The 72,089-nt window shown below is 45.4% G+C and overlaps 1 protein-coding gene across 1 annotated transcript; it reads left to right on the forward strand.

The window, feature by feature from the left end:
- The first annotated feature begins 4,646 nt into the window (after positions 1 to 4,646).
- Positions 4,647 to 17,798, forward strand: LOC118506468 (BCL2/adenovirus E1B 19 kDa protein-interacting protein 3-like). Its single transcript, XM_036043643.1, has 5 exons — positions 4,647 to 5,911; positions 14,148 to 14,539; positions 15,397 to 15,467; positions 15,542 to 15,715; positions 15,811 to 17,798. Exons 1-5 carry the CDS (start codon positions 5,788 to 5,790, stop codon positions 15,860 to 15,862), a joined length of 813 nt encoding a protein of 270 aa, XP_035899536.1. The 5' UTR covers positions 4,647 to 5,787; the 3' UTR covers positions 15,863 to 17,798.
- Positions 17,799 to 72,089: the final 54,291 nt, after the last annotated feature.

The following is a 72,089-nucleotide window of genomic DNA, read 5'->3' on the forward strand; positions in this document are numbered from 1 at the left end:
AGTAGTCTTTAGTCTGCTCTATTATAGCAAGAGTATTGTATATTATGAGATACTACATGCCTCAATCTTTTAACATACCGTCTTGGGTTTTGAGTAGTCCTGGGTCTTGTGTAGTATGAGTCTTGAATATAATATAGATAAGTTTGACCGCAAGTACAGAGCTTAGTAAAGCTTTTAAAGTACTGTCTTCGTTCTTCAGTTGCTAATCTCCAAATTTTCGGCATGTGAGTCTTCAAATATTCGGCAAACTTTGCATCTATATCTTACTTTTAGCATCGAGTCAATGCTCAATATAAACTAGGCCTCATATTTTCCAATGATAATTGTCCTAAAAAATTTTTTTTCTCAATCCAGATGTAGCTTGAATTGTACCATTGATCTAAATCTGGTTGGCTGATCGTTAGCGTTAAAACCATTCACGCGAATCTCTACGACAGTTTAATTTCTTATCAAACCATCTTCCAACTTGCACATCACAGCCAGTCGGCTGAATATTTTCACACTGCCCCAAATCATCACAGCTGCACTGGCTGACAGCTGCGCTCACGGCGGTACCTTCAACCGCGTTGTTCCATTTATCTCCTGGCCTTCTTTGGCCAAGTGTCAAACTGAAGATAATAGGCGCACCAATTAGCATCATTTAGATAGGCTTTTGTAACTGAAACAAGGCTCCCACCGAAGCGATGCTAATGAAGAGTAGCCACGCCGGGCAGCTCAGTGACACGCAAGCAGCCAAGCACCAGACCTTTCCGATCCACCCACACGCTGGCGGACCATTTAGCATGGGTCGGCTTCCTTCCTGCCGGGTCGGAATTACAGCCCCAAAAGCACAACCGGTGGATGGATCTTCAGCCCATCTCTCGATCGTGCGTGTGTGTGTGTGTGGCTACACACGGGGGTAAGGCTGTCCGATCGATTTTGTTCGTTACTGTTGTTTTGTTGCGCTCGTTGTGTTGTGCTTATGTTTTATTTTCATTTTACTATCTTCGGTGTGCCTTTTTCTTTTTCTCTCTTGTTTGCTGCGGGTGTTTGTGTTTTGTAGCTTTTCTTGCTTTCTTGCGCACTTTTTTCTTTTTTTCCCTCCTTTCTCTCTTTCTCTCTTTCCGTCTTTTTGCTGTTGTTGTTCGGGGTTTATTTTTCCTTTCTTTCCGTGTGTTGTGTGCCGTGTTTTGCTGCGCTTTTTTTCTCTCTCCCTCTCTCTCTCTCCTCTTGTTGAGCTGCCCTCTGCCCTGTGTTTGTTACTGTTACCGCAGGTATTGCCTTGCCCTAGAGTGTCGTTTTTCCTTCGCGCTTTATCTTGTTCACCTTTACTTTTCCCGCTCCCGCTACTACTACTACAACACACACGGTGTGCATGTTGCCGTTTGTCCTTTCCTTCTTGTTCTTCGTCCGATGTTCTTCGTCTTCTGGCCGCCAGCCCAAGCCTCTCTGCACGGGTTCCCGCTGTTTCATGTTTTTTCCCATTCTTCAACGCTTCACACACAACACTAATATTCAATTTAAAATATTTTGAAAGGTCCAGCCCGACGGTGAGCGGCTCGGGGCAGAGAGGCAAGGGAGCCAACTGCCGACATTCCAGGCCCAGCGCACCACGCATCATCACCACCGCCACCACCTTGCCGTCTGCCCTTGTCTGCACAGGTTGACCCATCGTGGTTAGGGGGCGGACAGATGGAAAAAGGTCGGCAGTCCGAGGAGACGGCCGGAAGACGGTGAGCCACGGGTAGGAAGGGACGAGCGCTGGAAGTGGAGGGAGGGCGTGAGAAGTGGGCAGCAAATGATCTCAACAGGGGATGAACGAACGAAAGCAACGCATGAAAGCAAGCATACGACGGAAAGCGAACGGGCGAAAAAACGGGGAAGTGATCAAAAAAAGCGTACCGACGACGGTGATCGCGACTGACAGGACCACACACATACAGGCACGCGCGAAACCGGCTTCTCTTCACACCGAAGTGGCCGTAGGCAGCCGCGAGCCGTGGCCAGCGAGGATGCTGTGCGAGGGCTCTTTTGGGGGGAGGGGGGTGGGTCGCCCGGGGGATGAACGATGCACATACACGCACAGTGGGATGGAGGGGAGGGGGGGGGTGGAAAGGGGTTGGGGTTGGTGGTGGAGAGGAGCCCGTTTAGGAGGTGATGACGATCGGACGGGCCCAGTTAACGATCATGGGAAATGTGCAATGATTATGGGATTTCGACCGTTTTTTTTGTTGTTGTTCGTTGCTTCGTCCTTAACTTCGCTCCCTCGTCTTCCACCCCCCTTTTTTGCCACCCCTTTATCCCCCCCCCCCCTCCCCCTACACACTGGCGGAACGGCTCGTTGTCACTAGCGAGTGGTTTTTGTTTCTCTTCTTTTGTATCCAAGTAGCTCCCCATATCTCGAGTCTTGTGGTGTTATGACCAACAAACTGTACCTCTGGCCGGTTGTCTCCCCCCCCCCCCCCATGCCTGCTACCCTTCCACCGACCGACCGATTCGATGGAAAACGATCTGTTCACATGCAGGAGCAGCAGCAGCAGCAGGAGCCAAAGCAGATCGAGCAACCGAAAAACCCGGTACGTCCATCATTGCCTTCTGCGGGTTGGTTTGGGGATGGAGTCTGGGGGTGGTGGGGCCTTGGTAGTTGGCCAGACCAGTGTTTGTGGCTGATCTTTACTTAAGCATGGACACACACACAACGGTACCGCGCCAGGCAGTGTGTGAAGTTTGCAGCCAATGGATCATGCTCCATAGACGGGGATCGAATCACTCGAAAGTTTGCTCCCGATTTTCAGGAACACACGAGAACGTCCGAACGAGCGCAAATCGGAGCGAGACAAATGTGAGGGTGAAATTTTTGAAGGAAAGGTAGCTACTTTCTGGGTTTGTTGGGGAGGGTTGGGTCGGTTTTTCCTTGGTTTGTTCGCACAACAAGCGTTCGATTTCAGCCGGTTCTCGCTTTCCTAACGGCGGATCGATTTGGCAAAGGTGAGTGCCACAGTGCCATTTAAAATTGACTGTAGCCAACGTGTTCGATCCGGTTTACTCTGCTGCTACTCCCGTCTGCTGGGTGCGTGTGCGAAAGTTTAGCTGATGAATGGGACAATGGTGGCGTTGAGTTATGACATTTTTTGGTAGTTGTAATAGGCGACCAGGTTTTCCAGTAGAGTAGCTTTGAGTTTGCGCAAATAGCAGGATCAATTGGAAGGAAACGTCACAAGACGTTTAGAAGGGAAAAAGGTGGGGAGAGTGTGAATAGATCAGTTTTCAAATACCGATCAATTAAACCGTTGTTGACCTCATTTTCTGCTTTATGTTTGTGGTATGCTAGAAAGCGTTGCCACTGTCGATTTTATGGTGGAATAGGAATGAGTTAAGGAATTCTGTTTGAACACCTTTTGTGAAAATATGATGCTCATGGAAATGTGCATGTTATATTGCATGCGCATGAAAAATGTTATGTTAATCCTATAGCCATCTTCGAAAAAAAAATATATAAAATATTTAATAAAATATTTTCAGTGCTTTTAATAAAATATTTTCAGTGTTTGTTATTGTTGCAGTACAAGACCAAGGGTTAAGTCAAAGGCGTCAAAGCCGAAAAAAGCCTGTAACTGCACACGTTGACCGGTAAGCCGATATTTTGCTTACGACTATTTTTACAAAGCACCTACTTTTAAATTTGTGTAGCTTTGTCCAAGAAAAATAAATGACTATTTTATTCCGTAAGGTTTTACTCTTAAGTAAAAAATACGCTTTAACGTTGTTTTGCCGTTTTTCCTTGTTCTTGACATCGTTTTTTTTGTGTTTAATATTTTATTACTACATTTTATCAGTCATAGCTCAAATTGCATTCTGATTATCTAGCTATGGGTAAAATCAAAACAAAGAACACCAGGAATGGCAGACCGACACCACTCGAGGTTGTAGTGCCAAAGAAGAAGAGTCCAAGTCCGTCCAATGTTTCTTGGTTGCGGTTCCGAATGCATATTCAGACCGTTAAAGCTGTGGAAGTTCAAAGTTAGTCAGCATGTTAGTCAGCAGACACGGCCCTCATCGTGTAGAATAAGAAAGGAAAGAGAAAAGGCTTATGAGTGAAAAAGCTTCATTAAAGTTCGACACCTTTGTTCTACGAGTAGGTGCTTTCACAGCTCACGAGAATGCTGATGAGACGATGCGTGTGAGAATATCTGGTGGCGAGAAATTGATGAACAGTTCTCACTTATTCCTATTATGGGCTTGTATTAAAAGCGAATTAGATTTTTACGCATAAAAATCATAATTTCTACGAACACAAATTCACTTTAATACACATAATGTGATTCGTTATTCCGTAATAAAATACATAATTACAGCTATTGCTTTTGAGAACGTGTACACGCGACCTAACGCAGGACTTGCACTGTGGTCGAAGAAGAAATTTTATCGATAATGTTTTCCGTTGAATTTAAACGCATAACCGAAAGCGATTGCCGATCAAACAGATATTTATTGTTTGAAATCTTCCCCTTTTGTGTTATTTTAACGATTTTCTACTGTTTTTGTGGACAATTTATAATAAATTCTGCCCCGATTTTGGAGCACATCTACCTTGGTGCTGAACAATGGGAGTATAAATACACGGTCAAAATTGGCACCAAAATGACAGCTACGAAACGGACCATTCGAACCAGCTCCAGCCTGACAAACGGAACGGATCGGTAATTCATTGTGACGAAAATAGGGGTAGAGAATAACAGCTCAACGGCAAAACATCGCTTCGAAATTGAATCGAAAGGCAGTGTAGTACGGGAGTGCGCGTTTGTTGGCCAGATGAGTAATGTCTGCTTAATTTAATGTGTTTGCTCGCTGTAAACGTATCAACTGGCGTTATTTTGCGTTGTATTTGCGATTAAAACGAGCGCTTTTGGTGAAGTGAACCGAGTGGAAAACAAAAAAAGGGAAAACAACCCTTTCCCAGCTCCCGTTTTTTTTCGTAAGGACAAAGAGGAGAATTCCCGAAACTCCCAGCCTGGCGTGGTGGTGATGATTGTATTGGTGAAACTCCTCTGTCCGACTTCGCTAAACTAAAGTAAGCTGGAAAAAGTAAGATTCGCTTAATGCGCAGCAGAAGGCAACATATTGTGGGTTTCGGTACGTGCAGATAGTGTACCAGCTGTTTACATTGTCCGTCGCATCGTCCAGGAATCGCCCTCATATTGGTCGGAAAATTGTCGCATAATTTGTCGAAAAAGAAGTCTCTTTTCTGTAAAGTGTTAACTAAATATTGCAATCGTTTGAACGTATCGTGACGCGTTGGAAAATTTCGAGTCGGGAAGTTTCAACGCGGATCGCTGGGCTGGCTGACGAAAAAGGCCTGCGCCATTACGTTGTAAACAAAGCGTTCGTCGTACGTACGTGGTGTTGCGTTTCACGGAAGGTGCGTCCCTGCGTCGGTGTGTGTGTGAGAGGGCGCGCGCGCGTTCGCTGTGTGTAGTCGACACGGGGTAGTCGCTTTTGTCTTTCCAGCGCGGTGCGAGTGTGTGCGTGCGCTGTGGTGCTCGAAGTGGTCCGAGTTTGTTGTTTTCTCAGTGCCTACGTGACGTAGCGCGCGCGAACGCTTTGGTGTGGAGAAAATACGTCGAAGTACCGTCGCGCGTTCTTTGTTTACAAAACAGCAGCATCACCGGAGGTGCGAGAAACTGCGGAACATTTGTCCAACATTTCGTGTGTGTTTGTGTGCAGGAGTTGGGAGTGTTGCAGCAGGCAGGAGTAAAGTAAACAAGAGGCGAATTTACATCCCTTTTTCCCGTGTTGGAGCCAGCGAGAATGTTCCGCACGATAAATCTGTCCAGCGATAAAAGCAGTCTGATCAGCAGCGGCAGCAAAGCGGCAATGACCACATCATCCACCAGCAGCGCGCTCGGGAAGATGGGCCCGGAGGAGCTAGGAGGTAAGTGGCGGGGGTTGGGTTGACGCCGGTGTGGTGGGGCACAGGAAAAGAAATGCATCACCGGACTTTCCACGATCGCAATCGGACGCGCAATCAATAATTTTTCCCACGCAACCAGAACGTGCGTCGTCGTCGTCGTTGTGCGGGAGAGATGCCTTATTGCGTCGTAGCCGACTGACTGCGTTTGAACTTGAGTTCTCGCACTCCCCACCTCCCACTCCGCGGTGGGTGCTCCACCACACATAGAGCCAGCCACATACACATCATCTTGTCGTCACAGTCGGCTGGGCCTTGATAGCGAATTTAAAGCAAAAAATATATTTTAAACCACCACACTAACATTGGAATGCACTTGTGGCCAGAAAGCCACCGGAAAGCCGGTTTCGTTGTTCTATTTTTATGTTTTCGCACTCCTCCTTTTTCACGTCCCATTTTCGTTGCTGTTTTGTGTGATAAGAGCAGCAAAAACAAAAGGCAATTTATGTACAAAATGGTTGAATGAACAAGATAATACACAGCGAGAGAGCGAGAAAGCGAGAGATGGCCCTGAGTTCTGCATGTGAAACATGATAACATTTTACGCTTCGGTTGCTTGGGATTCGAGTTAGAAGCGCGCGGTATAAGTTTGGAGAAGAAGGACCTCAACAGCAACCGAGCAGCTTAAAAACCTGTTCCTCCACTTTTACCTTAACCTTTAACATGCTGTGACAAATTTTTCGTTCGATTTTTGGTGGCCAAAATATACAGTGTCACGCAGACATTTTGCACATTTTGTAATAGTTGCTTCCGATCTGATCGGTTACTTATTCCGGCAAGCTTAGCTGTAGTAAGATCAAATGTTGTTTTGTCGTTGTTGTTTTATTTAGAGTGTTTTGTAAAGAAAACAGCACCATAATATGCAACATTGTTGCTGCAAGAAGCCTCTATTATACTTACGACAATAATATTTGAACAATTTGTTAACTAACTGCAAACAAACTATAAACGACGGGCTGTAACACACATACAATAGCGCTTGTTTATTTTAGCTTCCCTTAACCGTAGAACAAAAGAACACAAAGAAAAGTAAATGGAATAAATAACTCAAACATTGATAAGAACTCCACTTGTTGGCGCAATATTGTGTAAAAGTGTATGGCCCGCCCGTTCGGTAGCGTCTGCTGAAAAAAACTTTCCCCGATCGATCTAAATTATGAGGCGATACTTGGCGATGCCACCGGTGTCTCTCGAACGGGCTGTGGCTGGGTTTGCTGAACGGGAAGATTCCAATGCCAATCGAAGAGCGAAGGGAATGCTTGATAAGGTTCGGAGATGTTATTGCTCCTACGCCCGCCCGTCGCTGGGGTGACGCGTTCACCAACCGGTCTCTTGCGCTGTTGCGATGGAATGGGGGGGGGGGGGGGGGGGGGGGGGGAGGCACCCGTCGAGAGCAAAAGGGTTTGCGCAGCAAATCACGATCGATCAGGTTCAGTGCTAAGGGCAGCTTGGTTGGTGTGGTGTTGTGGTGCGCGCCTGCTGATAAGATATCGTGCGCGCGGCGTACGTACGGCGAATCATGATGGGGTGATTAAGGGCGCTCTGTCAGAGTCAGAGCAGACGATGCGACTTCTCAATGACGTGCCCCGGGCGACGCGGTGGCAACCGATCGACCGATCGGACATTGGCGATCAGCTGCGATGACGAATTTCGCCCCCGCCGTACAGAATCCGGAAGGGAATGGATGAAGCTTCTAATGCCTCGGCTTAGAGAGGGTAGTGAAGGTGCGAGATTTATTTTTGAAATCGCGATCGTGACGATGCAGTTCTGTCGCGCAAAGCTTTTAATCCAATCCCCCTTCGCCATGGGGGTTAGGATCGGGGATGTCGTACATTCTTTTTTTGCGATCTATTGCGATGTGGGATAGGTCACGAATTGATTTAGATTATGATAAAATTCTAGAAGGAATTGGTTAAACAAGTTTCAGAGATTCAAAGGTCATTTAAAGTTGAATTCTAAAAAGAATTCTGCAACCGGGCTGTGTCAAAATGACATAATTTACTAACTAAATGCCTCTAAAATACTTAATATCACAATCATTAAGAAAAATTCAACCTAAAAAAAAAAATTGAACAGTTTAAATATTTTTATATCCGGTGGAAAGAACACTTACTTACTTTACAGTGATTGCTGATTGATATCCCCAAAACCCATAATCCGCTACTGGACTGTACCACACTGTTCGATTTCTGTATCTGTTGTATGTGCGCTTTTACGCGGCTGCTCAACCTACCCAACACTGCTGCGGATGATTTACAAGCGTGTTTTTATTTTCATTCACGCCTTGCAGATTTAAAGCGTGTCGTCGTCGGGGTGTGTACACGCGGTGTTGCAGTGTTTGCTCACAAAATGCCAAAACCGGAAACTGTTAACCCAATTGCAATTTGCCAGCAGACACCAGCGTTGCATATGTAGCAAGTGCACATTATTCGTCCGGTTCCTTGTGTTGGTGCGGTGTGTATCTCGCGTAGGATCGGTGAATGAACTCACTGGCCTTAACTGCGCCATACTACTGAATCGTGGTCGTAGAGGCGTCATTTAGAATGCCAGAAAAGAATTGGTATTTTTACTACCTGATTGGGGTTTAATTATGTGCGAAGAATGCGACACCAAAAATAGGCCCTAATGTCGTAGTTTGAATGGTACGTTCCTTCTTAGTAAAGGGACCTGCAGTTTCTGGAGCACTGTGTAATCAATCTCCAAACTGAAACAAAAGCATCGTAGCCAGACGTGAAAAACACGTTTCTGATAAGCGGCTTTCCGGTGCAGTTGCATTTTGCCTGCTCAAATTGTAGGTCACTCCTTATCAGAGATGGAAGGGGGGGCGCAACAAGCTACCAACAAGGCGAATTAATTTTGGCCTACTCGGTTGTTTACCTTGACGACTTTGATCGGGCAGAAGCATCAAGAAAGAGGACCGTCCCCTCTCTATTCTCAGGTGATTCTCGCTTTTGTAACAATATTTGATGATAGCCTCCTTGGCCACTTCATCATCCGTCAATATTAACCTAGATGACAAACGTTTAAAGGTCAATAAAGTGGCGGGAACCCATTGTCATGGTCTCGCCCAACACCTTCCAACCGTTGGCCACTCAGGGAAGCTACCTTGTCCACGTACACCCTCGGTAGTAGCCAGTTGTTTACGACGAGTTAATGGAAATAAACTGCGACGAATCTCTAACTGTCGGCTCATCACTTGAAGGTAGGTGGGCCCTTTGGAGAGCCTGAGTCCTCCACCTGAGTCACACACACACACAGTGTTGGGGCGTTGTTGAGATTTTTATTAATCTTCGATGCTGCAACTGCAACGCAATGCGGGACCAGGACCAGGAATAATGTGCTGCATCCCTTATCGAGCGGAACGATGGAACTAGATGCCTATAATTAGGTACCGACGAGGATCAAGGTTGGAGTAAAGGATGGGTAGCGAGGGATGCACATCTTGTTGTTTGTCTGCCGACGAGATGAAAATGTTTGTATTTTTATTTACATGAGACTCAGTCTAGACGCGCGCGACACATTTATTATCGGCGTGGCCGCTGAGTAGAGCGCGATGTTGATAGGCGGCGGTCGGTGCCTGATGCTTGCTGGTGGTGTGAATTCGCTAATTCACCCTCTGTGCGCTCACCACCCAAAGCCTCTGAGGTTGCAGCGATAGGGCACCGATTTCGCGACCATGTTTGAGATTTGTTTTGTTCGCTTGTTAGCTGGCCATCATCATCATCATCATCCAGATTTCGCACCACTTTACGGTGAACTGTTCGACCCCGAAAAAGTGGATCATTTTTCCTGTCCTGTTTGAGGCATCACCACGAACCACCGCTGATAAAGTGTGGGCATTGAGTAGTGTGTCGCGGTTTGAAGTCGCTTTTTTAATACTCTTACGGCTTCTTGAAGCTCCGATTGGATGTGGTGGTGGGTCGGTCGGTCCTCAAAGGCAGATAACGACACCCCAAAAAAAAACCTACCAAACGTGTGCGGCTCGGTATTTGACCGACGAGCGTTAGCTGGGCACGTAGAGTTATCGTTTGTTCGATGGTGGTGGGTGGCGTTGTTGTAAATTGAGGTCAAATTTTGAAGACTTTGTGTGGAGGGAAGGGATGGCTTTATGAAGTAAGTCTTGCAACGTTTGCCACGCACTTACAGTTGCTTTTCGTTACATTTTCCTAACGCTTGGTGTGGTGTAAGAAATAGCTAGATGCTCATACCGAGTTGCTGGTGGGCGTTGAAGGAGGTGCGTTGCGTTGCTGCAACTCGAACGCCAATGCTTTCGATCGATCGAAGATGGTGTAGGAAGAATGGAATGTAAACATTGCGCGGCTAGTATCTTGAAGCTGTTTGTAAATGCATTTTTGTTTACATTTCGCATTGAATTGGTTTGCTGAAGTCTCTTTATCGGTAAAAGAAAATGACGCTAGGATTGGACGTAGCTAACTAGGGGGGATGTCTAGAGCAATCGCTGCTAATTCATCCCTATTGCCTTAATTGTTATCTCCTTAGGTAAATGAAGTAGTGCGTTTTATTTTGATTGAAAATTGATTTACGTTCGTGTCATTTGAGTTTTTTTTTCCTACACCCGGTTAAATGTGTGCTGAGTGATATATCGCATGAAATCGCCCATCCATCATCGTCGGGGGATTGATGCGTGTAAATTGAAGTTAAATTGTACTTTAAGCACAGGTAGACCACTGATGCCGGGAGAGGGCAATCACGAGACGGAAAACCAGGGAGTTTAATTAATTGACGATTGATCATAGAGGAGGAGTCTCGTGGTGGCGTGCTGGATGTGTGTTTCCGCTAATTTACGTCATTAAATGATGCATAATGGTGGGGATGCATCGCGCAAAGACGAGACTGGGCAATCATCATCATCGTGCTCATCACACCTTGTCTCAATGTCATACTTTTACGCCTATCATTACCATACGCCTTTCGATTGAGTTTTCCACACATTATCAGTTTGATTAAACTATTCATATTTCACTCTTCGATCGCATTCGACAGCTCAGATCATCAGGTGCTGTGTCATGATGCAGCGTATAAGCGGCACTGGAAGATTAGGATGAGATAACTCAGCAAACAGCGCATGATTGTTCACGCATGCAAATCATGCAGCCATATTGATGAGAGGAACGTGTCACTCGACCGACCCCTACGCCACTCTGGTACGTGTGGTTGTCCGCATCAGCGAAGCTTCACCGTGTTGTGTTTCCTTGCACTTATCACACCGGGTTGTTTTGCAATTAAACTTGTCCACCGGTCTAGACAACGGGTTCTTCGCCCCGGTAACGCAATTGCTGTGACGTGGCAGCGTGTGTGTTGCTTTCTAACCCTCCCGTTGTGGACGTGATCGCGGAAGTAGCAACACCCCGCGGGTGAGTGATTTACTCTCGTGTGCGGTGCAAGGAATTCCACTGTGTATAAGATTATTGGCTTGCGTGGCTGGTGGTACGAGAGAGGAGGGCGGGTGGTAATAGCGCTTGACCTACGCCAACGCGAAACGTTACCGGTCGTACGTGCTCTCTAAACCGTGTGAGGTAAAGAACATTTACCAATTAGTAAGCGTGCTGTTACTACTGTTGCAGTGATTTGAAGTCACTCACCATCCGATAGAGGGAAACGGAAACACCAATTGGCTATTTGCCCTGGGATTTATTTTTAAGCCGGGGAAACAAATACTGACAGGGTGAGCTATTTCCATTTGCAATGAGAGTGAAAGTTGTATACTTTTTTAGCGCTTTATCGGAGTTTGCAGCGACGTTAGTTCGGAATCCTGAAGTTTGTTTGCGCAGGTCTCCCAATTCCCTCCAACAAGTAAGGCGTGACCCTGGAATGTAGGACAACACAGTCCGTCCCGGTGAACTGCATTGAACTGCAGACCCTCTTTATGAGCCCAGACAGCGGCGGAAAATCTCTTTGTCCTACCAAAGTCATTTTCCGGAGTTTATTTTTCCCTCTGTGTGTTTTACGCGATCGCGAACACTCATCGATGACCATATATTGACGTATGTGTTTTTCCATCGCCTTTCTCATCGCTGACACCGAAAGATGGTTACGCTGTTTATCCCCTGTGATCGATTGGCATGTTGTGCTGCTGCACAGTGGTGCACCGTGGTGCAATTGACGTCAGCGTGGTGCGCGGCGCAAAGGTGCAGCGAACCTGCCCGGCCCGGTATAGATTAGGTTTTGGAGCGCATTGTAGCTGACGTCTTCCCGACGTGTCCATACACGCGGGGTGAAGTTGTCTGTTTCGGGTTCTAGGGTGCCTCCCTCCTCTCTCTCTTTTACTTCCGGCTGTGTGTATGCCCTACGGTACTGCTTTACTTTGTTTGCGTAGCTTTACGTGGCCTAGTGTGGTGTGTCGTGCTGAAGCCGTCTGGAAGGTGCCATAACACCACGCTAACCCTAAACAAGGTGCCATTGTTGTTGTGTGCCGCGGCGCACAATTGGCTATTTGTTCTGGTTCGTCCCAGTGGCAATGGAAGCTTGTTTGAACGCGTTGAGGTGCGTTGAAGTGGAGGTGTTTAGATTCTTTTGTAGTGTTATGAGAACTGACCGCGGGGGCCTTATCAGAGATTGCTAGGGGGACCTGAAGGGTTTTTAGGAATTAAAGTTCAAGTTGAAGTTTAGAAGTGCGCCGCAGTACTAAAGATTAAGAAAATATAATCAAAATTGATTAAAATAAATAGTGATAGAGAGTAACCTTTAGCCCTCTGATATGTCGGGGCGGAGCACAGGTCCCAATAAATGCCAGATGGCAAATAATGTTTACAGGCCAGACAAACACAATAAAACGAACTAATTGCTAGGCTTCGTGAGTAAACATGGTCGGGCGTGTAATTGCCAGATAAAAACAGATATTGCGAGGAGGACAAATCCAGATATTGCAGTGTGCTCTTCCTTCCCTTTTCAGCTACATATGGGTCTGCTACATGGTGAGATGGAACTGACTTTTCGGTGGTTGTTTCTGGCTGTTTAAACAAATCGTTTGAATCGGGTTAACTTTTGCACGCACGTGTAATGAGCGTGCTGTAGGAATAACTCACCCTGATGACGCTGGTTGTTTGGTGTGAAGAAGAGGTCGCGGTCATAGAAGAGGTCTATGACTATTTGTTAACCAAATGTTGTCTGTAGATAGAAATAGGGAAGTCAGTCCAACGAGATGCGTTTGTATGGGTTGGTTATGCGACAAAGCAGGTACGATGAGCTGTGGTATTAGTTGAAATAGAACTTAAAAATCGTACTGTTTAGCTTCTCGGTCCACGGTCAATGTTGGGCGTTTGGAAGGTGGCCTGGTAAAGTCTTCAAACCAGTTTCATCGGAAATGACCCACTTTTTAGTATGTTTGTGTGTTCATGTGTGATTGCCTTCTCACTACTCACAAACCTATGCTTCGATGCGGTTAAACACCCAACGGGGGAACGTCTTTGGGGGGTTTCTCCCTTGAGCCCTAAACGATCATTCCGCCCTTACAAAGAATGGCGTTGTTTGTGCCGTGTTGTTGTAGTGCATTTGCGTAGTGAAGCGTATCCGAGACTCGCAAACGGCTGACTCTAGGGGTATGTGATGTCCATCATACCCATCCACCGATCCCCCCCCAACACACTTTGCTCGCCATTGTTGTGTTTACTTCCTGTGCTCTGTTTTGGGTTGGGTGTTGTTGCTAGTGTGAATGGGCCGCTACTAATCAGTATTCGGTTAGTCATTTGCCTGGAGGTAACGCGCACCGCTTCGTGTTAAATATTAATTTGTTCTGCCCTGCCTCAGGTTAACTGGCGGCGGTGGCGGGGGCTGGCTAAGCTTGACCATCGACGACAACTACCCGCACAAAATGCAACACACAACGAACAAGCCGTTGATCCGGCACGACTGTTGTGTTGTTGATGGTGCATGTGCGGAGGCCTTGAGCCGAGAAAAGCTCGTTCCAAACCGTTGGCGGATGGGAGAACGAGGTTCACGAACGCGCACGGCGATAGGAGAAGAAAATGCGGACGAAAACAAAATGGATGAATGTGTGCGATGTGAAGGTGGTGTAGCAGCGTTGTTGCCGTTGTTCAAGGTCACCCTACCTGTTGAGATGATCGTTTAAAAATCTGGTTCCCTTGATCCCGCAAAAAACCCGATACCGTGTGGAATGGTATCATCCTGTTCAAACTTTATGTTTAATACGTTTTTTTTTATTGACATTTTGTTTCCACAGAGTCTTGGATCGAACTGTCATCCAACACGAGTCCGAACGGAGCGGGACTAACAGGAATGGCAAGCTCGGGCATTAGCAACACCGGCGGTGGCGTTAACAATCTCGTCCTCACCGGCGCCTCCACCACGCTCGCCGGCACTACCGTTGGAACGAAGAGTCCCGACCGGATCCCGGTGGCTGCACCGTTGGCGTTTGCCTCGGTCGAGGAGTACATAAGACTGCTGCGGGAGGCTCAGCGCGAGTCCAAGGAATCGAGCCGGGTAGCATCGTTGACGAGTTCGCGCAAAAACTCACCCCGTGGAAGCCCCAAATCACCTCCGAACAGCCCAAACACCGAGCTGGCCGCCACCGAGGAAGATCTCCGGAATGTTTACATCAACTACGTCAACAAGGTAACCTGCGTTCCAGCCAACCGGTCGCGTCCAACCAAACTATTGTTGCCACATCTTGATGCTTGATACTTGTTGTTGGAAGGGGGAGGGTACATCAGATCGAGGTGAATGTGATGTGTGTGTGTGTGTGTGTGTGTGTTTGCTGTTTTCAAATGTCAAACGGAAACACTGCACAACCAACCAACCTCCACCACCACCAGGTTGACGTAATGTGAGAGGCTTTGGCATTGTTTTTGGTGGTTTCGGTCAACGTTTTGTAACGACATCCGACCCTCGGCTTTGAGTGCGAGAGGGATCGCTTTTGTGGTCAACCCTAGCGAGATTGAAATAGAGCTTCACAGATGCAATCAGTAGAAGAGTGAGTGACAAACAAAACGAGATTCTGTATCACTTAGAATGTAATATGAGCGAATTGGTGACCTTCAGAAAAGGGTTTCCACAAGACTTATTTTATTCAAATGCAAACCGGACGCCGCCCTCTGTTTGTGGGGTGGTTGGTTGTCGTGCGATCCAAAATAGAATCCGATGCTTGTTTTTTCATCGACAGCTTCTAATTGCTGTTGCAATCTGTTGTGTGATATCGCCCGATATAAATGGCGTTGTTGCGTAAGGTCCACTCTCCTCCGATTGCTGTCCAGCTCCACGTAGCCGAACAGGGTTTTTGTCATGTTTCATTTGGTCTGTGAAGCGATAATCTCTCTTCCTAATTAGCTGTGAATTGATTAGAATTTCATAACGTTGCAAAACGAATAATAACGCTGTGGAGAGAGGCATGTGAAATGGTGGGAAAGGGTGTTTGTGTTTTACAATTGATGCTAATCATTACTTTTCCTTTCGCTTTTTCTCTCCCAATGAAGGATGGTGATATAGTGAAGGATACCGACTGGGTATGGGATTGGAGCAGCCGTCCAGATCAGCAACCCCCAAAGTGAGTGGCATGACGAGATTCATATATTGCGACATTTAGCTATAATATAATGAAAATCTTCTCCTTCTTCACAGGGACTGGAAATTTGAACATCCCAACCAAACGCAGGAAGAGCGCAACAAACCGATACACGCCGGCTACTCAATACGGCAGGTCCGCGTTGGGAAGAATTCTCTGTTCTCGAGAGAATTTTTGTACTCCATCGTACTGACGAACGTATTATCGCTTCTGCTCGGTGCAGGCATCGGGTAAGTGGATGGAGGAGCATGGAACATGTTCCCGCGTAGCAAAGCAAAGGAAGCATAATAATGTCTGTGTTTTCTTCTCACTTACTTTGTTTTAGCGCTTGGCTACAAAAACGAGGACTGTTGCTAACCCGCATCTCTATCGAGTAAACGGGATGTCCCGAAACCCAATTGTGGAAGCCGTAGTAGCTCTTGTGTTAGAGTTGTCCCCTCAGCCCCGGTTCGTCGTGTACGGCACGATAGAATCAACCGTTTTCGCCCAAAATTGGCTTCTAGAAATCCCGGCAGCATCACGCGACACACACACACGCGATCTTTAAAGACTGTGTGAATGTGTGTGTGTGTGTGTGTGAGTGCAGTAGTAGAACAACGCATTTATTTTGTATCGCATTGAAGAAGCAGTAGAGGAGATGGATGGTTTTAGACAAAATTTGGGGGCTACGGAAAAATGGGTTGGGGAAAGCGAGATTCGAGAGCCGGCAAACGACTGACGAATGGGCCAAAAATTGTAGCCGTGTGAGGTGTGCGTGTGTGCGTATGGGAGTAGAACGATCAAGCCGGTAACGCACTTCTGCAGGACGTGGAAGAAGAATCTTATGGTAGAGAGGAAAAAAAGTGTGATCCAATCAAAAAACGCTGATGATTTAGAACATGTTTAGCTAGGAGATGGACGAGAGGAAGGGCGAGAGGCACATGGCGGGAGAAAGGAACCGGACACTAGGTGGGACCGGGCATTCATTTCACATTAAATCTTTTCTCATCGTAGGATACAGCAGCAGCAGTAGCACAGGAGGAATATCGAACCGATTTTAAGGAAACAGTCCAACGTATTTCTTTCGATAGGGTTTAAGGCTGGAAAGGAATGATGTGTGGCAGTAATATCCTGCAGAGGATGACGGAGGTTAGAAAGTGGGGGAAAAGAGTTAGGTTTAGGCAGAACAATTCTGAAAAAACACAAGGACGAGATTATACAGAGAGAGAGAGAGAGCTAAAAGGAGAAAAAGAGTAGTTAGCTGCACCTTATCCGAGGGAGTGTGTGTGTGTGTGCTTGTAATCATCAAGGGAACAAACAGTAAGATTTCTAGTACGCGATTTCCGTGCGAAGGTAGTAGATTTGATACACGAAGGCAGGGATATGAGAGATGCGGAGGGGGCGAAGCAATGTAATCCATTCGAGTAAATTCCATTTTTTCTTATAGCCTTGTAGCCGGCAGTTTTTAGACGTAGTTGGTGGTGTCCGTGAGTCTCACGCGTACCCAACGACGTGTGCTTAAACAGTTTACCTACTACCAGGCCAAGAAGATTAGCATTAAGAGGGAAGCGTTAAAAAAAGATCCAGGACACAGGCAGACACGGTCGTGATAAGGGATAGGAAAGCTTTTTTAATCTTTTCATAAATTTTGTATCCATTTTGTTATACTTTTCAAATAACCACTCGTTTTTTTATAAATGTAATTGCTTTATAGGTTTTATAATATCCACACAAGAGCGTTTGGTCGTATACGTAATTTTGAATTTGAAAAACGTTGCAAAAGCGCCACCTAGCGTGTACGATACTAACTATCCACCCGAGACACAGTTCGCAATCGTGCGCCATCTAGCGTCTGTTTTACAAAGCTAGAAGTGCTAGATTCGAGCTTGGTGGGTTGCTTTTAATTTGCGAACAAAATTCGAGTGCGTGTACGATTTAAATTTAACCTTTTTACTTATTCATCACGGTTAGACAATATTGATTAATATTTATGCTTGATTTGCGCTTGAGTTGATGCTGTTAGTAGCTTTGTTTGCCACCCTTCTTTGTCCCTTTTGTTCCGCGTATTTCGTTCACTCAAATCTACATTCACTAACACACATTTGAATGCTTCCCCCGCCCGAATTGAATGTAACGTCCTCGTTTGCATCCCGACACGTGAGCGTCCTCCAAGTCCTTTGATGACCATTTGTGGAAGGAACTGGTTGGCTGGAATTGGCTGAAAAGGGAAACGCTCTACACTAATTGGTATTTGTAATTCAACGACCATTACTTTGTATTATTCCATAAGCATTATACACATGAAATAATGAAATAAATAAGAAAAAACGGAAACCACGTGCGAGTTTGTGGATTTTTAGATGGTGCGCTTCATATGATAACGATGAGAAAATTGGGTGTGTGGTAAAAGATATCGAACGCGCAGAAGAAAGGTTCAACTGGTCCTAATCTCTCTAAGGATTCTTTTCTCAGCGGCGAATGTTTGCTTTTTGCTGAATGCTCTTTTGTTAAATGGAATGTGTTTATCTTCTACTAGCAAAAAATCGTACCACCCACATTCCACTCCCGCAACCCCACTTCCCGCTCCAATCGATAGCGCACGACGAAAGGCGCCTTATTGGGAATGTTTCATCGGTTGCTATTAGAGACCGAAATTGAAACCGATTACGTCGGTCGGGACCATGATCAATGATTTCCCAGGACAGTCCTGGTCCAGCACCGTTGGTATCGAGTGACGCTCCCGAAAAGCATAACCCGTAAGTTGTTCGATGGAATTTCCGTTTCCACTAGCATCGGGATCGGCGTGCGGGGTTAAGTTTAACTAGCTTGTTTGCTGCGTCGAATAATTGAATTCGACCTGCTCGAGAGGAGGAAGATGTTGCTGCACCTGGACGGAGCAGCACGATTGTCCAGCGCCCAGGCGAAATATTATCAACGATAATCAAATATCTTTCATTTTCAAAGACCAGCCCACACAGGGTTAGAAAGCGGGCGAAGCGAACGCCAGCGTGCCAGGAGGGTGCACATTCGATTGTGTTTTACTAGCCTCGTAATGAAATTTGCCCGACCCGACGACCGGCGAGCATAGGGAGGCCCTCAAAACAAGAAACGTAACCTTTTGCGAGGGATAGGAGAGTCGTTGGCCCGGGGCCGGAAAATCTGTGTCTTTCACCGAGCCCGAACACCAAACCCGGACTGCCCGCCGAAGGTTCACTTTTCTTCGGCCTCGCTCGAAAGCTAATTATAAGGGACAATCAAATTTGAAACGATCGTTAAGGTGCGTTTGGGGTTATTTTTAAACTTAAAGAGAAAGTCCCTTGCAGGGGACGCCAGGGTTGGCCTGTTGTTTTTAGTGGGAAAAGTGGAAAGCTTTACACCAATTGGGCGACTGAAAGCATCAACGCAGCAACTAGCTATGATCGATGGCGTAGAACTTCTCCCTCTCTCTCTCTCTCTCTCTGTCTCGTCCCCGTGGTGGTCTTGGTGGTGGAGCTCGTTACGCAATCAGCCTTGATTACGCTTATTGACATGTAAATCATCGATAATTGACTACGCAAAGCCAGCATGTGCAGTGCGTTGCACACATTAATCGATACACATAAATCAGCCGCCGGCGGGAGTACGCACCGCTTTCGAGTGCGCTTTGAGCGTTGAAAACGGTTCCGCCAAGGAACCTGGTGAACCACGTACTGCCACGCTTCCCTTTTGCCGATCGCCACGGCACGACGAAGCGCCACAAATTGATCAAACATTGGATGGGAAATTAAATCCGGGCAGTAGCAATTGCCACACGCGCCGTACTGGGCGCCTCCATCGACCGTCGGTACGGCAGTGCACGGTCCTACCCGGAATGGTTTGATGCCTTTGCGTGCAAGGAAGCTTGTAAGTGACCTCCTTACAGTCCTTTCCTGAGTACGTGCGCGTCCGTGTGTGTGTGTGTATATCAGACCAGATGGATGCGGATGGGTGGGGGTGAGGCAGAGGGCGTGCTGTTTGTGTGCTGTTCGTTGTTCATGTTTGCTTCGTTGATTTAACATCCCGTGCGCTATAAATCTCGTCTAATGAACGATAACGCCCTCTCTATCGATAAGAAATCAACCGGTGGAAGTAAGTAAATTTACATTACGGATACAGCGGCATTCGGCCCGACGACGACTTACACGGGCCGAACTCCCGATGGCCCCCCAGCTAATGGCGATCGTGTCTGGGATCGGGCCCGGCTTGGAGGTTCCTTATTGCTAATTAAAGCTACACTTGTACGCCAGCTTGGTTGGCCGGTGGAGGCGGAAGAGACTTCCGGAAGTTGGGAGGGGCTTTGCCGATGGTTCTCGAACTGCAGTCGGTGGGAAAATTATGACTCGAACGATTTACGATCCTGGGCTGGCCCCGTCAGAGGTCCGGGCTTTTCGGGAGATTTGCGGTCCGAAGCTCGCCCGAAGACGGAAGAGACATTAAAAGTTATGCAGATGGATCGTACAGCAGCGTATGCGGGGGAACATAATGAAAGTTAATGAATCGGAATGATAGGAAGCGGCAAGGAGGACTTAAGCACGATAGAATGGCAGTTAGCTGGACGTAATTCGTTTAGCTTAAAAATAAAAAAAGGGGTTGCGTCTTCTTCTTCTTCTCGTTTGAAAGGAACGACCGATGGGGCACAAATTAAACTATTCACTTTATTAGTGCTGGCAGGGGTGGTTTGGAAGGCCTTTAGCTCCATCGACAGCTTATTAAAGTGGAACAGCGATTTTGAGGTTGACCGACCCCTGTATAAATGCGTCACAGCTTACGGCGTTTTTGATATTATATTATTAAGCTTGATATACGAGTTCCTGGAAGTACAGCAAGATTGTTGTGCAGTGAGCTTAAATCATTTTGCAGAGATAATTGGGAACAAGTAGCAAGGGCTGGAGCTTATATTCTGCCAACACTTTTGCTGCCGCTTCCAGTATGTCACACGTCTGTCGCTGGAATATTCGCTTTAAGCTTCATCGACTGATTCCAGTGAATCAGTATGCCCAGAATAGCAAATGCGGTAGGGGTGATAGGTCGTGGGAACGGACGGATGATTAATTTTGGTGAATTACCCTGCATCCTTGCTGGGTTCCCGATTATGCCTCGATCGGATTCTTTGAAGATGGATCTTTCACACATTAATAGTGACTGCGGCACGAAGATTCTGGCCCATTCTGGTGAGCTTGGCCGATCGATGCAACCACACGCTTCTACCAAGAATCGTATCGTGGAACGCATCGCAATTGTGTGTCGAAAAATTGTTGCGTACATTACAAAATGTATTCACGGGGTGACCTTTACTCCGTATCGTATCGTCGAACAACGGTCGTGGTTCGTGGAATTCGAAAGGACATTATACCACATTCGCCTGGCAGCATTTGTGTAACCTGACGTTAGATCCGCACAACAAATACACACACACACACACACACACACACACACCAGTGAAGCCAAAGTGGAATAATGCAGTGAGATGAAATTATAATACTGGGACCGGCGGAAGAAGCCCCTGCTATGTCGAGTGCGCGATGCACCTTGGCGTTGGTTGGGATGCCTTATCCACTGTCACTTGCCACATCAAACGTCATGTTTCCCAAACGGTGCCGAACGAAGGGAAAACCCAGGGCACTCGCCCTGTCGCCCAGGCAAATAACTTCACGTGTCGATCCGGTCGTCGTACCGACCGTCGTCGTCGTTCTTACGATATCGCGGGCTGGAATGGTGGTCACAAGAAAAGGGACACCGTTCCGTACCCTGGCGGACGATAGCACCCGGTTGTGTGTGTGTGTGTGTGTGTGGTTTTGAAGCCAGAACTACCGGCTCATCAGGGCCGGTGGAGTGGCACACGGAGCAACAACATCCGGGCTGTGGTTAGAAAGATGTCAAATCAAATTGACGGCACATTCGCGAACGATGCTGCTGCTGCTCATGATCGTCTGCCATAATTCCACCGGCAGTAGCATCGGTTCGGTCGGTGAAGCGCACTCGGTGTGCATGTTTTATGTAACTCGCGGTTGCTTTGGGGAGCCTTTCTGACATGGATTAGGTATTGCAGACTTCGGTCTGTCTGTCTGCTGTGGATTATTAATCTTGAGGCGCTCGGGAAGAATGCTTGCCGAAGCTGGAATTGTATATTTAGATGCAAATGTTGAGTAGATTTCTTAGACGGCATGGTAGAGAAGCAGTGAGATAAGGTGTATCTAAGACTAGGGTATAATGCCATGAGAGAGAGAGACATCGGACGGTTCTTTAAAGGTCCATGTCCATTATTTAAATTCCATTGCTGATGTTCCGTAAGTTTGAAAACTAGTGCCTCAAAGTTGCTGCTGGTGTGATACTGATTAATCTGCTGCTCTTAAATAAAGCTATTATAGACCTAAAGTGTTTCCAGCGAGATCGCTTTCGAATCGTCTAATTTCGTATTGCCGGAATGTAGACTAATCTTGGATCGCGCTCGCGATGTAAACCCTGGACAACGGAAACTCACTGGTATATTAGGTGATTAGGGTATGATTGATGGAGTAGCTCAAAAGCTATTTGAGCCTCGCACGTGTCACTATCGGTTAAATGTGGCAATCAAGCTTTCCAAAATCCTTTCATCGTACTGGGATTCGTGAGTTATTACACTACATAGATTCTAGGGAATCGGAACTCATTACTTTATTAGCATGAGAAATCCTTGGAAGAAAGGCTTCTACTTCTTTTTTTGGCCGAATGACTTCTTAGGTCTTTCTCTTCTTGGCTTAACGACCTCTTGGGTCATATGCCAGCCATTTCAGACTTACTAGTCTTAATGATACCACATCGTTGTATAGTCAGTCTTCGCTATGGGGGGAACGGCCCAGATGAGATTTGAACCCCCATCCTGCTGTGTGAAGAGTGGTGCCCGCTGTCATATCTACTACCGTGCCGGCCCAACCGGGCTAGTTTCTCAGTTATTCTAGAATTTTTATTCCATGTAGTGAATCAGCATCTATTTGATTAATATCAAAATTAATAGCTTACATACGTTTTATAAAACGTTTTCAAAATTTCTTCCTTCGAACTAGAATCTCGATAAACTATGACTCGTTTTTACCCTTAGCTTTATAGTCATTCCTATAGCGAGGAGGCTGGATGTGATTTGGGCCCCGGGCCAGCCTTTCAAAATTTCTATTCACTTTCAACTGCTAGAATCTGTCCCTGTGGTATGTGATAGCCATGTTGATATTTTATTCAAAAGAATTCTCAGCTATGATTCTAAAATGTCACTTGTATCAAAGAAGCTTACCTATTTACTGCTTCCAATAGCTCTTCTAGTATGTTATGTGGTAAATCATCATCTATAGAAGTTTATAAATAGCCAGCCAAATTGTTGGTAGATATCGTTCCAGTCTTGTAAATTCCAATCAAAAACACATAATTTCTTCAGCTGTCAATAAGAGCATTAAACTCATAATCCACCCCTCCTCGGTTCGCGATCGTAAATCAACGGAGCATGTAGGAACCGTCCAGGAGCAAAAATGGCGCCCACCCCATCCCAGAGCACAGCCACAGTAGAAAACAGTGTGATTGAATCGAAGACAATTTTCTACCTCATCTAACACCATATCCTGGTGCAGCTGCTGATGTGCGAAAGCTATTGCTATTCGCATTGGGACACAAAACCAACCACGGATGCCGCCATCGCTCCCGCAACACCTGCAAACAAACCTACCTTCCAATCCATCCGAAACGGTCAACCCTTGCTCCTTGGTGTCCAATTTCAATTTTCATACCGAAAACGCTCCATTACTTAATGATTTCCTCAAATTTATTTACGACCAATATTTCCTGCTTGCCAACACCACGTGTGTCCGATGTCCGAGCAAACCTAATCTTCGGTTGTAGTTTTCATCTGTTTACATTATATTCCCATACGTCACCGGATTATGGGGCCGGTCGTCCGGTTGTAGCTAAGAAGGGGGGACGGCGTGTGTGCGGGCCGGTGCATATGCACTGGGCAAATCTTTGGCCCCGTCGGTGAATGGGACGACATCACTGGCAGCAAAATATCACACCGGAAGCGGCAGTACATCCTATTCCTTTCTTGCACTCTAGCTCTATCTCAATCACGCTCTCTCTCTCGTTCTTGCTCTCTCTTAGAGCGAGAGAGAGAGAGAGAGGTTATTTTGGAGTGAAGGAAATAAACCGGAAAACTGAAATGCTTGCCCAAGTTGCCTGGCGCTTTTTTGATGCTGAACTGCGTCCGATACAGCTGCAGCGATGGGACTGAGAGGAAGGATCTGAGCCTGGCAATGTGATTCCCAGTGGGGAAGGCGATGTATCAGCTGAAGTCTGCCGAAGCTCGGTACCACTCAACGCTGTACACCTTTATTTCGATTCTAGCGTCTCTACGGGACGTTGCAACTCCAGCACAGTCCAACGGGGGTGCTGGATTCCGGGACGGTGGGCAACCGTAAGAGGGCGGGCAACCGTAAGAGGGCGGAGATGGTCGTCGAGATCGTGGATCGCTGTTTGTGTATGTGTTTGTGTGGCAGGAAAACTCCTCCCCACCCACCCCCGGGGGTGGGCTTTGAAAGGTAAGTAAACCACTCAGTGGCGAAGGATTATGGTGTGATGTCGGGAGTGGACGACGCTCACGTGCCAATAAATGTACGTAACGGTGGCAATGATGAGCCCAATGATGGTGTTGGTGACGGACCGGAGGCAACTCGATGGATGACGTTAATGACGATGACGACGACGACGACGGAGCGCTGAGAACGTTCCGGACAAACCGGAGCTGGTGGAGATTCTGGACAAGCTCTTGAGTAAACATTGTTGTTACATTTACGAGCGCATCTGTCAACAATCCAGTGCCTGAAGGGGCTCCAAAGCATGTGGCACAGCAACCGGAAGTATCGAAGGGGGTGGGGGGATGTGTTTGTATTTCCTGTGGTTGGGGTTGATTTTTCGCTTCGGTTTCGGATGAATCATTGAAGCGACCGGGCTCCACTTTATCGGTGGCCCGGCGATCAAATAATCCCGGCAGCGTGTGCCGTGGCCACCGCCGAACTTAATCCGATTGAAAATCGATAAGTAAACTTGGACTCCGGTGCGTTACTGAGGGAAGAATCGGGAGCAATCACTCTATTTCTGGCACCGGAGCGATTTCTGACCGCAAACGCGGAACTCTGGTGGGGTGTGTAACGGTTTTGAGGACTTTAATTTGAATGCTCTTGAGACGAAAAGACCGGGTGGGTAAAGTGGTTACTTGTAATAAGATAAAACAGAGTTTGGATAGAATTTTTTTGACGTGTGTGTGTGTCACTTGAAAATAATTTAGTGCCAAGAGGTGGTCCGGTGGCCGAGGCGACAGCAGCGTCATTCTTCACACGGCATAACCGGGATTCAAATCCCATCCAGACCGCCTCCCCGGACGCAGGGCTCACTACTTTGCAACGGATAAAATAAAGTAACAGAAGGTCAAAAGCAGGCCGGGAAGGCCTTTCAAAGTTATAGTTAGTGCCAAGGAAGAATAAACTGTTTAGTACATGCCAGCAACTAAATGAAATGTTAATAAATTTATAATTTTCCTTAAAGAAGCTCTTAGGCGTAAAAGGATTTTAGGACTGACCTATCGCAACCTCAAGAAAGCCTTCGTTAACGATTCATTTGAGGGACTTCTTTTCTTGGCCACTCCGTAAATGATTCATTAGCCTTGCTTCGATGGGCTCTCAGAAATTCTTGCTGTTCTTAGAATGTCAGTCTTGACTCATTTGATCTTGACTCAGCTACTGATGATTCCTTCATAGAGCTGTTGAGGGACCTGGGATACCTGAGGAGTTGGTCAGTATAAAAACCATAAGCAAAGAGGGCTTTTTATACATAGTTACTATAATTATTTTACTTTTTAATTTATAAATCTAACCTAGAAGCAGGCTATTAAAATCTAAGCAGTTTGCCAAGAGGTTGAAGCTAGCCATAGCACGAAGGAAAGGATCCTTTTCGACAAGCTACAGAGCGCCTATTGGGGACAACGAAATGTGGACGATGATGCATAACATGAGGAAACATAACAATGGATAGAAGATAGGAGGACGAGAGCATCTAGATGATCAAGAAGAAGGGAAGCGATGAACGAGGATTGAGCAAGGAATCGACAGTCTTGCAAAGTGCACAAGTCAACTGCCGACATCTGGAAAGAGCATCAGAACAGAGACTGATTCACCCAATAATTATCGAGCGGCAAACCTAGCAAAGAACCTCTGAACTCGCTCGATACATTCAATATGAGCCCTGGCAGAGGACGTCCAGACCACTGAGCAATACCCCAGCAAAGACCTGACCAACGAACAAAACAGAGTCTTTAGTAAAATCTGCTCCCATCTATCGGTTAATTAATTTACTTCAGCGTATGCTTTGTACAAATTCAAACCTTCTATCTCATTTAATCTCGAAATGCTGACGTTATCCTCATATCGCCCCAAAACGATCTTGAACACTGTTTGATCTGTATGTTGCGCTCGCTTTATTTGCACGATCAACCTCACGAGTTTACTGTGTGTTAGAGAGCACAATGCAAACGGAAAGAGAAATCCTACTCATTCAATGCCATATCGCTCAAATGTGATTGGTTTCGTTTGATCTTCGTGCAAGGGTGTGTATTTTATAAATTAAACTACAAGTAATAGCTGTCCCACAGTAAACAGTGCAATGGATCGGAGAGAATAACTGTTTGGAGTGTGTGTCCACCGCCAACCAGACGCACAGTAATCAATCACTGTCCGACGTGTCCGCCTTGATACTCCCCATCCACCCCTTTCCCTTTCCTCCTCACCGTTCTCTTCAATCAACGGCCTGATGCAATCCGTAATGCCCTGAGATATTTAATGAAAAAGGGTTTTCCGCATTTGGTTGCCTCACTGTGATTGCTTCGAGATGGCCCCCGGGCAGGCAACACGACGGTACGGTGGACGAGTCCTCGGATGGGTATGCAGTTGCACAAACCCTACAGGCGACAGGCGAAGCGATTGTGATCGAAACGGTACACTTGTCCTGTTGAGTGCTGTTGCCACTCACTCTCCTGGCTGCCGACGCAGCCGGTGGTAGGTGTGTTAAGATAATGAAACAAAAGCACAGCCCTTCGTCTGGTGTTTGGGAGAAATGTAAAGGACACCGGGAGTCGGAATCGGAATCGATGATGATGGGAAATAAATATGGTAAATTTGGAAATCTATTGCTGGAGTGGAAGCAATATGTAATTAAAATTCTTGCTGCATGTGTGAATTACAAACACCGATACACGCCTTGATCGGATACGATACGTGTTGTGCAATTGTAATACGATAGGATGTTTTTATTTCGGAAGCGGTGTCTAAAGATTGATGTAGGCTGATGGTATGCATGAAATTGCGTTGGTTTTATTGCTGAAATAGAATCCTATCGGAATTAATTGTGTCACAGGAGATTTATTTTATGCACTACGGTAGCAGGGATAGTCGTGGAGTAGTTTGAACTGACAAGTTCCTTGGGCAATTTAAAATATTCTTAGGAAAGACTCTTAGAGCGTCTTGATTATCGCTTACACAAGTTTTGTGTATTTTAACAAATAATTGGTAGGACTCTTTCGTTTTTTTTATTAGTCTTACGTTGAGAGCGTACGTTCAGCGCCGTCGTCTGGCAATCCATTTTTCAGGCCGTTCTGGTGAATGCATTAACGCCATCACGCCGTCTCAGTTTCTTAGGCCGTCCTTAATTGATTTTACGGACTGGGTCGTCCGGTGCTATTCTCATGACATGATCACCCCATTTCCATTTTGTTAATTTGGAGCGGTCCGGTGGCAGGACTGGGGATCAAATCCTATACATATCGCCTCCCTGTACGCTCGGGTCTACGGGTAAAATCAAGTCACATAAAACCAGAAACAGCAGGCTGAGACCTCTCATACGCCAATTAGTAAGAACAAGAAGGTTTGGACTCGTCTTCTGAAGACTATTTTGAGGGAATTAGCCTTTACATATCTTAACACCATATTCCACGTTAGTTCTGTTCCGTAAATTACTTACCAAACATTCTTTGAGGCTTCTAAATTCTCAATTTCGAACTAATTATTATTAATAATAATAAGTTTCAAGGATATTTGAGGGAAAAATGAAGTCCTGTGCTCCTTCACTTTCATCCAAAAATCCCTAAAAACGGCGGTCCATTGGTCGAGGCGATAAAGACGCCGGTCTTTACAGGACACGACGCCGGTTAGACAGGACTGGAGATCTAATCCAATGCGGACTGCCTCTTTACGGGTAAAATCAAGCCATAGGAACACATAAATGACAGGTGGAGACCATTTGAGGTTGGTAGTGCCAAGGAAGGTTGTAGGCTGATCTTGAATGGAACACCCAGTAAAGGTGGCTATCCTGATAGCGCGCGTATCACAGGGGTTCGAGAGAAGTGGTTCGGTTCTTCTCTCCAACCCGTCAAACAAGAAGGAGGTATTTCTTTTAGTTTTCATATGTTTATGAAAATAATAAAAGGTGGACACTAGAATTTGTAAAAAAAAAATAACACATTCAGCTCAAAGACTATTAAAAACAGTGCCTTTAGTATTTTTTTAAATTTCTAATACGATTATCGGATTGACTCCGGATCGTCTCCCAGAACGTAGGACTTTGATACCAGAAGTCCGTCGGCGAAAAAATAAGTCAAGGAAGCCCGAAATGGCAGGCACAGACCTCGATGTGTCATAAAATTATGTCATGTCTGACCACAACAAAATTGAAGAGGGGATCTTCAATTTCCTAACAATAATCTTACCAGAAGGTCTCTGATTCCTGGAAGTAACTAACATTAGCAAAAGGTGCAAGAGGATTATGAAAAGCTAGTACATTGGAGCTGGTTTCATTCTTCTTCTCTACAAACCTCAAGAGGGTTTGGTCTGGCATTTTGGTTTCCTTGACTAGATTATATCGATAGCTGTATAGCTAATCGTGCGAGAAGAGAATTCTCGTTACATACGAATATTCTTAAACTCAAGGGCTATAGCTCAGATATCTTTAAATGAAATGAAGAACTTGTTGTGTGTTCGCAGAAAATGTTATACTATAAATGATTAAATTATGTTCTGACAATCGTAAACCTCTCGAGCGTTAATCGTGGGAAGTGTTTTTAAAAATGTACTATACATGTAGCCACCTCTCGTTGGAAGTCCTTTTCAACATCGCCTAAGGCTACGCTAATCGCCAGATAAGCAGTTCAGACAGATGTTTCGTTCGTAGAAATGATCACACATGTCGGTATGTGTGTTTGATGAGTGCACTAGCATAAAATAACAATAAAAACGGATGCATCAATTTGAACACTACGCTGCTCACACCCACTGCCCAATTGACTGCATTAGAGGGAGATAGAGATAGAGACCGGGCGCATTGGTCCGTTCCGGCTGGCAGTTATACGGTGGCGGTACACTTTAGCGGTTACCGTTTTGCGCTCTGTCAGTGTGGCCACAATTTATGGCACTTCTTTCCGTTGATTGTTTCAAACCGTTTGTGCCGGAATCTTTTGCAGGAGCCACGATTTATTGGCTCCGGTGATCGGTTGAAGGTGGTCGTGCCTAGATATCGTCTCCATCTCCGTGGCGGTAGCTTGTACGCCAAGAATCGAAAACGAAAAGCGAAACACAACCCAAACCCAATAAATTTGCTCACTATCACATAAATAATCGATACGTTTTTTTTTTTGTTTGTTCACATCCCGGAACTGCCCGGAAAAGTTTGCTCTCGTTGTTGTTGATGATGATGTTTTGTTCTCTCTCTCTCTCGCCCAGTGCCACGCCACGCCACGGTGTGCGTAAGTTTTAGTGAAGTGTAGCTTAGTGGAACCGCTTACACAATTTATTTATGGCCCTTCACACACCCCGGCTGCTGATGAAGCCCGGTTCGGTTCGCTGGGGAGCCCGGTGGGGTTCGCGGTTGTCGATTGCGCTTGCGGGATGCGTTTTCGGTGGCAAAACTTTTCCTAAAACTCATTTATCATGCTGGATGGGTAAGGATGTATCGAGTGCTGGAGAAACAAACAAAGTTGTCTTGCTAGCGGGTAGCCCTCGACGGTAGCCTCGGCTGTTGTTTGCAGCTGACGCAGCTGACACGGGCATGTTGGCGAGGGTCTCCGTTTTCATTGTGTCTATAATTTGATTAACCCGAAACAAATCGACCATTTGTCCGGAACAAGTGTTTTCAAGTGTACGTGGGATGGGGGGCGCTTCCCCACGGTTTGGTTGGAGTTCGGGCGAGGACGTAATGGTGGATGTATCGTTTGATGTTCACTAACGAGGTGTTTAGTTTTACTGTCATGGGTTTTTTTGTTAACTTTGGTTGGCTTTTGTAAGGTGACATAAACATGGTCCGATTGGGGGGAGGGACATAAAACTCGATTGGCATGGTTTGGACGTGAAGTTGGATAAAAAATTTGATTCCTTAGGCCATTCCAGCGAATACGAAAGGGTATTAAAGAAGAGAACTTCAATACCCTTGATGGGCACATTAGAAACGCTAGAATTCAAGGAGTTTTTTAAACAAACTTATGTAAACCATCTTCTCTACAAAAAAAGGGCTCCCAACATCCAACGCCCAAAATACGGACCATTTAGAGAGCCTCGCGATACGTTACCTGGTAAGCTGTACAAGTTTCGCCAGTGACTTTTAAGTTAATACCCTCTCGTACCTTGAGCAGGGGTTTTTTTCCCTGCCACCGTGGATAGTTCTGTACAAAGTCGAAGAAATTGGTGCCCCCAGGCAACTTTGGCAGCTGAATCCAGGCAACTACTTTCCCGTTTGGTGAGCTGAAAGGTACTACCGGGTGTTCGCAACGGGAAGAACCTCTTTCTACACTGGTACCTCCAGGAAGTAAGCTTTCCTTAAAATCTCTACTCGCTCTCTACCACACACACACTCCAGCTCGATAGAGCCATCATGCGGATGTGTAGTAAAGAGCAGCCTGAAACGAAAAATGGAAAAAAGCGGGCGCCAGGTAACGGCAGTACGATCGCGAAGATGAAATTGAGCTGCGCCTGCGGCAAAGTTATAATGAATTTACAGAAAGTTTAATGAGCTGCATGAAAGGCACACGCGCTCGTGGAAAAGCCGCACAAACAGTGGTAAGCAGCTTTTTCCCCGGGTTGCGTTTTATTGCGCTCCATGTGTGTGTGTGTATGCGAGTGTGTGTCTTGGCTTGCTTTCGGTTTGTTTTCCCCCTGTTTGCGCTTGATCTCGTATGTCACGACGGTGCACGGATATACGGAAAGGTTTGCGCGTTTGCGAATGAGCACCACCAACGCCATTCTGGTAACGAAGGGTTCTGGAGGTTTACGTTTTTTCTTCTTCTCTTAATTAAGTTCATTATTCGATAGCTAATTTGATGAGTACTTTGAAAATTTAGCAAGACAAAATGTGGTTTCAATGTTTTCCTTTAAATTATTCTCTTTCAAACGGGCTTCGGGCTTGTAAGTCGATATTCTAAGTTGATTTCGCAAAATGATTTAATAAATATCTAACAATTAAAGTACTGATAAAAATATCAGTAAAATACTAAATAATTGAAGGAAAAAATGTTTATCTAAATAGTGAATCCCTACTGAGAGAGTGAAAAATGGCGAACCTCACAAAAGTCTTCACAATACAGGGTGGCCCCAAAGTTTCTTGACGCATTCTCTGATATTTTTGTTTTTACCCCAGAATAGCTTGACACATTGCCAGATACTTTTGTTCTCTTTCCGGCATATTTTGACTCGTTTTCATATATTTTTGCGCTTGTCTTGATATTCTTTAACGCGGTTCCATATATTCTTTGTTCTCGTTTACTGATTTTTATTGCATTTTTGGTACGCAGTAACTTGAGGACTACTTACTGAGATGTAAGGATAATTGGTTTTAAAATATAATATGTTAAATGTAGGGTGTGCAAATAATTAGGACGGATCGGTGGCAGAGATGGTTACAACCTCAGTCTTCACACGGTAGGATCGGGTATAGAATCCTGTTCAGACCGCTCACCCAGTGACGGATCAAGGTCTTTGGAGGCCCCGAGCGGAATGGCAGTTGATCTGTTTGTGAGTAATGCCAAAAAGATTTTCCTCGTGGACTAGGCCCCCCTAACCGACGAGACCTTAAGCAGTCGCTCCTTCCGCCCATAAGATAATCCGCCACTTCGCTAATAAAGGCATGCCAAGACCTCTCGAGGCCTTTGAACCATAAATAAAGAAATACAAGTTTTCACAAAAAATTGGTTAAGATGGATAGCGTAAAGAATATATTAAATTTAACTTATCTTGTTTGGATAAAAAAGATTGATTTTCGGATTTGGTTATTAGTACTGATTGGATGGACCGTGCTTCTCTAATTCCCTATTGACGATTTACGCCAATTAACGCTTAGCGCTTCAAAACACCGTGGGGTGAAATTAAAAATATAAATAAAAATAAATAAATATTTGTAAGAATATATTATTAAAAATACTTGGGATAAAGATATCTGGGAAAGCATAAAAAACTAACATAAGAAAACGTCAAAATCACCGAGACACCCTGTAAGCTCCTGATGTGTGAGATGCGAATTACTCACAAACAGATAAATAAACTTCATGCACTCCAGTCCCAGGCGTTTGAGTAGAAGCGACCTGCTACCACTCGGACGAGATTTACTCTCGTCCCTGTGACTGGTGCGGAGGAATCACCAACCAACAAACAATCCTACGGACCAGCTAAATGCTAAAATGTAAATCTGATTGGGTGCAAAAACCCCTTCGGAACTCTCTGGCGAAATGCAGAAGCATGCCCGACCGGAGTGTGTCCGCCGCCTGTCAGAAACAATCCAGCGACAACACATCACACTCTTCGGTCCGGTGGTCCTTTGCCGGGCAGCGTATACCGCATAATGGCATCAAGCAGATTGAAGAGAGTCCAACTCCACCGTCAAAGTCACAGTCAAGTTGCAGTCGAATTAAAAGTGGAGAAAAAAAGATTTAATGCACCGCGCGCACAAAGACACACACACACACAAACCCGTCCCAAAACCCCAAAGCCAGTTCCAGCCAACGTTGTAGTGATGGCGGGGAGGCAAAAAAAAAAACCAGGAACCTTAAAAAAGCCGGAATTCCAACGGAATGTGTGTGATAGGAATGTGTTGCGATAGGGTAAAAGGTAAAACGGGAAAATGCAAACAAACGAAACTCACTCACTCACCCAGACGAACAGAAAGAAACTAAAATCCTACAAACTTGTGTAAGATCCGTAAAGCGATTCGAGGCGGCTTGGACGAATCGTGGCGAATCGTGGAGGGTTGCAAAGGCGAACACCGGCAGCAAAGATTCATGGCCGCATAGTTCTGCTGCATAAATCCAGTTAGAAGCTTTTGTACTTACTCCGTCACATGCATTTTCTGACCGTGCATGTATTAACCGCCCTGCGTGTGTGTGTGTTCTTGGAAGTGCAGGGTTTGTTTTTTGTTGAAAGTCTTTGCGTATTAAGGGGCTTGATGCGGTGAGCTGGAATGACCTCCCGTGGATCCCATTCCCGACATCCACCGCAGATGACCTCTGGACCAGCGCTGTTGGGGTTTTTTTTTTTATAATCCAGTGGCACACAAAAAGTGGTTCGAGAGAAGGTTTGTCTTAACGCAAATAGGGTTCGCATGTGATGCAAATAAATTTTAAAGTCAAATAAGGATGCGACGCGAGCACTTTGCAGGTTTCGAGCGCACTGCGAAGCGCACTTTTAAAATACAATTTAACGACAGCAAACAGTCCACAGACTGCTTTTTTTTTGGCTGGTGATGGCAATATCTTCCGCTGGAATCTTTACAACGCACCACAAGTTTTGGGTGAGTGATTAGAAGAAGATAAAGCACAGCAGTGTGTTGGAAAAGGGGCATGATTTACCGTGCCCTGATACATTATGCAGTCCGTACTAGGTTTTTCGGTTTAGCGTTAAATTCGGAAAATAAATATTTAAGATCAATTTGATGGCTCACGGCAATAAATTAGTAGGATGTGAGTATAAATAATGCAAAACGTTCTTGAATAATTGGTGACTTTGGTAAACAGGGTTTTAAACGCTATGGAAGCTATATCAACATTTAAGGAGAGAGATTTTCCGATGCTTTTCGAAGGCTCTCGTTAACGCAACTCACATTAAACAATTTATTTGTAGTCCCACCGTATGTGGGTTCAGTTATTTATTTATTTCAGGGTTATTTGCTATTTGCATTGATCCTTACAATCTTAAAAAGTTTAAGGATTCATAATTAAAACTGATTTATTTAGTTCAGGAATTCACTGGATGGGATTTGATCCAGTCCAGGCCCAGATCCTGCCGCGTTAAGACCCGCGCCGCTTTCCCTTCAGCCATCTTCACGCTTCAAACAATATTTTACGAGGTTAAACTGCTATATCATAAGTGTAGGAGAGTATTTCCAGCTATTTTCAATGGTTTCATTCACAACTTGGTCCTTGGTCCCACCGTAAGTTTTTTTGATTTTAGTTTTTTTTGTATATTTGTTTTTACGGATGGAGACTGCCTTGACGTAAATGTAGGGGTGTATATTTTCTGATACTTTTCGATCACCTTAGTTTAAAGCAGCTCACATTAAACAATTTTTCTCTAGTCCCACCGTGGTGTAGGAGAGCGTTTTTCGATGTTTTTCGATATCCTTGGTAAAAGCAGCTCATATGAAACAACTTCTTTCTAGTCCCACCGTATATGGACCTAGAAACATTCTTGTTGCCACCATTAATTCTTGAACACTTTAAGATAGTTAAGTATTATTATTATAGCATATTTTCAATACTGAAGTTGAGGCTTTACTTAACTGAGATCTGGTAACATTATTAGGAGGCGTAAAACATCCTCGATATTCAACACAAGTGGACTCAGCAGCTTTATCCTCAATTACTGTCAGACATGTCTAAAAACTGGAAGCTTTGCTAGATCCTTTGGATGTCTCCTCTACACTCTCCGTGGCTTGAATATAGTTAGTAATATTTTCCGGAGGCACAATTTTGTAGACATCTGAGTCATTTTGTAATTGTTTTCTTGCTTATAGAAATTAAAATATTGGAATGAGATAAGACAACATAATTTTCATGCAATTTTTACATTGCTTTCAAGGATATACTAATCGTGTAAGAAATACTGCAAATAAAACGAATCCAAAAGGCTAGTACAAATCTAGCACTTTTTATTCTATCTGAGAATTGAAGCTGCAGATTCCAAGAACTAGGAGCTCCGGGGGAAGCAAGAGCTTAAATTGTATAGCTGGAGCAAAGTTAGCCTTTCGAGATGCTTTAATAGTTTAAGCTCCCTAAAACCGCATCCTGTCAGTAGAAAGACAAGTAGCCGAGCTACAAGCTAGCTGCCGATGATCATTGGAAGGTAGCTACAGAAGCAGTACTCGCAAGCAACTTCACAGCGCATTAAAATTAATGAAATGTACAACAATTTCCGGCCGGTGTCACGTTCGCCGCACGCTCTTCATGGTGGTCCACCACGTACCAGTAGATCTCCAGGAGTTATTTTAAAAACAAAACACGCTGGATGGAGCGCATGTTTTGTTTCCTGTAATTTCGGATATGTTTTTTGATTAATTGCAAACTTCTTGCCTCGCGCACACACACATACACATGCATGAAGGTGAATTGATTTCGGGTGTTCCGGTTCTGTGTGACGCTGGTGAACAATTAGCCGTCCCACGCTCATTTGCGAATCTTCCCGCACACCTTGCCATCAGCGTGCCGTGGTGTGCGGTACAAACACACCAACCGGAGGCCCGGGAGCGGTTTTTGCTTCACGCAACGAGAAGTTGGTAATTAAAAGCATGAAAATTAAAAACAAATAATCACTTCTTTTCCAATTTATTTATTTATCTTGCGCTCGGCGTCATGGGCGTCAAAGTCAGGCTTGGAAGATCCATCAAGGGCGATCTCTGGGAGGTGGAGCTCGATGTTTGTCAGCTCTTTTTGTGTTCCGGGAGAAAGATTTATTGCACGGCGCAGGTGATCACCAATCTCTGGCAAAGTCAGATGTCCGGAGGCGAAGTAGCGAAAATAAATTAGCGTCTCGGGTACACCTCGGGGCGCGGTCGGTTTGTGGGGTGCGTACGAGTGTTGTAGACTTGTGCAAACTTTGCCACTGATGGTTCTGTCACTAGATGGTACGTTTGATGAGTTTTGGCTGTACGACGACGACCGGGCGATGTGAAAAGTGCTGTGTGTTTATTTTTTTATTTTGGTACACTTCGCCTAAGTGCCCTACTCCGGGGCGTAATGTACACTGTACGGTAGTGTGTAGAACAAGTGTAATAAAACGCATCGTTCCCGCAACGCCTGTCCTTGGTCAGGGTGGTAGCTCTCAACGGAAAAAAAGGAGAAGCTGCTAAAAGAGTCTCCAACTCACTGTAAAGACACACTATTGACTACTTTACACCTGATGCCCTGGGTAAATAGGGAAAACGATCTGTTCGTTCGTTGCAACCAGGAAGCTCTGGCACATCCGATATGGTAAAAGTATCTAAATTTACAAGCAAACTCCCCCGATTCATTTGCGTAAAATATATCAATTTGCACCGATCTACCGACAAACAACTCGAAACGGGCCAGCCAGACATCCCCACAGGACGGCTTGCCCAGGATAGCTCGGACTCGGACGTTCCCGAACGTGTAGTAAAGATGTAGCACGGATGAAGACAAACCAACCACCAGCTGTCCTTAACTGGGTGTCAGCCGGTGGGAGACACTGGCGCTCCAGGTTCGATTGCGTGATCCACCGGGGGTTGTAGAATGTGTGTAGTAAACAAATGCAAATGCAGTCCCGAGCCCCAGTGTCACTGGACACAATGGATCTCCCGTCCCCGGGTACGAGACTGGCATTTCGATCGAAATGTGTGTAGCCTGTGCTGGTGCCCGGACGCAACCAACCTCACGAGGACGATTGCATCCGTGCATTCATTTAGCACAGAATGCTGTAGCATTTCATTAGACACTGGCTGGTACGTTTCTGCTGTGTGGTCTTTCCACCTTCCGCTTCTTCACTCCCCACTGGCTTAGTCTCCCAGACTGCCGGAGATGTATGGGAAAAAGATGGTAGCCGCAGAGAAACGCACATGTCCGAATGGTGTCCACCAGTGCACTGCAATGAAGTTCTCCTGTTCCTGGTGGTTGCTTGGAAGGCGCAGGAGGAAATTTGCTAAAACAATTATCGTGATTTCTTCGTCCAGCAGAACACACACGCACCGACAACGGTGCTGGACGAAAATCAAACAAAGCATTTAGAGTGCCTGCCGGTAAGTGAGTGCTGGGGAACGGCAATGGGACATCATGCCAAAAGTCTGAGCAATGGCCGTACGACCAATTGAAACTGACATTAATTCTGTTAAGAAGGCAGAGATGTAACTGTGATACTGATAAACCCCCTTTCTTTTTGTGGATCTTTTGGGGTGCGGAAAGGTGAGACCAGCGGTGGGGTATTGTTTGCCATGTGCGTTTTCTTGCAGTATCGGTTTCATAGCTTCAAGTTTCAGCAGATAAAAGTATGAGCTGGAAATTAATTGGAGGCTTACGTGGGATATGGTCATCTTATAGGACGGACGGACAGATGTGTTGATTTTAGAAGCCATTATTGAAACGAAATTGTGGTCATATTTCAAGTTTAAGAGTTAAAGCAAAGATGAGGTTGCAGTTCTTGAGGGAAAGAACGAAATTCATTATTATTTCGTTTGTGAGCTATAGTGATTGAAGTCTCTTAAAGTAGAAATCAACCAGTTTTACTCTTATTTCCTTTTCAAAGCTGACTTGTATTTTTGGTAAGCTATTAAATGCGTTCAAAAGAAGAGCTTAACTAATAAACGAAATAGAGCAAAAACTAGCCACTTTGGTGGACATATCAAGGCCATCTCTTCATCTCAGTTGGGCCCTATTACGCCTCCTCAGTCCATGTGGACGGCCAAAAAGGACTCTACGGGATGAATCGTCCGGTGTCATTCTCATAACATGACCAGCACACCGGAGCCTGACGAGTCTAACTTGATGCGGCAAGGTGAGATCACCGTATAGCTCGTAGAGCTCGCCATTGTAGCGACTACTTCCATACATACGGGGCCTGAGCATCTTCCTCTCGAACGCGACTAAGAAAGAATTGGTCAGTTTTGGATAGAGCCCATGTCTCAGAGGTGGCTGTGAGTTCTATACAATCCCAGCTTCATCCATCGCGACAGGTATTTTGAGTGGAGAAGTGTCCTCAGGCTTTTATAAGACCGGTTGGCAGCTAACTCTCTTGTGTATAACACAAAATCACTCCTGAGTAAATCAGCTTAAGTTTCTGATATTTAGGAGACCCTCAAACCAATGATGTCTATGTCTTCAGCGTTTGTCAGGATTTGGATTGAATTATAAAAGATGGTTCCCAAAGGTTTTACCTCCTATCTCAAGCAAGCGTATCTCCCTGGTGCAGACTCTTGGTGTTGGTGTTCCCCTGGCATGTGATGTTGGCTATTGCTATTCTTACAAACCTTGTAAGTTTGATCGGGAACCCTGATTCTGATGTGGTAGGAGTGGACTGCTGCTCTGGCATCTTCTGCAAGACTTTCCACATGGTAAAGATCTAGCCTCTCAAATCCCTCAACATTAGATCAATTCATGTAGAAAAGAAGCGCGTCTCATCCCTAACCGAACCGTACACGAAGTAAATCATACAAACAAACAATTATCCTGCCAATATATTCAAAGCCCCCGATTCGAATTGGGTTTATCGACCGACACCCCGCCAATCGTAACACAATCAAAATGAAGGACAAGTTGACTCTTCGCTATTTGCCAACGGTTTCACTTTTGTCTGACGACTTCATCATCATCATCATCGCCATCCGCCGGCCGGGCGTTCGTTCGTCTATTGGCAGAACGTGTGCGCGTGTGTCAGACTGTGGTGCGTGTTGCCGGAGAAGAAAATTCGCGCACTCCCCCCTGAAAAGTCCGGGCCTGGTAAAAACGGCACGCACATAAATCACATATCCTTATCGCAAGATGACACCGAATGGATACCACGTGACCTGCGTTTCAAATCGCAGGTTCGTCGTCTTGGTCGTTGCTCTTTTACGCCATTATCGCGTGACCGATTGTGACAGTAAATCTCGTACGAGAAGGAAACATCAAGCAAAATATGATGGAAATAAATCAGGTCGTTTCGATTTTTTTCCCCCCGTTTTCCGGCATTTTTTTGTTTTGTATTGGACTCCACTACCCCATCCTCAAGGGATGTTATTGATCATTGACTTGGTCATTTGGCTGGGAGGCAGCAAGAATCAAAGGGGTGAGGGCACGGATGAGTTGCACGGATTCGTTTCCGGTATCGGTGACAAATCAACTGGCGCTGATGATGCGAGAGGGGACACAAGAAGGCTGTTGTGCGTGATGCGCAGAGCAAATGGGTGACATAAAAATGGCGCTGTCCGGGGGGTCGTTTTTATCCTCTCCCTCACACCACCACAAGTGAAGGAGGAGCTCAAGCGACCCAGGCCAGGAAGTAGCAACCAAAAAGGGGAGAGCGAAAGCTCGGTAAATTCAACCATAAAATAAAGGGCGCCATAAATGAGACCACGACAGCTGGCGGTAATGAGGTTCCGCAATGACCTTTCGAGCATCGTTTCAGTCAAGGGTGCAAAATCGATGGCGAGTTGCTCGCAAGGGAACGGAAGAGAACCGGGACGAACGATCATTGAAACTTCTACATCACAGTCTCCACTGTTCCTGGCCTGGGGAGAGAAATGGGTGAACCGACCTTTTGAACCGAAACGTCCGACGGAGGTCAAAAACGGCCCTCGAGCTGATCCCGTCGACCTCCGATTGACGGTCGTTAGTCAAAGTTGTCGGAAGGCCCCGAAAACCCCGATTTGCACTGCAAGGATAATAAATTCCAAATGACGCAATAATGATGTGCCTGACCGTTGCATCAGCTGTTGCCAGCTGTGTGTGTGTGTGTGTTTTTTCGGAGAGAAACCCAAGGACCAATCGATTAATCTGCGTCCGGTTCTGTCGCAGTGTGACGTGCGTTAACGCATTCGCCGGTTAATTTTCCAATCAGAATCAGCGTGTGATGTACGGATTAGAAAGTTTCGCATCCTGCTTTCTTGGCAGAGTGAAAGAAGCCGTTTTGGGCACGGGTTCATACGTTCTCGGAAGCCATCGGGTAGGGCTTGGCCTGAAGACTTTCAATACGGAGTTAGCAGCTTAACCGAAAGATTGTGGGAATGGTTCCAGCTGGTCGGTTGGGCGTTCGACCCGGCTTCCGGAAGTTATAATAGGGTTCGGTTCCCTGTAGCTCCCGTTCGGCTGTGGAACGGCAGCAACAGTGCATGCCTTGCGCATGCACCCGAAAAACCAATGCACAAGTGTGCGGTGCAACCGCATCATAAATCTCATAATGACACTGTGTGCTACAACACCAGTGTTAATGGTTTGCTTTAAGCACACACACACACACACACCCACGGTTGGGTCTGAAATGCATTCACCTTTGGTCCGAGAGCGACAGATATCGGGTCAAACAATAGCTCCCGCCGTACGGGCGGGGGTTGAAAGAATGGGGGCCGGGGGAAAGCCTACGTAGCCCGGCGAAAGCGGCGAAGCCCTACGAGGCCAAAAAAGGAGGATTGAGCGATAGGGATGGAGATTGGGATGAACGCGGTGCGGTTCGGTGGCATCCCCATTGTCTATTGTACATTTCCGGCAAATTAAGCTCCCGGATGCACAATGAACTCCGGATGCACTTTTCGGCAGCAATGCACAAAGCGAGAGGATCCCCGGGTGCACTGGTGGAGTGTAATACCATTGGTTGAGCTTTACCAGGGTGATTGTGTCTTCATTTTAATGTTTTAATGAGATTGTTGTTTGTTACGGCTCGTTCCCGGGCCGGGTGCGCCTTTTGTTGGGGCTGCCTCTGTCTGTCTGTGTGGAGCGCAACTGTATGCAGGGACTGTATTGCTGCACTTTTTGAGTGAGTGAGGTGTTCCTGTACGTTTAATCCACCCCGGTACGTGTAAAGTGATGGAAGTGGGGAATATTTGAAGAATTTTGCCTGATTTTGGGTAATGAAACGAGCGGCATGAATCATCAACATTAAAGGTAGAATTAAGCTGCCGAGTATTTGGAAGTATTGTGCGAATGGGTGAATCAATTTTGAGGTCATGCCCCCCGTTTAATACAGATTACCTGCATAAAGTGTACCGATCATAAAAAATGGGACAACAATGGAGAAGAAACACAGCCACATTGATCACAATTTAGTAATCCGAGTAAGTTTTAGCTTATTGATTTATATATTTTTTGGTGAACAAAAGCTCACTTTAATATTAATTTAACAAGAGGCAATAGGCTTAAATAAAACCTCTGTTAAATACAGTGGATGAGACCGTTGTTGATTTGATCCATTCAACCCATTTGAATCATTGATCAGTTTGTTAAGGCAACTCGTCTAACATCCGGAATCTGATAAAGTCGCATTATAGAACATCATGCAGTACTTACAAGATTAATTCTTAGGTTTTTGTTAGTTATGTTGAGATCAAAAGTACTAAAATAAGTAACTTACTCATTTATCAGGTGCTACAATTCTTCAAGATCTCTTTTATCTCTGCAAGATCTTCAGAGTTTGATTAATTGAACAGTAAAGAGGTAACCGTGAACTAATAGAGTTCATCGTAGAGCCAATTTCCTAAATGTTGTCAAAGCCCGTTGAAAGTAGTTAAGCAGGGTTTCTTCATCTTTTACAGTGGGCGGCAAACATCTAGGCATCTATCTTAACACCTATGTTTTGGTCGATGGTGACCTTGTGGCTAGAGATAGAACCCTTCACGATCTTAAAATGCGATCAAATATCTGTAAATCCTCCTTGCTTAAATCAGTGAAGAATAGCAGGACTGTTGATTCGTTTATGTCCAAACTGAGGTTTTGAATCGTCCGATCAATCTTTTCAGGTAAGCTTCAGATAGAAAAGAAAGTTTCAGACAAAACTAAGTAAATAATCCCCTTAATATCAATAAGATTTCAACACCCAAACATATTTCATTTTGTGATACAAAAGGCACAGTTCTATAGACACAGGAGCTAAATAAATACAAACTAATTAACTTGCCCTGTAAAGAAACGCACAACAAAGAAACAATCGCAGCCATTTTTCAGCACCGTTGCGATTCAGCGCTGGGATTAAAACTTCAATACCGTCAAAATACTGGATCCCGGATCTGGAAACTGATCCTGCTAGTGGTTCAGTGGTTCATGAAAAGCAAACTCAAAAAAAGGGAAATAATAGAGTGAGGGCCAAAAAAAGAAGCGGGAAACACATCAGTGAAAAGCTCTAAGGAAACTTAAACCTTCCTCCCACCCGAAATGGTCGGAATCCGATTATTGGGCGCTGCGTTGCGTTGCTCTGTTCGATGTCGCAGTTGCAACTTCCACCGACCGAGTCATCGATCGCAGCGAACCTAATTGTGTGTCAGCTACTGGTTTATCTTCGCCCTTCGCCCCCTGCACCGAAAACCTCCCCCCCCCCCCAGCCGGTATCGGTTTAATTACGGGGAAACTCGTCTTCGCCCGAAGGATCAGCCGGTTTCGGCGATGGTGGCTATTGTGCTTTCGGCTTAAGGAAACAAAACGCACCGGATACATACCGGCACGGTGGCAACACACAAAAGAAGGAAAGGAGAGGGAGAAAAAGGAAAGGAAAAATGCAAAACTTTACTAAAGCTGTACCGAAATGTGCAATTTGGTCGCTTGCAGTGGAGCGCTGCCTAAATACTTAGACAGTTGCCGCACTCGTGCGGAAGTAAAATGGCTACGCAGCTGAGCCAGTGAATAGCCATGGCAGCCGAGGGAGGAGGGTTGTCAAAGGGAATGAGTCCCTCTCCTCACCTTTCCCCCACCTTCCATTCCCGATGGTGAACGATCCGGACGCTGGAACTTATAATAAAACCTCTCACAAATGATGATAGGAAAAGTCTTCCGCACCTGTCAAACCAACACCTTTCCGATGTTCGCCCCCCCCGCGACCCCCGGGCATTCTCCATGTAGCACTTCTCCGTATACCTACGCCACGCAAGCATTCTGCTGACGATAGTTTATTTATTGGAGAAATACCGGAACTAGGGCGTGTGCGCACGCGATCGGAAAGACGAACGGGGCAAAAGTTGCTCCTTTCATCCGTATTCAATTAAGATCGTCGCGTTTTCCGACTATCGAGGGCGTGAAGAAGGCCGGTGGGAAGAGAACAGTGACGGAGGGCAAACATTTTCTCACAGCAACAGCAGCAGCAGCAGTGCGAGTGTCGCCGAGATTTTCGGAGCTCCGGTTCGATAGATAGAAGCCGGAAAACCCCGGACGATATTGGACGGGTTTGCCGAAGGATGCGCCATACACGGTTGGATTCGTGTGCATTCGGAGCCCTTGGCTTCCCCGGTTGTCGGCTGTTTGGCACGATGGACGTTGTATAGTTTAATTAAATTTATTATGTTCCTTAATTTCTTCATATTCGCCCACGAAGCCGAAAGACACGGCGGCAGATATCTGGTCGGAACAGCGAAACGGCTTCAAACCCCGACCGCACCTGCTTTTCCTTTGCCAGTGGATGTTTTTTATTCCAGATTTTCTACATTTTTCTTTTCACGGACGTCGTTTGGCAGTTTTCTCCATTTTGTTTCACTTTATCCGCTCTTTTGCTTATGGCTTTCCGCCCGGACATACCTTTGCAGTGTGCAGTGAAGCAATTTTCGAACTGTCGCCTTCCGTGGTGGTTGGGATAGATGCTCGAAACGATGGCCAATTTCTTCTCTGTGGATCTGTGGACCTTCCCCCCAAAGACCGATACAGAGACAGGGGACTTGTACGTGTTCTTCCGGCGGAATGCTACATAATAGACATCACCGACGACGACGACGACGACCGGCGGGTTGAAGCACGGTTGGAAGTCGACTCCTTTTCTTTAGTGCTGTGCGGGTCGTTTTTGTTTCTTTGGATTTGTTTTGGTGTTGGAGTGGAGAAATCGGGAAGAATGTCCCCCGTTTTTTTTTCGCTCCTGCCATTCGTTTCAATTTTCTTCCTTGCTTTTGACTGACTGGAACTGATGAACTGATCGGTTGGTATACTGCAGCGAGAACCGACACTGAGCGACTGTGAAACTAGATCGGTGCCGTTGTCTAGATTCAATTTGAGGGTGTTGGGATGAGTTTTGGGTGCGCATGGAGATGGTGGTTCGGCGGTGGTGCCATTCCAGCACTTTTAATTAAACAAGCAAATCAGTTGGTAGTGCAACCATGTGATGTCAGCTGCTGTCGAGGGCTTTGAAGAATTTGTGACTAGTTTTTTTTATTTAGGTGCTTTAACAGGATCTTTTAGCTACCCGGGAGCTGAGACGATTGTTTTGAGGGATGGAAAAATTTATAGGATAGCAAATATTGAATATAAGATTGAGCTCTTTACAGACGTTTCTGGTTTTGTCGAGCAATTTCGTGTAGGATAGAACGAAACTAGCTCAGACTTAGATGTTGGGTGTGACTTTAGAGTGAGTCTGGTCAACCCTTAATGCAATCTCTAAGATATCCGGAAAATGATGCCCAAAGAGCTCTAAGAACAAGGTGAGTTTGCAAGCTACTTCGTGGAATTAAAGTGAGAATAGATTTGTCGATACAAAATTAGAAGTCTAGAGTAGGAGCCTTTATGTTTATTGTCGTTTCTTAAGCGCGCACGCAATGGGTCGCACACCAGTAATAGGTCTTTATAAATGATAAAATTCCGTACGGCCAACAAGATCACTTTAGTGCAACAGAATATTCCCACAGCAGAACTCTCTAGCAAAGTTTGTTGGAGCCTTTGTGGAGCCACCAAGTGCACTGACGCATTACTGATAAGACAAGTGCTAAATCGTCTCAATATAATACCTCTCCAAAAAGGTAAAATTTATGGGCGTAAAATTGCATCAAATAAACCTCGAATTAGTAACATTCAATTCAGTGGAAATGAGCATGGACTACGCTCATTGAAAGTAAATCACCCGAGCCCAAACACACGATCTAGCACCATGCTTGATACTTGATCTTCGTACTGGGTTGCAATAAAATTTCGTTCCACTCAGACACACGTGCTATAAATTATGTCTGCAACGATCATGCAGCTCCTCTGCTTAACACAACTCTCAACTGCGCTGCACTTTCAAAACCCAGGCAACCCATTTCGTGCCAGGATCGTTGGGTCGTTGGCAACGCACTCTGGAGGCGAAGCAATTTTTATCAATTTAATTACAGTCACGTAGCTAGCCAGCCAGCAACAGCATCATCCGACACGGGTTTACGTGTACGGGCGTTGAAAAGCGAGGTCGACCCACTCGAACCCGTCTCCCCGACAATAATGAAGCACACTTTGGGATTGAGTGGCACTTGCAGTCGTCAGAGCCGTAAAAAAAGGGTGCCATGCATTCGAAATGAACGATGCGTTTTCTAGCACCCAGTTTTGCATCGGTTGAACGCGCATCCGCCACTTTGGTGGCTATTTTCCACGACCCATTTGAGCATATCGATGGTAAAGTTTTCCCATCCAATCGGGACGTTTTGCATTCCACCCTACATATATCTCTACTTCAATTCGTGGTAAGGCTGCTGGTAGCGTTCCCCAGTGACAGGGCGCGAATTGGACGTGTCGCTGCAGAAACTTCAAAAAGTGCTCACGAAAACTCGAAACATTGAACAGAGCCATGAGTCGGCAGAGTTTACGATTATTGGATTTCGGGAGCTAGGGACAGTCCAAAGAGTGGCTGTGTCATTTTGGCCGCGAGTTGTCATTAACAGCTTTATGATAATCATCAAACACGGATCACACTATTCTCTACCCGCCGTTTTAACATCTCTTTGATAGTTTTTGGTGTGGTTTTCCTCACCTGAACCAACGCTTCTACCCAGCCGGCGGTTTTTAATTCGCTTTTGCAGTCTTATATAGACTCCCGAGCTGGCAATAAACGTGCCACGATTCACAGTTAATCTCGCTCGTCCGGAGGACTGCACCCTTCCAAGATGACGCTGATGAAGATGATGTTTGATTGGCGATGGCGGATTATCCGGCGGTGTGGGATAGGGCCATCGCCAGCTTTTGATGGACGGTCGGTGGAATCGTTTTGGTGCGCATTTGTCAGATTTGGTTCAGGCCATGTCATGGGGGAGGCGATAATCGGTTCGCGAGCAAATTATCGCATGACCCCGCACGGGGGATGACTCTTCCAGTCCGGAGCTGTCAGGCTGCATCATCGTTAGACGTCGTTGAGCGCCCTGGCGTGGCTTGTCCAGTTTTCTTGTCCGTCTTATCGGTCTCTATCGGTCAGTTCCGTGTCTTCTTCAATTCTCGCTCCATGCTCACTGCGCTCACCTTTCAACCTGATCTCATTAGCGGTGCCACGACTTAATCATCTTCACTGTTGTTTGAGTCGGCAACCATCGACCATCGTCGGCTCGTTGCGGGAATCCCGTCCCGGAACGTCAAATTTGTAGACAAGAAATTAAAAGCTAAATTGGTAGCATCACCTCAAGAATTCCTGGCCCCGGTCAGACTCGTACCATGATGAATGAAAGCGAAAACGAAGCACGAGAAAGAGAGAGCGATCGAAACACTCAACTCAACCACAAGTTTTAGGGAACCGGACGGAATGGAATATAGACGAAGTCAGACGCAAACCTCAATCAAACAACCTTCGAAAAGGGTGGAGAGCGAGTTGCTAATCCGAACGATGATTAACAAGTCACCTTGGCTGCTCCACAAAAACTTGGCACGGACGGCTGCAAAAAAGGGGTTTGCTGATATGGAGGAATTTTAAGAGCATTTATAATTACTACAGAAGTTCTATTCAATCGTGACCTGGCTAAACGGACGGGCTGGGCTTCGGCAGCTTGGGATGGAACAACTTTACGAACTGGTTGCTGGGGAAAAGGGTCAGTCCACTCGAAAACTCGAACCCCCCATCCACCGGGTTCGGCTCCAAAAATCTCCCGTCAGGTAGAAATCATAAAAACGGCAAGCATTTGCTGTACGTTGGGCGCTGATATCTGAGGTGCCACGGAGATATGGCGCGGCACACACACACACACACACACACACACACACACACACACACACACACACACACACACACACACACACACACACACACACACACACACACAATAAAACCCGAAACCCGCAGTGCCCGGATTTTATGTGTGGAAAGCAAAAGGTTAATAAAGCTTCAATTTTATGATGTTTTAAATTTCGTTAATTGACTCCCGGCGGGATACTGTGATCACTGTTGGGGTGAATGAGGGGTGTGTGTGTGTGCGTGAGAGAGAAAGGGACATGTACTCCATACTGCTTTTCGGTGAATGGTGTTCCATTTTAATTTCATCTCATTTTGTTAATTTTGTTAAACCACCTGCACATTATGCGCGCTGTCGAAGGAACTGTTGGGCGTTGCATCGATAAATGCATCGTTTGTTTCTTTGCCGGTTTTGTTTTTACTCTGGTCAACACTGGTCCACCAACAACCTTCACCACGGATCATCCCGTATACGATAACAGTGCGTTCGGGCCTGTCGGTGTTCGTCTTTCTTCTGACCGTCCACAGCAGGACAACAGCGCCCCAGCATAGCAGGGATGATGCTTTTGATGGCGTCGCTGACAGTCGTAAATTATTTGACTGCTTTTAATTGATGGGCTTTATCTTTATGATGTGCGTTCGAGAGGGGGTGCACCCTGATTATTGGTGCACACAATTAAATTACTATTGGCAGGCGGCTGAAGCGTCTCATAAATCGTGCCACCTAGTGCTATGGTGTTTACTAACACCGGGTTTGTTGCGGTTTGGAAGTGGGTAGTTAGGTGCGATGGTTGGTGGTTTGGTGTGAGAGTAGCTTAATAAAACTAACACTACGGTGTAATTTTACAACAGATGCAAGAGTGGATGCATTGTTCAGGTGGAACACGTCAGGTTAGAATAGAAGAGTTCAACTGGCTCTATAATTTTAGCTTAATTTTTCATCATGTTTTGAAGAGTTTGATTGAGATTTGAGGTTTAGTTATAAAATTTGGAATGAAATTTGACTTTTTTTTATTATTAGCCTAACAGCCGGGTTCATATTATATTCAAAATGTTGAGAGCTTTTCTTTTACATGTCATTTTAAATGAATTTTAAAATGACAATTAATATAAAAAAACATGGATATTTTTAAGATGCCTTACAAATATGATACATGAAGCAATGTTCAACTCAGTAAAGAAATATGTATTATATTGTGTAACAATATGCAAAATACATGAAAAAAACTTGTTTTAATTCACTACAGCTTATCACAACATCAGTTTAAGCTATGTTTCTAGGCTTCAAAAAATGTTTGTCCCTACGTAACCTACGTCCTTAGGCAAAAAAAAAAACAGATGTCTTTATTGTTCTGTATATTTCTAAAACGCTATTGCAAAATCTTCTCCCGTACTCTCAACGAACGCTCGGTCTCCATCTTTGAAGAGAACTTATAGAAGCAATCGCTTTGTCGTTCTGTGTTGTCTTTGTTACTTTGTTAATTTGTTAACGATTTAATTACTTTATTTTATTCTTTTTATGAATTAAGTAACTTGACTGGGAGTAATCAAGAAATATTTTTGAAAAAGGGTAAGGGCCAGGAAAGACAAGAAAAGGAGAATTAAAATAGAGATAAAAAGAAGGAAGAAAAGATTGAAGAAAAAGACGAAAAATAAGAAAGAGAAGAAGCAAGAAGAAAGAGATAAAAAATACAAATAAGAGATAAAATAACTAAAGTTCGACTGTCGGAACTGAACAGAAACATCTCTAAACAGCAATTTCAGAACTGAGTATTTCCTGTTCGCCAGCTCAATCTGAGAATTGTGCACTTTAGTTTGGATCGTTCCGGGATGGCGCTCGTTTTTCTGTAAGAAACTTCAACTGTTATTCTGTAAGTTATTTCTATTAGCAAATCTACTGGTCCATTTTATCTTGCGAAGTGTCGTGAAGAGACTCAAAATATTACCTGTTTTTTTTTCTTTATCTTTCTGTGTAGATTAATGCTGATAGAACCGGCACAATAATTCGGTATATCCAGTAGATACTTGAGTATCAGTAGAAAATCATGTAACATCCTTAACAGTCTGATATCAGTTTTTTAGACAAAGAGGTTGCTATAGTTCACATTTGCCTCGCAATATCTTATTTATATAAGATATTCTCACACCCACTGCGTCATAATGTTTCAATTTGAGAATCATATTAACAACAAATTTGTTATTAAAATCTTTCCTGGAATGTGTTCCTGTGCCCTGCTGTTAAATGCCAAATCCGTACCATGACCTACTGCTCCATTCAATTGTCCCTAACCAGGTTGTACCACCGAGCCCCAAAATCATTACCGCGTCGCCAAAATTCGTCCAGCAAATTCGAACAAATTGCTTAAAAAAGCGCAAAACACCCTCCCACTAAACAACGGCCAGATTCCGCGGTATCACCGTGAATGTGGTCCAAACGCCGGGACCAAGCTCGGAATGCTAATAGCTCGTCAAACCGGGTGGATGCTACAGGCTGGCCGGCCATTCCGTGCCTGTTCCTTAACCATTTATCTAGCGCTTTTCCGGTATTGTTTAAAATTCATGGAATAAATTTGGCGCGCACTAGTAAGAATTTGCCAGTTCTGCCGGTGCGTGTGACAGGCGAGGATTTAAGCTTGGTGCCAGAATATTTCGGCAGAGGTATTATGAACTTCACACTTCATACGCGGTTTAGTTTTTTGTTTACGTCCGCTTGCTCGCAGTTTTTGGGGACCGAATCAGGACAGACGGTTCTGTTATCCTGGCGTGTGCCGTTTCCTATTTCCCGTTCCCGGTTGCCAATCCTCAACCCGCAGATGTGTGATGTGAACATGATTCTGGTACCCCCGGTACTATTAATCCGTCACTCGCAACAGCTGCCGTCCGAGTGTCGAAGAGTGTCCGCGCCAAAAGTGTCCCCACAGGGCTCACTCGACAAGAGGAATTGATTGGAACAATCAGATGATGAATCGAGCAGTTTCGCGTTGCTGGCCCAATTGTTGCGATTGTTTTTGTCACCCGTCAAGCACGGGTTGGGGGCTGGGTGTTCCCGATGGCGAAACACCTGTCACCTTGCGTCACGGTGCTTAAGAGAGCTGACCGGTGCTGATGAGAAAAAACAAATCTGAAGCAACCCACCGGGACCGGGTGCGTAACCCATGCGCGGCACTCCAAATTCCAGCACCTCGTTTGTGTTGTTTTTTGTCTCGCTCGCCTTTGTTGCTCGTTGTTCCGATGGATCGTAGCACACAATTTGAATTTGGTTAAAAATGCAGGCCTTGTTTGCATAGCCACTTTTCTGTCACAAAAATCCGGCCAGCGAGCGAAGGAAAAACGTGACCGATCCGAACGGGAATGGGTGGGTTCGGGTGGGTGGTTTAGTATTTTTGTGAAAATTGCCATCCATCACCGGAACGGGCGGACGGGGTCTGAAGAGGTATGGCCGGGGCGGATGGGTGGCAGTCAGAGGGCTGGGGAACCATTTCTGTCTCCATCATTCGTTTATTTACTTTGGTCTCGTTTGCAATTTGAAGCGTAACGCCCGGGATGGGTATTACTTGTTTGTTTCCTTCCGCTTCGCTTGACTCACCGACCGCGCGGCGAGATATTGATGTGGTTTTGTTGTTCGGTGTGTATGTGTGTTTCTGCTTCCGGTACCCTTCTTCCACCCCCTCCCGTTCTCCTTCCTCCTAGTTACCGTAAAGTGTACCGTGATTGTTGCTGCCATGATTTACCACCCATTTGCCTTTCGGCGATCGAGAGGATTATGGTTTTCATTTGCCAAAACCGAAAACAGGGGGTATTTCCAGTTCTTGATTCGAGCATTTTGTTTCGTGATATTGGCACACGGGATCCTTCCTTCTCCTCCTCTCCCTTTTATCTCCCTCCCCACCGTCAAAAGGGGAAACCGGATTTACGATGGTAAAGGATGGAAGATGTTTTTTTTGTTATTTAAAATTTTGGTTTATACATTTTTGGTTGTGAATTATTACGGACAAATCGAAAAAACCGGGTAGGAAAATTCGTGAGCTCGTGGAAGGAAAATCGGGTGCGATTGGGAACTTAAACAATCGGCTATCGGAATCGTTTGGGTATAATAATTGCATTTGGGCTGTACCGGGTGACGCCGGGGGTACAGGAAATCGAGAACTGCACACGAGAAAGCTGCGTTGGAAAATCGCAACAACAAATGGGGAAAGCTCAGGTTTTTTTCACTGTGTTTTATTATTTAATGAGAATTTTCAACGAAATGTGGAAATGGGAATAGAATAACAAAATGGAATTTTAAATGCGCTGCTTTGTGTTTCATTTAGGAGACAAAGCAGGATTAATGGCACGGTTAGGTAGGAATGGCATTTTTTCTACGAATTGGCACGGATTGTTCATTGGAATAAAATTCAAACGAAAAATTAAAATAGGTGGTTTACAGTATTTAGCTATTGTTTATGACGAATGGCTGGTGCTCAAAGCCTAGTGAAGTTTTAAAATAAATTCCCACATGATTAGGTTAAGGCTTATTGTTTATTCTACAACATATTCCACTAATTATTTTTACAAAAAGGAAATTTAGAGTTTTCTTGTCCAAATAGGTTAAATTTAAATTACCAAATTTTCTTTCCATACTTTCCCATTAGTTTGATTACTTTGACTTTCTAAAGTTACAGGCAGGAGTGGGCCAAAGTAGAAGCAAAGTAAGTAAATGCTGGGGCCTTAATTCTTATAAAGAGGCTGAGTAGAACTGAGAAACTCGATCATTTACAGGATCTTGTACTCCATTTGAATTTGATTCTGGTGCAGTCAGTAGATTCGATTTGTTAGTGGCCTCCAGCTTTCATTCTGCTAGGGGCTTACAAGGGATTTGATCCAACAGGAGTGAGATGCACCTCCATATGGTACTTCAACGCGTCAACTCATCCCACGGGCGTTCTGCTGGGTCTCGCGCCATTTTGGAGAGGTTGAGTTCCACACAATCCAACTGCTCAACAGAACACGGCTTCCTTCAAGGGCATCTAGAAAAGTAGGAGGCGCACTGCCCTGAGTGCACGGATGCCTATCTAAACATGTATAATTGCTGTAGGGAAACGTGCTATTGTTACGGGCTGAAGATTGTCGTTGGTTGCTGGAAGGGTCTCATTAGCTCTTAGGTGATCAACGGAGGTCTTGAACCCCTTAAACGCTCACCAAATTATCACAGCGCAACGCCACGCCATTCTCTCTGTATAGACCTTGAAAAAGTAATTTTTCGCGCAGAATTACAAAATAGGTTCTGTTACAATCGTAGACATAAGCAGTGTAGTGCAGTGAAGACGAGTCACCAGGCTTTGGTGAGATGAGCGATGTCATGAGAATTACACCGGATGACCGAGCCCGTAGTAGATTTGAGTGCCGTTGACGTGACTCTATAATTTGACTTCTATCCACTTTTCACACCATATATTATTCATCTTGCACTTTCAAGAGATTTTCGGATTTGTAGGCTATTGTTACTTAATAAATATATATTACTGAGTCAAATTTTCCAAGATTAGTTTTCCATTAAAACCTCATAAAATGTGAATTTGCACTACAAATAGTTTTTAAAGCTACAGTAACGGAAGCAAAAAAATTCCAAAACCCAAATGAAGGATCGTATCGTTTTCCCACATAATGCCTGGGTGTTGAAGTGAATCATTCCATTTGTGCCGTTCGCACAACAAAAGCCATCGCACGTGAGGCACTCCGAACGGATGGAAAACGGATGGAGGCGTGTTCTGGGAGGACAAAAGCGATGCGACTTAAAGACGAAACAAACCCTCGCCAACCAGCCAGCCAACAGTTTATTTTGGTCCATCAGCGCTGCTCAGTATCCCTTTCCAGCTGTCAAAAGTTCAGCTGCCTTTTTGGAAGCCAATTTATTTTACTTACACCCACCTCCTTCCTCCCCTCCCCATTTCCATCTACCCCTTTTCGTTGAAGCTGTGCGCCCCAAAATGAACAGTCCCGCACAACAATCCTTGGAAGTGGAAATGTAGTCGGGGGCCAAGGGATCGGCCGGAGTTGTTGTAGCACGGGGCACTCGTCCGGGTCAAATAGTTCGAAAGAGTTCAAAACCATGTCAAAGACATCAACAAATGTATGTATTTGGATCCCTCTTTCTCTCGCTGTTTGTGTGTGTGTCCGTCCGTTCGAATTCATGCTCTCTAGTCCTTCGGCTGTTACCTATGGTCTTGTTTGCTTTGCATTTCGACCCAATCCATCGACCAGTGGGGCGATCTACGCCATGTTTTTATTTTTTACTTCCTTGGGGCCGTCAAAATGGGACCGAACTTGAAATGTCTTCATCACATCAATACACAACTGTTATCATTATTTTCATCATCCCATCCCATGGTATATTTCGGGCTCGGGCCAAATCGGCTTTCTCCAATACCTTCCCCGTACTCTTCCTCCCTCTCGCTCACTACCCTTTTATGCAAAAAGGGATGGCCCTTTGGCTGGCAGATGGATGTGCCAAAGAAAAAAAACAGGGCCAAGAAATGAAATGGAGTCACAAATAAGCAAAAAAGGGGACAAGCAACAGTGAAAGGAATGTAGCCAAAAGAAATACCATCGCTCGGAAAAGGAATCCGTACCCGTAGGGGCGGTCGCCCATTCAGCGGCTTGATTTGTTCCCCAAATCCCGATAAACATTTCCCCACAGACTTTTCCGCACCCACCAGGCACCAAAAAAAGAGTGGTAAAATGAAATAAAAATGTCTGTTTACGTTTAGATGTTTTGTTTACGCTTAGACGTCACACCATACTTGACGAAAGCTAGTTTCGTCAAGTTTTTGATAAACGAAATATTTCAAGGATACAGTGAGTAAGGATGAGTGTCGCTCGCGTGGGGGGCACTCAGAAAGTTTATAAATAGGGCAGAAAACACAATTATAGCTCTCTTCGAATTTGGAATCTGAACACGACGCTTGGTAAATATTGCAACACACATCGATCCGAAACTCCGCGAATTCTTCATGGTGCCGTGACCAGGATATATAGCTCGAATTTCTGGTGTTTTTTCGCGAGTTTGATCGACCCGTCGTTAACCGTTTTGTGTGTGGTTTGGATTTTCGTTTGGTTTGGATTTTCGTGCACCGTACAGCTGTTTTTGCCGCATCACGCATTACACTGCAGGTCACTCACTCACACGCACATACACACACACGATTGCACAATGCCCGTACCACCCGTTGTTTTGGCGTCCCGTCGGACAATTTTGTTGGCGTCCCTTACTCGGTACGAAAAATTTTTGGATAATTTCGTTCACGCACGGGATCAAGTACAAGTGGAGGTTCGCTTAAGAAAATTCGAAACATTATGCAAGGACCTAGAGAGTGTTCAACAAGAATTAGAGGATTCCGCTTCCACGCTGGAAGAAACAACGCAGAATGCTGCATTTCGAGAGAATTTCGAGAATAGATTGATTCGTGTCCAATCTCAACTGCAGGCAAAGCTAGCTCCTACCGCGCACCCGAGCACTGGATCGAACTCACTCAAGGGCATCAAGCTTCCCACCATCGCGCATCATACGTCACAGGGTCACGAACTGAGTCACTCGCGGCGAATAACCTTTCCGCGTCAAACTAGTTTTGGTACCACGTCACATGAAACGCCAAATTGCATTTTATGCAATTCCTCGCATTCATTGCTAAAATGCCCACGATTTGAAGGAATGGAGCCTAAGGATCGCTATCGTTTCGCGATGACCGCGCGTTTATGCACAAATTGCTTACGCGAGAATCATGCGGCTCGTGATTGTCCGGCGCACTACAAATGCCGGTATTGTAATTTGGCACACCACACAAAACTGCACTTCACACCGAATAGCCCTAGTTACACAGCTCCGCCACATCACACACACAACACCGCTAACGATCACACAGCCACCGATAACACACAACCCCCATTTGCAGCAGCACTACAGCAAGCACCCGAGCAGGTATTGCTCCAAACTGCTTTCGTGAATATTATTGATGATTTCGGAATTGCTCATCCTGCGCGCGCGCTGTTGGACAGCGCATCGCAGCCGAATCTAACTAGCGATCGACTCGCTAAACGGCTAAGTTTGAAGACGAGTAACGTACACGTTACCACGCTAAATTGGATTTTGTCACCACCCAACACCTGGAAAACCGTTGTGGCTAATCGTGTTGCTGAGATCCAGAACTATTCACGTCCTCGTCAGTGGAAACACATTCCCGGCTCAACAAATCTCGCCGGCCTGGTATCTCGTGGGATGTCAGCAGTGGACATGCTGAAAAAGTCGATATGGAGTTGTGGTCCGGAGTGGTTGGGGCTACCTGCTTTTGATTGGCCAATATCGAATCCATTGCTGGCTGCCGAAGCTGATATTGAAATTCGTCGGACACGCACACAACAATCGTCACAAGTTACTTCATCCGCGATCACACATAAATTCCTGGAAGCAGCTAAACTCACATTATGCATCCTGGCGCAACAAGACGAGTTTTCATCGGAGATCCGGTTGCTGAAAAAGGGAGAAACTATAGGGCGGCGCTCACCTCTACGGCGCTTGAAACCATTCCTCGATGAGGAAGGAATAATGCGAGTGGGTGGCCGATTGAAGCTTGCACAGCTTCCCTACCAGTTCAAACACCCTATCCTACTTCCCAAGAACCATCTGTTTGCTCGTCTCATCGCATACCACTTTCATGAAAAGCTGATGCATGGCGGGGGAAGACTATTACTTTCCCAGATTCGAGAAGAATATTGGCCGCTCGACGGACGGAGATTAGTGAAAGGAGTAGTCCGTAATTGTTTTCGTTGCATACGACAGGATCCCGCCCTAGTGCAACAACAAACCGGCCAACTTCCGTATCAACGCATCACTCCGAGCCGGCCGTTTTCTGTTACTGGAGTGGATTACGCCGGCCCATTTTGTCTTAAGCCGACGTACAAGAGAGCTGCCGCTGCCAAGTGTTATTTGTTTTTGTTCGTTTTTTTTGCAACCAAGGCGGTTCACCTGGAGCTGGTCAGCGATCTCACCACTGCAGGGTTCTTGGCCGCTTTACACCGTTCCACAGCCCGGCGCGGGCTACCGTCGGATATACACTCCGACAACGTAAACAACTTGAAGGTTCGTCACACGCGCTAAAAGAATTTTTTGAGTTATTTCAGAGTGAGCAACAGCAAAACATCATCGCAACCAACTGCTCTGACATGGGGATTACCTGGCAATTATTCGTGCAACGTTTCTGGAAGCATAGGGCCACTGAGTATCTGCAGGAAATGCAGAAGGACAATAAGGTTGCGGTTCGGTGCGAAATCGTTCCCGGCAGACTGGTCATCCTTGTGGACGATTCCCTCCCCATCACCCGCTGGCCACTGGCGCGCATCATTGATGTACACCCTGGAGAGGATCAGCTTACTCGTGTAGTGAAGCTGAAAACGGCAAAGGGATTAGTCACGCGTCCTGTTACGAAAATTTGCGTTTTACCTGTTGCGAAACCGTCCTGTTAGTACCGCGTGTTAGTTATTTTGTTATGACATTCTGTCATGGGGGGGAGTATGTTTACGTTTAGATGTTTTGTTTACGCTTAGACGTCACACCATACTTGACGAAAGCTAGTTTCGTCAAGTTTTTGATAAACGAAATATTTCAAGGATACAGTGAGTAAGGATGAGTGTCGCTCGCGTGGGGGGCACTCAGAAAGTTTATAAATAGGGCAGAAAACACAATTATAGCTCTCTTCGAATTTGGAATCTGAACACGACGCTTGGTAAATATTGCAACACACATCGATCCGAAACTCCGCGAATTCTTCAATGTCTTTCAACGAGGAAAATCGCCTTATGCCATCGGGATCACTTTCGTCCTTCTGGTTCGCGCGAGCTGTTTTGTTCCGGGATGTTCGGCGTTCGTGGGCGGCGGAGTGATGCGGTTCGATGGGAATCCGTTCGGTCCGACGGTCGACATGACACGGCAGGTGATGAGAACACGATTGCAATCATCACGAAGAGAGCAGTGTCCCTAGGTCCTGGGATGTGTCCTGGCAGATTGTCAGGAGTATGGATTCTGTCTGTTTCATTGCCATCGATGTTCGGCAAAATCGGCCTCGGTGAGATTGAGGGCTTGAGGACTATTGCGACTATTGAGGACTATAGCCTACCGACACACACACTCACACGTGTAGCGTCTTTGCGAAGCTTCTTTGTTTGTTTATTATTGTCATAATCAATAAAACATACCCTTTCGGTCTACGGGTTCCGGGCTCGAGATAAAATATGATATTGAGTCGATCGGGGGAGGAGAGGTCTCTTTGCTCTTCAGGGCTCGGTTGCTCGTGGAATCGTACAACCTCCCTCTTTCCCCCTCTCACCAAATACCCTCAAAGACTTTTCTTTGTGTGTCGGAACAACAATGTGTGTGCTGTATGTGAGCGAGAAGGAAGCCAGCAGACACAAAGGAGCTACTCCCTGTCACGAACAGATAAATGGGGTCCTGCCCATACCTGCCCACTGCTAAACCCCGATCGGTTTGGAATAAATATTTAAAATTGAAGATATTTTTCCTTCTCTTCTCCTTGCTTCCCTCTTTCCCAAGTCCCGCTGTTGTTCGATTTGGTTGCTGGTGAAGGAAAATGTATCCGTATGGCCGCGGGCCAACATTCGAGAGGTTGATTGAAGATTAGGAAGCCGATGCCGATCGGGACGGGCCGATAGTTGTGCGGTGCTTGTTGTTTATTCAGATATAAAATGAACAAGATATAAAACTGGGGGTTTTCGTTTTCCCCTGCTTGGCCCTTCAAAGACCGACTGGACGGCTTGGCGTTGCGACCAATCATCGGTTGTCATCGTTCGGGTTTTTTTTTGTTCGTTAGCCCCTGTGGCTGATTTCTTCCAGATTTGTACGATTATTTCTCGACAGAAAGGGAAGCAAAAGTACAAAACGTTTCACAAGAGCGGCTTTTCTTTCGGGCGTTTTTCGGTTTTTCCCATCGTACCAATCCATTTTTCGGGCGGATTGGTATTTTTCTTGGATACGACTTAATCAAACAAAGCAAAATCGTTCGCATTGTCTGGTTAGCTTTGCTCGGTCCTACCCCGAAGGGTCGGTCCGGGTGTTGGTGGGTGAGTTGGTTTCGTTGTGTGACCAGACTGGACTGGAACAACGCAAATATGTAAAAGCAAAAGAAGAAAAATGGAACTCGGAATTGTTTACTCAACGAGCAGACGACCGTTTTTACGGGTGCGTTGCTGCTGCTGTGGTTGCTGCTGCAAATGGTAAAATTTTTCCATAATTTCCTTTTTTCGCCTAGCACGGTATGGCGTGGTATGGCACGAGGGCAGTAATTGTGACACGACAGCTTGTAGTAATTTGTTTACTATTCAAACAAGTAATGGCATTTTTTTGCTGTTGCTTTGGCATTTTTATTTTGCTGGTGGAAGTGATGGTGACTAACCGATGGTAACAAGCTTTCTTTAGCAATTTTGATGCAGGAATAGGACTGTAATTTGAATTTTGGCCAACTAGGAATGGTTTAATAGACCTTTTATAATATTTCTTAAATAATTGATAGAAGTTTATTGAATTGTGTACTGGATTTATATATAAAATTAACTAGTTTTCTCATTTTAATTCTTAAGAGAAATCTACATAAAAGGTTATTGTTTTACATATACTTTTTATTTATTTTAACATTTTTTTAAAGGATAGTTGATGATCGACTGAATAATGATAGCAAAATTTTTAAACAATTTTTTAAGTTAATTTTTTAATTTTTCGCTATTACTTATTATCAACATGTATATCTCAGAATATTTATTTTTTACTAAACCGATTACAGAATTTGCTTTTATGCAAACATGGCTCATACTTTACTTTTGGTCTCTCAAGGGATGCCCCTCGAGAATCATTCTTGGAAGTAACTTGACATTTCTTTTTTACCTCATTTTATTCACTTACTTACTAATCATGTGCTAGAACCGGTTATACGTCCGGAATATTCGACTCCTCGTCCGGAATTTTCGTCCAACATTCCAGCCATGTTGGTGGACGCATTATCTACTGGTGGACGCTAGTAACTGGATTGTCCAGTCTCTAAGTCTCGGATGGTATCCTCTTAAGCATCCTATTGAAGAGAAGGCTGATAGGCCCTACTCTCTGGTGCAGGAACTGGATGGCAGCAAAGGGCTTTGCGGGACCCTTAGGAGTTGTAGTTAACAGTTTTACGCTGGATGTGCTGTCATACGTGTCTTTACACTCGATGAAGAGATGACCAGAGTGTAGTTGCTGATCTGCCAGCTTTTCCAAGATTTGACGCATGGACGCTGATATACAGTTATCTTTCTGTTTCGAAATCCTCACTGATAGCTTCAAATGAGCTATTCGAGGAATGGGGCAAATCGATCTTGTAATATCCGGGGAGAAAACCTTGTAGGCAGTATAAAACACCGTAAATGTTCTGTAGTTCCTGCACTTTAACCTATCATCCTTCTTGTATGTGTGGTAGCTGATGTAAAGATTCCAATCACAAGTATTGATTTGTTGACTTTCCTGTTGGAGTACTGCAACATCATTTTTGAGGAGTTAGGATACTATTCCGTAGATACCTTTTGGTCCTTGAGTCGATGGATTTCCTTCCATTTAACTCTGATGCTTTCGCCTGTCTTGGGAAATCATCGCTCGGTTAACTTAACGGATGACAATTTCGACCTGTAATATAGTTCAATTTTCATTTTGAACCTATTCACAATTCAATTTAACAAACATAGTTCCCTCGCAAAGACAGCAGTTGTCGGGGCAAAGCTTAAACGAATTATTCCAGCTCGTTAGTTAGCTGTCGTGTAAGGCCGTCAATTTTTAATTATTTAAATTCATATCTCTCTCCTTTACTACCAGGCTGAACATTCTTAACCAAGCAGCTTCTCCTTCCAAAGTGGTATTGAAACGATAACGGTTCTACACACACGCCAATCGGACTAGTGATCAGCCCTTTTTCGATAGCACTAATGAACCATTTAGTCTAATGAAAATTTGTTCAGTTTATTAAAACTTTTCCTGCTGAGATTGGCCCCGAATCCAAACCAGAACCATCACTTAGAAAGTTTAGCCACTCTAGCGTGTGTGTGTGTGTGTGGGTAAGAAAAACTTTGCCCTTCCCGTACCGTACACGACTTGCAAAACGAAATAATGCGTCAGACATAATTTTTACATAACTTTCGCCTAACGACCCATGAACGCAAGATGGATGATGTTGGGTGGTGTTGATGCTGGCGAAACAACGTCCCCCAGAACCCATTCGATTTAATGACAGTTCCTTGTCGCTTAAGCTAGGGAAGGTTTTCCCTCTCGGCATCTGAGGCAGACGATTGGCCCGCGTCAACATCGCCGCCCCTAATAAAATCAATTGATAAAAATCAAACTCGCTTCCTCGATCCTCCCCCATCCCGAGGAAAAAGTCGATGAAAACTCATCGCAGTGTTGTTGTTCTCCATGTTCTCCTGTCATTTCTTTTTCCGCTTTTTAGGACGCTCTCCGTGTGTGTGTGTCCAATATTTGCAAAATCCTCACAGCTCCCAGCAAAAAACCCGAAAATCCCCCAAAAGACAACGGTACAATCGTACAGGCTGCCGAGAGCCGATTCGCTCGTAGCTGTCATTATCCGGACAGGGCTCCTCAGGTTCCGACCCGGAAAGCTCTTGGTCTCGCCCACCCCACTCCACGGTGGGGCGAGCAGTTGATTATAATCGTTTATCGACAGGGGAACGACAAAAAAGGAAAGGAAAAGTTATTCCGCCTCACTTGCATTTTCGTTCGTTCCGTCCGATGGGATGCTCAGAATCGGTGGAAAATAGGGCAGATTGTCGCGCACCGAATCGCGGACTAACTGTGGCGAGCGTTTTCTGGTTGGCGGATGGCATTTTCTTTCCGACCCGACCGACCGGTGATGGTGAGGCGGGTTGTGTTTTCTCGCCTTTGTGGGTGAGTGTTTTTCTTGCATCCTCCCGGCGGAAGATTGTTCGCATCCCCCCGCACATTCTTCGAGGATTTTATTTCCTCTCTCACACTTTTCGGAAAGTGGAAAATGGGAAAAGGAATAAAAACTGGCAAGCTTAACGCTCGCTCGAGCGGCTGTCACTCAATCGATGCTCCCGGTGCCTCACGGTGTCCTCCTAATGACTGGGTGAATCGATGGGATGGGTCGGGCTGTCGGGATTATTTGTCGGTAAAACTGCTTAAAATACCGAAGGCAACAGAGGGAAAATGCCCCCCCCAAAAAAAAAATGCCCAATCATGATTGAACTGAAGAGAGAGAGAACAAAAAAGAAAACGGAGGGAAGTCGAGAGAAACACCATTTAATAAAATAGGAATGCATCAATTTTTAACGAGGATTCAAAGGCATTTGACAGATGTTTTTCTTTTCGGGCCGCTTTTCTTGTCCCCATTTTTTTTTGTAAGCTTTTTTGTCTCATCAACTTGAGCCACTTAGCGAGATCCGGGCTTTGGGTGTGAATTGGAAGGTGATGAAAACCGCTTACCTTGCTACCTTCATCACACCATCACACGGCTGCCCGAAGCAGGACATTTACGCTAATGCTGTTCACACGAACCAGTGAAGAGCGGGTTTTTTTCTTGCCAAGTCACACGCTCACTAACTAATCTAACCTTGGTTAGGTTTCCGTTTCCTTTGTTTTCCCCCAAGGAAGAAACGCATTCGGGTCAGCCGGAAACAGATTTTTCCGACTTCCTTCCGATGGTTTGGTCCTGGTCACCGATAGGGGGAAAGTTTTTTTTTCTTCTCGGATGCCAATCGAAGCTAGGTGGCATTGGGCCGTGGAAGCAATTAAATTAATTCGATTCTTCCGACGGATCTTGGTGGTTTCTTAAGTCGCTTTCCCCCACCCCGGCACAAAAAGCCACTGAACTGGGAGTGGAATATGTTGCCTCGGGAAGCGATGGCCCCACACACCGAGAGTGAATGGGCCAGGTAATTAGCTTGGGATGTGCGGTGCTGCTCTCTTTCCAAAGGCAGCCACCAATTAAAAGTTTGATACGGAGAAAATTATGGGTTTTCTGGTGGAGTAATAAATGGTATTACTTCAGCTTCTCGAACGGGGAGTTACAGTGTTGGTTGGAGCCTTTTCCCGACGGGTGATTATCGGAAATATCGTGCAACTGTGAAGCTAGTTTGATCTCACCTTGACGAGCAAATGGCTCCGGGCTCGGGGCTACTTTCGCCAACCATCGGCAGCCAACGCTAATGGCGGTAACGAAGCAGGCAAGAGCAGGCTTACAGCTGATGGATCTGAAGATCTGGTCAGAATTTAGGGTTGCGGTTTTTAGGGGAAAACACCCGCTGTTGCTGGTGATGCAAATTAGACGAAGCTTTCAGGTGAACTCGAGGGTTCTCATACATTTATGAGGTTTTGGTAGGTGGGTTTAGCTGAGTGCTCGAGTTTAACGAACTGTACGTTGATGAATTGGCACATATCTGCCAGTCTCGCGTGTGGGCTTCATATTTCATGTACGATGAATGTCTGCGACGCTAAACACGCTAAGCAGTACATTGACTGTAATGGGATGGAACGTCGTGCAGGTTTCTGGGGGGAAATTTTTAATTTGCTTTAATATTTTCGAGGTAGTTTTTCTTAATTGCGTCATGGCTCATGGAGAACACTTTCTGAACGGGTCGTCGAATCGGTTAAAGTTCGGCGATGGAAGCTTTAATTGATTCACGCCCTCCCTAGAATTCCTGCATTAAATTAATCGAGTGAAAACTAAGCATATGTCACGGTTGATCAAACACCATTATCCTATTAGGGAAATCATGAATGAATGAAAGTATGCGGCTGAGATGCGGCATTGAGATAATAGGGAATGGTTAAAAGGACCCCATTAAGTGGATTGGTGGTGGATCGTTGGGTTGAAGATTAGAAAAAAGAAAGCCTACAGGCAGACGAAGACGATATAATAGGCTTGTTATGTCGAAGTGTACTTTTTTCGGGTTGTTGTTAATACATTGAAGCTAGTATAATTAGTTGCTAGCTTTTGGTGATATTAAGCATTCACAATTCAACTGACAGCAGTAGGAACTTTAAAGAAAAGAAAGAAAGCGTACACTCACAAAATTTAGATAAGAAAATGAGTCTAAGGATGATCTTCAAATTCAAATAATTATGGTGCGTTATATCCGAGATCATCCTTACACGACTGCAGAAACGAAGAATTTGCATCGAAGAGGTTCGTCAGAGTTCGGTCCAGAGACTCAAGACAAGATGTTAGCAGGAAAAACCTTTTCATAAATGGTTATGCCGGCTTAATGCTATAGAAGTGTTTATGATCTTTGTGGTAGCACATGCTGCCGCGACCGACTGGAAGAGTCTCATTAGCTCCTAGGTGACCAACGGTGATCGTGAAGCTAAGACGTCCGATAATCCTCAACAAGATGTTAAAGCGCGACGCCGTGACTCGTTGCCTTTAGTAATACTCGTCCATACCACACATTAACAATTACCATACCCTCGTTGGTAATCTGGAAATGTTTGGTAAAAGGCCCGAATGTTTTGATCAGTACCAATCCGACAATACCCAATGGGTGGTTCCATGGGTCTGTATGAAGATCTCCTTTTCGAGAAGGAGAATGAACAAAGAGCTAGCTGAGCTGAGTCCTGGCGGTGAGTCGAACACCGGAAGGCTTCGAAGGCTTCGGAACGAGATGAGGATATCGGACTCTTGCCCCACCAGGAAGTTGCTCGTCAACGACCTGTCTGGTACGAGGTGTAAAGGAGCACAGCGACCTCGTTGGCTGGATCAGGTGGAGTCTAACCTCTATGGAGTCAGAGATCGGATGCAGCTGTAGTAGGAAGAATGCATTCCTAGATCAAATTTCTTGGAAACAGATTGGCGACCTGGACATGCCTTAAGATCAAGACGGTTGTACGGACTGAAAAACACTACATGGAGATCCCAAAATTGAATTCGTTTAATGAGAGTAAGCAGTTACCTATGATAGTTAGCTCATATATTAACATTCATTTACACAATCCAAACCAAAGTCACACACACAAATTAAACGATCATCCAGAAATTGTGAAAGAACTTCTGAGAAAAACGATCCATATTACAAACATACAAAATTAACTCCAAAACTTCCCATTTGCCCACCATGCTCAGGCCGAAGTCAGGGAAAACCCTGATGGAGGGCCGAAGCAATTCTGACGTGCAACATCCCATTTTTGGAGGAAAAAAAGGTTTATGTTTGTGGAAAAAAACGAATTTAACAATCTCCTTTGACTGCATATTTCGGCAACCCATTGATGTGTGCCTGTGTGTCTGTATCGTATATCCACTCGCATCAAAGTACCGAGAATTCCTACTTAACGCGCATAAGCTTGTAAACATAGCCGTCACGTGTTTGCACGACCAGTTCCATTCCGGTTACACTTTGTTTTGATTACGAAATGTGATTTTTGGCGCGCGTTTGTTGGTAATCTCAGTCCTTATTTTGGAAACCTCTCTTACCGCTACACCAAACCTGTCAGCCACCCCAGTTCCCAGAATAAGCGCAGCCGAAACATCAAGGAAACACAAACACGGTGTATAAATCACACGATCGTGCTGCCGATCTGCGGGCGAAGTTGTTTGGAACTCGAGGCGCGCGCAAACTATGCGGTAAACTAGGCGAAACTTTGATGGAACGCTTCTCCAGCCGTAACAGGCCGTAAACACAACGAAATGAATTAAGAAGCCCCGGTCGCTCTGCTACGCGATACGTCGTTCTTTCGCCCGGTGCGGTGAATCGGAGCATCGAATTCTTTTCGCTTCGCTCGTCCACCGGTTGCAAAGGAGAGTGCAAAAGAAAGAAATGTTTGAAATTGTACGGAATGCAAACGGACTGGTGTTTTGGCCAGGAGATCACGACGGTGCGAGGAAGTTTGTACGTCGAAAGCGAAACCTGGCGTGCGTGAGCGGTACAAAACGCGACCGAGCTCAAAGGAGAAAAAGTTACACCAATAGGCAATTTAATTTAAATTTAGATTAATATTTATTTTAACTTGATTTCTTTCTCACTCCGCGTTGTCCGTCCGTGGTTCGAGTGGAGTGCTTCATGCGCAAGCACCTAGCAAGGAAGGATGGTGCGTCGCCCAAACGTCGAGTTGCAACGATTCAACGCCAACTCCGAACCGGCTCGCGGGGTGCTTTTTTTTGGGGGGCGGCCCGCGAGTCGAATAAATCGGAGGAATAAATCTCAATCTAACTCTGGTTCAGGCACGAGTTTTTCTTCGCACGTGAACCGAGATCAGTGCGGTGCGTATCCATCTTGTTAAAGTGGCTGATGCTCATCTGCATCCGGGGCAAGATTCATGTCCAACAAAGTTCGAACGTATTTTCTCATTTTCGTCCGCATGTTTCCTGTCCTTCTAATCTGATTTGCTGTCCCGCACGTTGGAAGGACCGACGTGTCGCGGGGTCCGGTTTAGGGGAAAAAATCCCGCGGGACCGTTCGCACCGTTTCAAGTGTCGGCACCATCTCCCATGCAATTCGAGTTGGTGTGGTGCGAGCAAAAGAATTCGCTGCTCAATGCAATCGAGAAGTTTGGGAGCATGCTTTGGAAACAATTTTCATTTATTTCACTCTATCATTCTCAGGGCAACGCGTCGGGCAGGGAAATTGGAACGCGCCTGCAATCTCACTTTGTTCTGGTGAATTTGTGATTGTGTGAAAGCTAACTTACTGTAAAATAGAGCACTTTTTTCGGCCGCTTAGCTGCGGGCCCCAATCGAAATGAGGAATAGTTTAAATATTCATTTGAAGAAGAGATGATGGAATAACTTGTTTAAGCATTTGCGTTTCTGAAAAGAAAGTTCTTTGCTGTGTGTACTTAAGACCAGGTCATGTGCGTCAAAGTTCTTCAATACAATATCACCGCTTTACATAAGTTGACATTACTGTGTTATCTCACAGAGTCTTCTGTACGTACAATTATTTAGGAAAAAACATCCAAATACTTCTTGCTAACGTCAAGCGGTCATATCATAAAGCAAACAGTTTTATTTCATATTTTCCCCCATTAAATTTGCACTCACCATAAATGTGGCGGCCGAGCCTAATTGCGCTTAAGAAACCTAGAACCCAACACGTCCGGACAAAGATGCTTGCGGATGTCTTCCTTTTTTCCTGTGTCTTTCCCACAAAACTTGAGAAAAACTAGGCACAGAAAGAAAAGGCGCCATGATGCGTACCTCGTAATTCCAGACGCTTGTGAGTAACCAGAGAAACCTCGGACAACAGAACGAATTACCACCGGAGGCAGACTGCGGATGATTTATGACAATCGCGTAATGCAAAAGATGTGTTAATCTTACCGGGCCGAACCCGAGAGACGCACAAGAGTCGCACCCGAGACTGGTGTTATCGACCGTGACAGTCCCGCGACTCAGCTGATAGCCTGCCCTGGTAGCCTGACCTGGTGCTAGTGGTGGAGTTCGTGAGAGTTTTAAGGCTAAGAAAAAGCAAATGGAAACCAACAAAAAAAAAACCTCGACGAGATATAATTACTCCACAATTACTTGAACTGCCCCGAGCGCGTCGGATGCAGTGGACCACGGGTAATGGAATGCGTGTGTGTCCGGCTACCTTCATCTGTTGATATCTATGATCGGTGACAGATCCATTACAATCCAATCAAAGCTCAGCGGTGCAGTTTTAACGTGGAATAAATTATTTTACAACGGCCCTCACACCGGCATCCCAAGACACTGGAGATTAGTTCAATCTCTCATTAGTCTTTCTTGCTTTTTTTTTGTTTTCGGCTAGCCTCATTCTGCGTACTCGGAATAATCTTGTAGGAGTGGTTGTTACTTCAATGTTGTTTCTGCCTGATCAAACCCACTCTTCCGAGCTGACGCTAGCTGTTTGTTCTTTCGACTGTGATCAAATATTTGAGAGTGAGTTAGTTTGACTTCATCCACAACCAACCAACCAGCCAACCATTTCATCCATTATTTCACCATCTGGGCCAGGCATATTTTCCCATCCAACTCACCTATATACCCACACACACACACACACACACACACACACACACACCCAACATCCCCTTGGGAGGCAATGTAATGGTAGCCGGCAGCACAGGGGGTAGAGCATCGGACCATTAATCGATTTTCTCTGTTTCATTATTAATGTAATAAATCGTTCAGCGTTTCGAGTTTTGGTTTGGCGCAATTCAGCTTCCTACCATCCCCCCCCCCTGGTCCCTCACCCCCCGTCCACCCATCTCCGCACGGGTTCATCATCAACAACAGGTTGATCTATTTGCTGTGCGGTGGGTCGAGCGTTCCATTTTCGGGCAGACCGACCGAAATTTTCGGGCAGCCAAACTGTGGGTGGGCGATGGGCGAAGTTCTACCGAGCGGGCCTACTTTTTCTCGTTAACCATCCCAAGAGTCCAATCTCGAGAAAATGTTGGTCTTTTTTGTTGCGCTTTCCTCAACACCACCCCCAAACGAGTTTTCCATTCGGTTGAGCATTTTTTGAAGCAAAACATTTCCGGTGTACCGGCACAGTACCGGTTGTCTCAGTGTGGAGACCCCACACCGGTGCCGGATTTTCCAAAACGGGAAAACTCAATGTCTACCTTTTCAATCATCCCCGGGTCGCTTATCACTAGGGGTGGATTGGCTATTGAAGGCTTGATCCCTGGGTCGGCCGCCAAGGTGTTTCCGTCAAATGGCAGACAGGTTTCGAGTTGCCACACTGGTGAAGCGTTTTATTGCACACTCAGCTTACGGTTACGGATTTGAGGATTCTTGTTTTCGGGCTTTTCCACTCCTTTGCACCGGCTGGCTTTAAAGGCTCACGCGCCGGGCGCGTGGGTCGCCTTTTAGCTAAGTGCTCCTAAACTAAACGGCGCGCGGTAAGTATCTGTTCCTGCCAAGTGTTTCGGGGGAACGGCGATAGCGCAAGGATGCTTCACGCGAGGGGTTTTGGTTTCAAATTTTTCATTGATGATCGGAAGGGGATGGGTGGAGTGGCTGGGACGGTGAAGACGGCAGCAGCAGTAATCCATTCATCGTAGAGTGTTTGAATGTGTGCTAGGGTATGGCTTCGATGCGATGTTTCACTGTGAGCAGCAACTGGAAGTTAATGGTGTTTCAAGGTGTCGAAAGCTGGGCATGTAACGTCCATTTGAACGGCTTACTGACTGCTGCTTTAATTCGAAATTGAGGGCTTTTAAAGCTATCGGAAGGATATGGCCTTGTACTTATACTAAAGATCAAGAAGAACTATGTAAAAAATTCTCAAAGATTTATCTCTTAATTCTTTGAAAGAATGTGTTGGTTCTTTCACACTTTTCTATCGCGGATACAAGAGATTTCAAGGCTCACAATAAATGATTTGAAATACTCTATTATAGTTTAAAATTTAAAAAAATCAAAGCCGTGTGTTATGAGAAATCCCAACCGGACCAACTATCTATCCAGCTACGAATAAACGAAGTCAATTATGCCAGTAATACGAGTCATGTATGCTGTACGATGATTTCACCATTGTGCAGCGAATTAGAATCGCCAGGCTCCGGTCATGAGAATGACACCGGACGACTCAGCCCGTGAAGTCCTTTTAGGCCGTCCACACGGAAAATGGAGGCATGGTAGGCCCAAATTGAGATGGAGTGATGATGTTGATGCGTCCGCCACAACGGCCGGAATAACGAACTGGCAGACGATGGCGCTAAACCTTGAGCGGTATCGAGGATTGTTGAAGCAGGCCGCGACCGCAAAGCGGTTGTAGCGCTTGATAAGTAAGTGATTTTTTTTTATGTGATGTGATTATGTGATCTTGTGATTTTTTTTTATTCATAAAGAACCGCCTGGCCGTATTGCTAAAAAAAAAAGCTTTGAACAAGAACACACTTGCTTTACGACTTTAGAAACATTGCTTTACATTAATGGCTCTTTGGCACCAAAATTTATTATACTTGAAAAATAATGTTCCTGCTCGAATTGTAATACTCCATCTAATTAGTCTGTTTACAAAAGATTTCACAAACAACACAGAATATAACACCGTTAAATCTCATTTCCCTCCTGAATAGAGTACTTTTTTACTGCTACAACATTACCCATATAAGCGGGTGCATTTCCTGTTTAATATTTCCGTTCCATGATGATGCCCCTGCAGCTCAAAACCGGCAACTTCCATCCCCAAATCCTAAGCCTTTAATCCATTTCGCTATCGGTGACTTTGTTGCAGTGAAGGTAAAATTTCACTCACCCAACTAAAAGGATGCTTCAGTGTAACTTTAAGCAACTCAAAAAAAAAAAAAAAAAGGAACGAAACTAACCCCTCACGTACGGTGACGGCTGTAATCGAGCACGAGCACGCTACGTAGTGCTTTAACTGTGGCAACAACTTCAAATGCATTAACCAAACCGAGTGGCATAAAGTGCAAATTAAGAAAAGTTGTTACATGAACCCGGGGTAGCTGCCCCTGCAAGGTTCGGTGTAAAAGTCACATTCGAAATAATTTGAAATGTAATAAAACGTTCGGCAGCTGCAAATTATGAATGCAAGGGTCGTGCTGGAGCAGCACAGAAAAAAAATTGCACAGACGATCGCAGATTATGCAGAGATAGGAAACGGGGACGGTGTACGTGTGTTCCGAGCACTTTCGAGCAGTGGACATAGTTGGTAGAGCGAGGTTTTCGTTTCGATTTTTTTATTGCGTTTTTTGGTCAGTCGACACTATCTTTTTCTTCTTCTGGGTGTCTTGTGTGTGTGTTTTCCCCCCTTTGAAACTATCCAAAATGGGATTATAGGACAGAGTGGAGCTAGTGAGATATGTGTGAGGGAAAGCCGTTGTCCCGGTGGAGGTTCCCTAGTGCCGACAAGCCAACCATCATCAGGAGACTGCGCCCGGTACTGAACCGGTCATTATCGTTGCGGCTGACTACGCTCGTCCGGAGCAAGAACCAACTCCCAAAAAAAAAAAGAAAACGTGAAGAACATACCGTGGATGACCCTACCAGCCCAACCAAGACGAAGAAGCAAACTGTGAGGAAGTATGTTGAATAAATACAGCTACTAGTACCGATGTACGTACGCTTCCGGGGAAAAGATGGCGAAAAGAAAGCACAACGATAACATTGTCTAGCGCGTGTCTATGAAGGATTCTCCAGTGTCCGGTTCAGTGTCTCCGGTCCGCTGCCTGATTCCCGACACCCGGGACGCCCATGACGCCCAGTTTCGCCATCCTTCCCGGACAGTGCTCCAGGGCGTACAGGATGTATCGAATATTCGAATCCGTTTTTGGAACGGTTGTTCTCCGTTCTTCCGGGCTAGACGTTCATGTTCACGTACACAGCGATATGTGTTTTGCAGTTCCGTCCCAACTTCACCCGGCCAGCTCTTCGAGGTAGGCGCGCATGGGTGATTCGGAAAATGAGTCTTTTATAGGGCTAATGGCAAACGATAAAGCTGAAAGGCCGACCAGGCACTTACCAGTGGGGTAGTGGGCCCATCAAATAAGGCCGGAGTGCTGTGCGAGTGCTTCCGTTAGGTTTTCTTCCAGTTTTACGGTTATTGTTATGAAGCCGGCCGTTCGTTCGTTCTTCCAGTTTTGCTTTCGGGGAGAGTTTGCTCTATCTATCTACCGGCCACTGGCAGCGTTTTTCTGGATGTCATTGCATCCGAGTGGTTCTTCTTCTTCGGCAGCACACTATTTGCGAATCGATTCCTTCGCAAAGGATTGTACGATGCGTGATTTGTAGTGTGTGTGTGTTGGGGCCGAACAAACGAACGAACGAACCAACCGGTCAAATTGCCGCTGGCGATCGGCGTTTGCGCTATTGCTCCCGCAGGTATTGTTTGGAAAGTGTATCGAATTATTTTTATGCTAGCCGTGTCTTTTATTTTTAAAAACTAACTTCTGGCCAAGGATATCGCCGCTCGTCTTCGGTGCGGCAACCGATCCTGCTGGCGATGCGATGTCTGGCGATGAAATTAATGTGCTGCTTTATGCTTTCGCCTTCGAACAAGCGTACTTTTGCGATGAAATATTCATGCAGAAAATTGAGCTGAGTTTGTTCCGGTGAAGGAAAAAGGGCGGTCACGACCACCACAAGGATGAAACTTTCCACCGTATGCACACGGTTTTCCGATTCCCTACGGATCGATCGATATCGTTTTTGCAGCGAGCCAGCACACAGCCGGGACCTTTGGAGGCCTGATCCTGATCCGTTGTTTCTAAGCAAGGATATGTGCATCGTTTATCTCCACAGAAACCTGGAAAGAAGCTGCAGTTTCAGCAAACAATTACAGCTGTGTTAAAAGGCTTCTTTTATGTGTTTATTCATTAGGAGAAAGGAGAAGAAGCGAAAGGTGCCCAAAAAAAAAGGGACGTGGAGTGGAACAACAAAACAGCCCTTCATCGCCATCATGTGTGGACAGCTCGTGCACACAACACGATGATAAGGGTGCAATTAAAAAAGGATTTTTGTCTCGACGTGACGCTTTCCCGAGGCCGGGTGTCGTCGGTTTAAGGGGTTGCGCCACGTCAGTGCACTGCCCAGCGACTTTCCATGGAATGGTTCCGGAGTGCTCCCTCTCTCACACACACACGTGCTCTTGAGCAAACTGTTTTTGGGGAGTGGAAAAGTGCGACAAAAATGTGACCGTGACCGTCGGAAGCGTACCTGTTGGGTGTATCGCTGGCCGTATGCAAATGCGTTGACATTTAAGTGAATCCATTTTTGCTCGGCCACGGTGGTGATTAAGGGGTGTTGTTTTTTTGGGGATGCAACCAAACAAAAAAGGGTTAGATTATTCAGCACTCACACTCACATCAAAAAAAGGAAAACACAGGCTACCGGGGAACGGGAAACCGTGCTCGGGATGGTAGATTGAGGTGAGGCTTTGGGTTGACAGTTTGGCTCTAAAGTGACAGGAGGATCTGTGCCATGGGAGGATAGGACGGGAGCGGCAGGACAACCTGTTAGGATGATGTATAATAGGTGATGTAGGTTTATTCGCGTCGTGAGACGCGGCCTGACAAGCGGCTATTAAAGGCTGTTTCGGTGACGCGCTGGGCGTGCGTTTGCTTTATTGAAAACCTTTTCATAATGTTTTATTTATTGTAGGTACTTGCGATGGGCTTGGAAGGCATGAAATTAAATGCTATTTTTGGGAATAGTATAGAGCAAGGAGTACAGTGGAGCAGCAATAGATGAAGGAGAAAAAATCACGATTCCTTTTTAAAAAATCTAGACAAAATTTAAATTTAAAAGTAAAAAATATGTCCAGATGATCGTGAAGCATATTTCAATTGTTTGGAATCTACGTTTCTTTAGAAGAGACTAGTTACTTACTTTCTTACTTACTAATCTGCCATCCCATTTTCCCGGCCGTTCTGGTGGACACATCCACACCATCCCTCCGTCTCAATCAGGCACGCCTCTTCTACTTAAATGAACGGCTTATAAGGACTTTACGAGCTGGTTCATCCGGTGCCATTCTCGTGACATGACTAGCT

Source organism: Anopheles stephensi, chromosome 2, assembly GCF_013141755.1.
Source record: "Anopheles stephensi strain Indian chromosome 2, UCI_ANSTEP_V1.0, whole genome shotgun sequence".
Taxonomy (NCBI): domain Eukaryota; kingdom Metazoa; phylum Arthropoda; class Insecta; order Diptera; family Culicidae; genus Anopheles; species Anopheles stephensi.

What these genes read in the sequence shown, in the direction of transcription:
- LOC118506468 (XM_036043643.1), top strand. Translation starts at nt 5,788, where the DNA reads ATGTTCCGCACGATAAATCTGTCCAGCGATAAAAGCAGTCTGATCAGC. An exon ending in GGGCCCGGAGGAGCTAGGAG is followed by an intron (nt 5,912 to 14,147) that starts GTAAGTGGCGGG and finishes TTGTTTCCACAG; the next exon opens with AGTCTTGGATCGAACTGTCA. An exon ending in ACATCAACTACGTCAACAAG is followed by an intron (nt 14,540 to 15,396) that starts GTAACCTGCGTT and finishes CTCCCAATGAAG; the next exon opens with GATGGTGATATAGTGAAGGA.